At 52.1% G+C, this 60,948-nt stretch overlaps 7 protein-coding genes and 1 non-coding gene across 15 annotated transcripts; 4 read left to right on the top strand and 4 right to left on the bottom strand.

Moving 5' to 3' along the window:
- The first annotated feature begins 12,500 nt into the window (after nt 1-12,500).
- On the top strand, nt 12,501-15,055 carry Nrarp (Notch-regulated ankyrin repeat protein). The gene has a single exon (NM_001143750.1). It carries the CDS (start codon nt 12,854-12,856, stop codon nt 13,196-13,198), a length of 345 nt encoding a protein of 114 aa, NP_001137222.1. The 5' UTR covers nt 12,501-12,853; the 3' UTR covers nt 13,199-15,055.
- A 1,226-nt stretch (nt 15,056-16,281) lies between these two features.
- On the top strand, nt 16,282-27,063 carry LOC108350588 (60S ribosomal protein L23-like). The gene has a single exon (XM_063284810.1). The coding sequence runs from the start codon at nt 21,620-21,622 to the stop codon at nt 22,046-22,048; it is 429 nt and encodes a 142-aa protein (XP_063140880.1). The 5' UTR covers nt 16,282-21,619; the 3' UTR covers nt 22,049-27,063.
- On the bottom strand, nt 24,210-27,897 carry Tor4a (torsin family 4, member A). Its single transcript, NM_001107816.1, has 2 exons — nt 27,694-27,897; nt 24,210-27,015 (listed from the first exon to the last, which is right to left on the bottom strand). Exon 2 carries the CDS (start codon nt 26,977-26,979, stop codon nt 25,675-25,677), a length of 1,305 nt encoding a protein of 434 aa, NP_001101286.1. The 5' UTR covers nt 26,980-27,015; nt 27,694-27,897; the 3' UTR covers nt 24,210-25,674.
- Nucleotides 27,898-30,800: 2,903 nt separating this feature from the next.
- Nucleotides 30,801-47,320, bottom strand: Nelfb (negative elongation factor complex member B). The gene is made up of 13 exons (NM_001107817.3): nt 47,000-47,320; nt 46,603-46,766; nt 46,344-46,443; nt 45,750-45,980; nt 42,407-42,592; nt 41,344-41,456; nt 40,417-40,519; nt 40,107-40,202; nt 39,557-39,699; nt 39,346-39,452; nt 32,107-32,248; nt 31,728-31,836; nt 30,801-31,533 (listed from the first exon to the last, which is right to left on the bottom strand). Exons 1-13 carry the CDS (start codon nt 47,252-47,254, stop codon nt 31,387-31,389), a joined length of 1,896 nt encoding a protein of 631 aa, NP_001101287.3. The 5' UTR covers nt 47,255-47,320; the 3' UTR covers nt 30,801-31,386.
- On the top strand, nt 44,469-44,573 carry Rnu6-136 (RNA, U6 small nuclear 136). The gene has a single exon (XR_005503009.1). It is a non-coding gene; the product is annotated as a U6 spliceosomal RNA (small nuclear RNA).
- Nucleotides 47,321-48,038: 718 nt separating the features above from the next.
- On the bottom strand, nt 48,039-54,613 carry Stpg3 (sperm-tail PG-rich repeat containing 3). Of its 6 annotated transcripts, none has more exons than XM_063284338.1 (7): nt 54,494-54,613; nt 50,323-50,521; nt 50,066-50,223; nt 49,831-49,965; nt 49,653-49,741; nt 49,103-49,397; nt 48,039-48,995 (listed from the first exon to the last, which is right to left on the bottom strand). In XM_063284338.1, the coding sequence occupies exons 2-7, from the start codon at nt 50,427-50,429 to the stop codon at nt 48,862-48,864; spliced, it is 918 nt and encodes a 305-aa protein (XP_063140408.1). In that variant the 5' UTR covers nt 50,430-50,521; nt 54,494-54,613; the 3' UTR covers nt 48,039-48,861. The 6 variants fall into 6 exon arrangements, 5 of the variants coding, with proteins under 5 accessions (XP_063140408.1, XP_038962042.1, XP_063140407.1 ...); XM_039106114.2 differs by lacking the exon at nt 54,494-54,613 and having other exon boundaries at nt 48,039-48,498; nt 48,866-48,995; nt 50,323-50,450; XR_005502049.2 differs by lacking the exon at nt 54,494-54,613 and having other exon boundaries at nt 48,039-48,498; nt 48,866-49,397; nt 50,323-50,450.
- Nucleotides 51,169-58,966, top strand: Cimip2a (ciliary microtubule inner protein 2A). 3 transcript variants are annotated; one of them, NM_001025694.2, is made up of 11 exons: nt 51,169-51,391; nt 52,736-52,795; nt 53,166-53,250; nt 54,275-54,357; nt 54,611-54,736; nt 55,707-55,921; nt 56,020-56,285; nt 56,365-56,491; nt 56,915-57,009; nt 57,274-57,391; nt 57,680-57,878. In NM_001025694.2, the coding sequence occupies exons 5-11, from the start codon at nt 54,681-54,683 to the stop codon at nt 57,766-57,768; spliced, it is 966 nt and encodes a 321-aa protein (NP_001020865.1). In that variant the 5' UTR covers nt 51,169-51,391; nt 52,736-52,795; nt 53,166-53,250; nt 54,275-54,357; nt 54,611-54,680; the 3' UTR covers nt 57,769-57,878. The 3 variants fall into 3 exon arrangements, with proteins under 3 accessions (NP_001020865.1, XP_038961122.1, XP_038961120.1); XM_039105192.2 differs by lacking the exons at nt 51,169-51,391; nt 52,736-52,795; nt 53,166-53,250; nt 54,275-54,357; nt 54,611-54,736 and adding an exon at nt 55,068-55,194 and having other exon boundaries at nt 57,680-58,966; XM_039105194.2 differs by lacking the exons at nt 51,169-51,391; nt 52,736-52,795; nt 53,166-53,250; ... (1 more) ...; nt 57,274-57,391; nt 57,680-57,878 and adding an exon at nt 56,791-56,807 and having other exon boundaries at nt 56,915-56,997.
- On the bottom strand, nt 57,755-60,211 carry Tubb4b (tubulin, beta 4B class IVb). Its single transcript, NM_199094.3, has 4 exons — nt 60,088-60,211; nt 59,673-59,781; nt 59,486-59,596; nt 57,755-58,965 (listed from the first exon to the last, which is right to left on the bottom strand). The coding sequence occupies exons 1-4, from the start codon at nt 60,142-60,144 to the stop codon at nt 57,905-57,907; spliced, it is 1,338 nt and encodes a 445-aa protein (NP_954525.2). The 5' UTR covers nt 60,145-60,211; the 3' UTR covers nt 57,755-57,904.
- Between the last annotated feature and the right edge of the window lie 737 nt (nt 60,212-60,948).

A 60,948-nucleotide genomic window follows, 5' to 3' on the forward strand; every position in this document is an offset into this window, starting at 1 on the left:
CCACGCCTGCCCGTCCGGCGCGTTCTCACGGCCGCTGCCCATCCCCCGTCTGGGAACCTCCTGCTCTGTGCAAGGACTAGCGGGTGGGGGGCAGGGGTGGCGCCCGGGAACACCGGGGAGAAGTGAGTCGGGACTTGTGGGGAGAAGGGCACCCCGGCGCTTGGGGAAAGCAGCCTCCAGCACCAGCGAGAACGGCACCTTAGAATCTTGGGAGATGGAAGAGAAGGAGGACCTGCGGGGAGCCAGAGCCCAGAGAGAATGGCGCTCCAGGGACTGGGGCGGGGCCTCAAGAAGTGGGGGTGGGTACTTCGTTTGTGAGCTGGGTGGAGAGGGGGAGCCCCTGCCAGGCCTTGGAGGAGGCGTCCTGTGTGGCCCAGACCCTGTTTTATTTCTTTGACAAGAGTGGCCCAGGGCAGCAGAGCCTCAGTCCGCAGAGGCCCCAGTCCCCACCTACATTCACTGTCTTGTGCCTGAACTGACCACTGACTGGGATGGGGCTCCTGAGGCCTGGCCCGGCTTAGCAAATGCAGATTTCTTCCAGATAAGAATTCCTGAAAACAACCTTTCCTCCAGGGCTGGAGATGTAGCTTGGTTGGTGGACTGCTTTCCTAACAAGCAGAAAGCCCAGCCTCAGTACGATCCTCGCCCCTACCAGCCCCCACCTGAAGCACAGAATAAACCTCATCTCTGTAATCCCTGCACAGGAGGATCAAAAGTTCAAGGGTACCCTCGACTAAATTGCCAGGGGCAACCAGGGCTACCTAAGACCCTGGGTTTTGTTTTTTTCTTTAAGGTAGTTCACACTTTACTAGGATTCATATCTAAGAGACAGTGTTTTGCTCTAGAAAGGAGCAGAGAACCTGTGGGCTATGGCCCAGTGTCCAGACAGTGGCTCTCACTTAGCCACCTACAACTTGATCCGCAGAGGGATTGAAGCGCCCACGAAGTGCACTGAACTTTAGATTCACGTGCTGATGAACAGACAAGGTGGGCTGCCAGCTTTGGAACCTGCCAGTCAAATGGCTCAACCTGTAAGACCCTGGTCCCCACAGCTTAGACCTAAGAACCCAGAGAGGAAAGGGTCCCACCAACAGGCCATGACACAGGGTCTGCTTTCCAGTGAGGTAAGCAGGACTGGGTCTAGTGAGCCCCCTACTGGGAATCAACTCTTAATTCTGTAGACAGGTGTAGGGTCAAGAGAGGAGGTCAGGCTCTGATGCTGGCCTCTCCTAGTGTAGGATGTGGTACAATAGACACCTGCAGTCACATGGCCTTCCATATGTAGCCCTGACATGCACTCCCGTGCACACACTCGGGCTGAGTGTGTTGTTCTGCAGTCAAGTGCTTGCCCTAGCACATGCTTGAGATCCCCCCAGTTTCCACCTCAACATTAAGAGAAAGGGAAGAGTGACCCTGGGTCACTGGTTCTTTTGAGATTCTGAAGCACCCTTCCCCTTTCCCCCCATTCACCCTGCCTTCCTGGGAGACACCGGTGTTCCCTTCTTGACAGCCTAAAGCACTACAGTCTGAGCACCAAAGTATCAGCTGAGCCCAGCTGTCCCTGACCCCTGAGGGGACCCTCACCAGGAAGACAGTCCCAGGCCCATCCCCACAGCCCAACCCCCACTTGTCTGTGGAGACATTGTCCCAGTAGCACAAAAGGACTGGGCAGCGGGTAGGTGGGGGAGGGGTCAGACCCGTGGGAACTGCCCTTCCTTAGCCAGGGGGCGGGACAGGGGCCAGAGGGCAAAGCCCTTGCCAAGGGCTGCCATCTTCACTGAGTCCAAACACACCCATCATGCCCTAGGAGTGTGAGCCCCTTTGTAGAGGGCATGGCTTACCACATAAGAACAGTATGACATTATGACTGGACTTTAAACAAACCCTTCACACACATAAGCAGATCTCCCCATATCTCCAGGGTCCTGGGACCTAGACCCTTCTGCCTCTCCTTAGCCTGATGCCAGCAGAAAATCAGAATCATGCTGTTAAGTTCCCAGTGTGTCTGTCAAACGTGGCTCAGCCATCAAGTTATTTCCCTTGAGAGAGGGTATGAGCAGGTGGCCCTCAGACCACATTAGGACCCTGAGTCAGCTCAGGGCCCAAAAAAATGTTCCCAGGATATCCTGGGAAAGAGAGGTGTGAAGCGGAACCAGACCATGGCAGGCTAGCACCTCGCTGCTTTTTCCTGGGCCTTGTCCCGCCCTGTCTAGCAAGGTGTCAGGCCATTTGTCCAAAAAGTCCCTAAGAACATGTCAGAGGGGCAAGTAAGGCTACAATCCAAACCCTTGGGACTCGGAAGGAAGTTGCCGGGCAGAAGCGCAGGTGCCCCTCGCCCAGGAGCCTGGGTGGGTGTGTCCAGGTATTGCGTCTGCTATTGACTTCCTGCCAGACCGTGGGGTGTGATGTGTTCACTTCCTCTCCGTTCCTTTATGCTCTGCTATTCCCGGATTGTGGGAAATGGACAGAAATGGCCTGTTACTCTTGAGTGGGTGCTGTGTCTGAGTTCCAAGTGTCTCCTGGGTGGGGGCTAGGAGTGAGAGTTTCTGAGCCAAGGCTATGTCTGGGCCTGCTGGTGGAGTGGGGAGAGTGGGGGTGCCCAGGTCCGGCCCTGTGTGAGGCCTAGCTCCAGCTGGACGTAGGGCCCAGAAGTCTTACCAGCCGTCAGGGGAAGCGCTGGCATCAGGTCTGGACGAGTTGGCATGCACCTGCCCCTTTTTTCAGAGGCTAAGAAGGTCCCCCAGTTTCTGGGTCCCTCGCCCTACCCCCTGGACTTGGGGAGGAAACCCCTTACAGGTCATCAGGCCACTCATCTTGTCCCCAGCAGGGAGGTGGGACACACACCTCGTAGCTGTGCCAGGTACCTGCTAGGCAGGGAGAACAGGCTGCGGGAATCACCGGGGCGGCCTGCCTCTGTGGGAAGCAAGCTTCGGCCACTTCTGCCTACCTCACAGATGCCTGGATCAGTTCCCATTAGCAAAGGCGCCCAACCTGACAGGCCACCACTTGCTGCCCTGCACCTCAGGGTACATGGCTCCTACAGGATCCGATTCTGAAAGGACCAGGGCTTATGTCCCACTTTCTCCTCGGCCCTCCACTTGATGATGCATAGGACCTCAGGAATGCCTGAGGCTGGAGGGCGTTTGAGAGGCTAACGCCTCTTCAGGTTTGGATTCTGTTGCCTTTGGCCTAGGAGAAGCCTGGTGGACTATGGGGAAGAGAGCAGGGGAACTGTTCCAGCTCTGCTCTGCACCATTGCCCTGGCTTAAGGCCTTTTCCTGAGCTTGCTCCCTACACTTGCCATATCTGTGTGCCATTTGTCCACTTTCGGGGGACACAGGACAAGCATACCTGTAGGCACACAACCCTCACTTGTGGCCCAGGCACCAAGTAAGCATAAGGACAAGTGGTCACCCAGGCATACATGTCCTTGGAGCAGTGCACAACTGTTGTGACCGAGACAGCCGATCAGCTCTGGATCCTTCAGCCATGATCACCCCTTATATGACATCAGCGAGCTGTAGGCTCACTTGTGGTACGACCCTAGCACTCTGGGAAGAGATCCCCACCCAACAGATCTCTGCTTCAGTTGGACGAGCAGGCAGATAGATGGTGCCCCAGATGGAGCTCCAGGGTAGCCTGTGTTTCCGCTCTCTTTGCCTACCCTGGAGGTCAGAGGAGAGGGTGTGACTGCTTGAAGGATCAGTGTGCACCTCCCAGGGCTGCCATCTTAGAACACACTTGAACGAACTCTTTTCCTTATGTTTGCCCAGATTTGCAGAGAGCAGAGTCAAATTAACATCTGGCCGTGGCTCCATAAGCCCACCAGTACTCAGCTGGTGGCCAGCTCAACAAGGCAGCCTTGCCCATGGGGCTCAAGGCTTACCTGCAACCCTCGCCACCAGAAGGACCGTGAGTTAGAGCACTGTTGATACCTCACAGCTGCCAAGAGAATCAGGCACACAGGGACCCCGGGAACCAGCAGCCAGGAGTCTTCCCAACTTCTCCTGCCCCCGCTTACCTGGGTCCTCCCACACCCTCTAGGTGTTCTTCCCTACCTATCAGGTTGGCCTACTAGTCATGCACACAGCTGTGCTGATGTAGGCTCAGGCCTTTGCTCAGCCTGAACACCTCATCCCCTCGCCCCAACCCCCACCCCCTCCCAGGAGGATCCAGAGACATCCCAAAATTGAGGCTCCTCGTTTCACACTAGTGGCAAGACAATATAATGATACTGGTGTGGGGCCTTGGACAGTTTGAGAGAGTCAGCTGCTACAAGCCTCCTCTCTGCAAAAAGGAGGCTGTTGGGCCCCCAGGTGCTAGGAGCACTCGACATTAGGCTAAATTCTTCAGGAATGGTCACGATCTTAATGGCCTAGTGCGTACTTGGCCATGATGGCCCTGGTGGCTGGTCCTCTTTTGGGCTCCAAGCCTGAAGGTGGAGGGCGGGTGCTGTGAACAGTGCAGAACTGGCTTTTCCAGACCAGGCAGGGGCAGGGTTCCCTGGGCCCCACAAGGGTGACAGCAAGGCCCAAGAGCGGGCAACAGGCCGTGGGAAAACCAGCACTCACGGTTCCCGAAGGTGGGGCCAGGTCCTTGTGGACAGTACCAGGCGTTTGCATGGTGGTGACTCAGCATGAGCCAATTGCCTCACCCAGACTGCACACATGGCCAGATCCTAGGAGGGCTAGAAACACAGAGGACATGCAGTCTTTACCTCTACTGAGCTGTGTACTGTTCCCCACCTACAGAGTGACATGATAAAGCAGAACAGGGACCTGTGTGGTGGTAGCCTTGGGCACTTGGTAGAGATTCAAGTGCCCACCGGTCTCCCAGTGTTTCCCAGGTAGCTCAGGGGTGGCTTCAGGCAGATGTATGGCTCTCTGCTTGCATAACTGCCCCAAGGAAGTCCCTACCTCAGAGCTGTATCCAGAGACCAGGCTGGGTGTAGTGACAAAGGAGGTACTCTCCATGAGTAGGGGGCTTCACAGTGGGAAGGATGGGGGCTGGAGCAAAGGCAGGGCAGGTCCTAGCTCCCTCCAAGCCTCGGCCCAGGCCCCTGGCCAGCGGGGGCTGTAGAGCTGAGCCACAGGTAATGCAACCTCGTGGTGTCGAAAGGCCTGTGGGAAACGGGTGTGTGGGTGGGGCAGGTGCCGCCCAGCATGGCATGCCCTGAGGCTCCAAATGTGTTCCTCCAGGACACCTGCTCGGCTCACCCAAAGCCCCCAAGAGAAACGGGGGCACAGCATGATCACTAGAGAACAAGTTGTCAGTCACCTCCCTGTAGCCCTTCTCTGTGACTCAGGGACCCTACCTCCTTTCGGTTGCTTTGACACCCAGAAATACATACTCCCACAGACATACACACGCCCGCCTAAGACTCCCACCTTCAGCTTATCCTGAAACTCAGACTCATTCATTTGTGGTTGGAGGTCATGAGCAGGGTCGCTGGGAGTAAGACCTACCTTCCTTGCTCTGGTCCATGGTGGTGGTCAGGTGAACAGGCACAGGTTAACAGGTTTGGAGTTGGGGTATAGCAAGGAAGTCCTAACAACCCTTAACTGGACCCTCAGATGCCCTAGAAGACCACTGCATATCCAAGGTCCCAAAAAGATCCAAAGTGGGGTTTGTTCCTGACCATGAACTTCAGGTCCATGGCTTTAACAGCTGTTCCAGATGTTATAAAATATAGGCAGGAAACGCTACAGCTGGTCCCAGTGACCCTTCCTCTCACACATGAGCCTGGCTGCTCAGGAGGGTGCAGGCCTGGATCCTCCCTAAAGATTCTGGGTCTAGAGGTGAGCGAGGCATTTCCAAGGCCTTGGGAAATGAAGAGGCAATTAACTCATGGCACAGAGAGGCCAAAAGTGAAGGAGGGCTCCTGCGGCCAGACAGTACATAGGCTTGAGACAAGGTCTGTGGCCTCGACTTAAATGGAAAGTAGTGACAGGCCCATGAGCAAATCAACCCACAAAAATAGAGGGGATGCCACAGAGGAGTGCTGAGTGTCCCAGCTCCCTGGTCTCCAGGGTCAACTGCATGGGGAGAGGCCACTGGGCTGCAACCCTTACCTTATGCACCGTTCTTCACATGCTTATGGGTGAGGAAACTCACGACCACATGGATTTAGAGTTGGGGTATAGCAAGGAAATTCTAAGCATGACTTGACACCCTTTTGACTGCCCAGGTCTGCAACAGTGACTAGTCCCTTAAGATCTCCAGAGTTGATGGAGCAACAGATACACCTCAGGGGCAAGCAGGGGGATTGGAGCAGAACAGGTAAGGGGATCCCTGAAGTAGATGGAGGACTGGGGTCCTTCAGAGGTGGATCTCAAGGGTGGCTGGAGAGGGGCCTAGGGCCCCCTCTAACCCTGAACTTCCTGGGTACTGGCATGTAGAAAGATGGTAAGGGTTGCGGTCCAGTGGCCTGTTCCTCATGCAGTTGACCCTGCACTAGGAAGCTGGGATGCTCAGAACCCCTTTGAGGTCACATCAACCAAACCCTCAGTTTCTGTGGGTCTGCAGACTGCTGGGTGCTTTGCACATTACCACTTGCCTGGCACCGTAACATGGGCCAGTCACTCACCTTAAGTTCAGGGCACAGAGCCTGTCCCTCATTGCAGTGGACAGATACAAGGACACTTCATTCTGTCTACATTGGCCCTCAGTTCTCCATAAGTTACCTGGAAGTAGGCAGAGTGAAACTTTCCCCTCTTGGGGTCCAACAGCTGAGGTCTTCACAAGTTGCAGCTTGGCAGGTAGCCTCACGTGGAGACCTCCATCTTGCATTTCCTTGCAAGAGGGCAACTACACAGATGTTACAGAGGTCTGCAGAGTCAAAGTGGAGCTCCACAGGGATGGGGAAAGGTAAACCAGACGGAGGTCATGGCCTCCTAAGACTTCAAGGAAGAGGCCTCCTCCACCTTGTGGGGAAACTCGGCACCCATTCATGTTCTGCCTACAGTTAATCTGGGACCTTCTGTAAATAAATATTTCACAAATTAAGGGGGGTCACCGGAGTGGGAGGCTGCCCCTCTCATCTGCTATCCAGACTCCCTCCAGTTGCTCTTGGTCCTGCAGAAATCCCTCAGCTGAACACTGGCCTCTCTGCCCTCTGCTTATAGTCTGGCCAGGACCTGCAAAGGCCAGCAAAAACCATCCCCAACGTTTTTTGAGGCCCTGGGGGCCCCACCCTGGTACTGGCTGATTTCGAAATGGGCTCTGGCAGTGGGCTTATCTCTTTATCACTACAAAAGGTCTGCCCCACCCCCACCCACTGGTTCTCAGGCCCCTGGCTCCCTAATCAGCAGATCTCATCCCCAGGACTTGTTTCTCAGGGACCTTTGAGTCCTAAGAATGGCCCAAAGTTTAAGTTCCCTGGGGAGGAACCCAGAAGTACCAAGGCTTCTCGGCCTCTGCTCTTTGGACTCTCCATTTGGGAGGTGGGGGGAGGGCGGTGAGCCAGGCCCTGAAATAACCGAGATTCAGCTCACAGTGGCCTTCTGGGCACAGGAGACTCTGTGCTCCTTAGGACAGTTCCATCGGGCCCTATCATATTCTAATAGGCGATGAAACCACCAGGAGCAAGGATGAGATCCTCAGAAGCTGCCAGAAGGAAAGAGACCTTAGGCACAGCTAATGGATGCCTTGAGCCAGCTGAGAAACCAGGCACCGTCTCCTGGCCTAGACCTAGCCCCAGAGGAGGAGGCGGGGGGGGGGGGGGGGCGCAGTGCTGTGCCTCTGATCCCCCTTGAGACTGGGCAAAGCCAGAAGGCATATAGGCTACCACTTCAGCTCCACTGACCAATGGCACACCACTGCGGCTGGAAGGGGTCCTATCCGGCATGCTAAAGAAGCCTCGGCTGCAACATTTCTACTGCTTTCAGCATTGTGGCAAGGTATTCTGGGATAGCTCCCACCTGGGCCTCATCATCACACACTACCACAAGGTCCTGGAGACGGCCCCCAGCGGCTATGGGCCAAGCCAAGCCCTTAGCCCTTTTTGAAGGCAAGACAGCCAGAGACAGCCTAACAATAAACCTGAAAAACATGTGACCTGTGTGATTCAGGCTGTAGCCTTGTCTGTTTGCTTAATCTAACCCTATGCCTATTCCAAACCCTTCCTTCTAGTTGCTAGAGACTCCAAAGACAAACGGATTTCTAGATGTCCAGGGTTCTTAGGCCCTGGATCCAGGTGAGACCCATAAGGCACAGGTTCAGGCACTGGTCTCCGTCACCCTGGATCAGGCAAAGGTGACTCTCCGGGGAGAGAGGAGAGCAGCCACTATAACCGACTGGGAGGCTAGAAGCACCTATCACCCATATAATGAGCCCCTGTCTAGCCACGACTGCCCAAGTAGATGCTGCTGCCTTTGCTCTCTGAGGAAGCCGAGGCTACCATACCCTACCCTAGCTACCCTAGAGGATCTGGGGATGCTGATGTCAGGGATCGTAAAGGTAGGAAAGCCAATCAGGAAGGAAGAGAAAGGGGGGAAGGGAGGGAAGAGGAGACCCAGGGTAGAGGCTCCTGCCTGCAGCCAGCCTGTAGTCAGCACACTTGGTGTTCTGGAGCCTGCCTCCTCCTCGCTCACTCCCCAGGAATGTGCCACCTCCACCCCTTGCTCACATCCCTTTCCTTTGCTTCCTGCCTTAAGCGGAAACCAGCCCAGATTTGGCTGCAGAACCTAACAGATGCCTTCGGCAACAAGGTCCTGAGTGTTATTTCTTGCCTGGTGCAGGGAATACCTACAGATCCAGGTGTGTGGTACTAGGACCATGTCTGCCCACTACCCTTGGGACCTGGGCCCTCCCTAGTGTCCCTGTGACATGCCACTTGCCCAGCTGTGCAAGTGGGACCTGCACCTCAGCCCAGTCTACCTACAGAAACCTAGCTGTCACTTCATAAATGAGGAGAGCTGGGCAGAGACTGCAGCAACTCCACTCCCAGTGTCCCTCTGAACCACCTCTAATCCGGACCTTCCATTCAACCTGCTGTGCAGCCTTGGAGCCTGGGCCGAGTGTCCCAGTGTTGAGGGGATCAGGGTTGGAGACCCTAGCTCTATGTCCTATCCTGGAAGAGCTCCTGACCACATTCTTCGCTGGTCCTGGATTACGAGGAAGCGTCAAGGAGCATTTAATAGCTGCCCAGCACGGTTGCGTCCTAGGAGCTGCAGGACCAAAGGTCAAGTTGCAAGAGACCTGACCATGCCGTCCACCTTGATCCTGCCCCTAGGCCCATCCTCAGGCCAGCCATGCCCACTGTCCCATGTGTTTCCCTTGCTCCTGCCTCCTCTTTGCCCAGCACAGGGATCACTTGCAGTGAAGCACTGCCACCCTCGCCATTTCAGGGGACTGGAGGCTGTTTGCCCCGTGCAGGTTCAGGCACCGGAAGCCCCAAACCTAGGAGACTGGTTGCACTATGGGCTTTCTCAGCTGCACAGACAGGTTGCCTCAAGGATTGGGTATAGTCACAGTGGTAACAGAGCAGCTATGGTGTCTATCCAGCGTTGGCCTGCCATGCTGAGTGGCATGAGCAGGAGCCTAGTCACAGTGATTGTCTGCTGCAGTTCCTGCCGGCCTCCTTCCTCTGCTCTGCCGGCTGGCTGGAGCTCAGTGTTTGTTATTTGATTCCTATCCTCTCTCTTCTACCAGGTGTCTGGGCTGCTGGGAAGAAACACTCTCCTCTTTCCCACGCTCCCCAACACATTTTAATGAATTAGCTGGAAGCCCCGCCCCCCACTGCCCACTGGCCTCCCTCCCCTGCTCAGCGCCTTTAAGGTGGCTGCAGGCCTGGCCCAGCTTTGGCCAGCTGCCCTGTCTGGGCTGTCCTCCTATGGCCTCTCAGATTGCCTAGACTACTCCACCCAGATTTCCCCAACAGGGATTCCAGAACACTGTACATGCTACCCCTTCACAGCATTGCTCTCACAGCTGCTGGCTGCTGAGCACCCACCTAAGCAGGAAGGGAGCCAATCATCGAGAGGGAGAAGGATGCCCTTCCCGCTGTTTCCTTCTAGGAATGAGCAGATGGTGGTCAGGATGCTGCTGGGCCAGCATTCTTAGTCATTAGCAGGGAATAAAGGTCAGGGTCCAGTATCACAGCCAGAAGGGGGCCTCCTAGATCCCAAGCGAACATCACAAACACTGGAATTAATACTAGGTCCCCTGAGACTCCTGGGAGCACCCTCCCCCCCCCCCTCTCTTCAATAGCATGGAACAAATGTCCACCTTTTGGAAGTATCCTCCAGCAAACGTTTGGGTGGTGCTTACTAGAAACCAAATGCCCCACAGCCTTCCCCAAGCCCCTCCTTATCTGAGACAGCTACAGGAAGGCATGGGTGTGGGCCAGAGCACAGCCCTGGTAAAGGAGGGTGAGCCAGAAGGGGATCCTGTAGCCACCACCTAAGAAGTCCTTCAGGAAGCTGACCACGGCTCCATCTCAGCTGCACAGAGGTGGTGGCACACCAAGCACATCTGTCTGTGCTATGAGCCTAACACAGGGCAAAATGTCCTCAGGATAAGCTTTTACTACGATAGGACTGCCACACCAGCCATGCTATTCTGCAAGAACTAGCCGAGCCTTCCAGCTCTCACAGCCCCTGTGGTGGCGGCCTAGTGTTCCCACACTGAGCTCACACAGGGCCCCTTTGTCTGCCGCCTGCTGCGGATGTCAACAGGACTTTTCTCCCAGGCTCTGCTCTGGGCAAGCATCTCAGATGCCCTTCCTCAGGCCAGGCTGGAGCCCACCTAGGTAGGGGCCCATCCAGTGACCCATTCACCTTCAAGGGACAGCCCTGGGCTTGGTGAAAGTAAGGGCTCTGCTCACTCCAAGGTGTGGTCTCTGACTCCTGCCTGTCTAATACCTCGAAGCCCTATGCGAATGCATTTTTTTTTTTTTGGTTCTTTTTTTCGGAGCTGGGGACCGAACCCAGGGCCTTGCGCTTCCTAGGTAAGCGCTCTACCACTGAGCTAAATCCCCAGCCCCTATGCGAATGCATTAAACCACGGGCCAACCAGGAAGCAGATCCTGTCCTCCTATGCTCCCCTCCTGGGAGCTCCCGGAACTCCCTTTTCTCCCTGTGCTCCCTGTTCTGGGTTAGTGTTCTGTGACACAGCCTGCATCAGTCAGAATCCCCAACTGCACCTCAGTCTACCTGCACAGTGGAGAGAACCATACGGGTTCCTCTCAAGATCTTGGAACAGTGAGGCATAAGGTGTGGGATAGGGGACCAAATGGGCAGAACCCAATAGACCATGGATCGCAAGAAAACCAGAGAGGTCTCAAAGCTGGATACACGAGGTTCAGGTTCTTAGGCTACCAAAAGGTGAGCGTGACCCTTAAACAAGTTGACCTACTGGCAACTGCCCAAAGATGGTCACAGAGAGCCTACTTTCTCCATTCTATTTACCTATGGTTCCTCCCAGAGCTCAGAGTAAGGTTGGGGTCATGTGAGTATGATATAGTTCTGAGTCTGGAGCGTGAGCATCCAGCAAAATGAGCTTCCCCAGATGGAGCCTGGCAGGGTGGTCTGCCCAGCCGAGGCTTACAGTTGCCTGCTTGGAATTCCCAGTTAGCTTCAGAGGAAATCAAGTCCTGACGTGCCCTGCCTCCTGCTCTGTCAAGTCTTAAGATCATTCCTCCTTAATTTTCAGCAACCACAGTGAAGCTGTAAGCTGTAAAACAGGATGAGGAAATGTGGAGCCTTGCCTTCCCAGCCAGCACCAGCACCTCCTGCCTCCTGGTCAGTTGTTAAGAGTGGTCAATAAAACGTGGGGCTTATGGTTGGGAAATGAGTCATTTCAAAGCTCCCTCAGAGGGCAATGCTGTGGGTCTCACCAGCCAGCCCTATGTGTCGCGAATGCTGACAAGGGCTAAGCAGTGGAAACAACACATAAGGAGGAGTGGTGAGACTGCACACCATAACAGAGAGAGAGAGAGAGAGAGAGAGAGAGAGAGAGAGAGAGAGAGAGAGAGAATATATACCAGCCTGCCAAAGAAACCCCTACAGTGGGGGTGGCTTAAGGGCATGGAGCGCCTTTCATCAGTGTAAAGGGGCCAAACACAATTGCTGCTCAAGCTCCCTGGGAAGTTACACTTGAGTAGAAAGGACGAGAGTGATGGAGGACTACGCAACTTCGTGGAATTGCCACAGTGAACACTAGGTCCCAGCCTGGGAGTGTCTGCTCGAGGAACTCACAATTCCCGACATCTATGAAGGAAGAAGAAAACTGCGGAAGGCGGCTATACACCGGAGCAACCAGACCCAGGATCCGGCAGTGGTGCTGGAAAACCCCTGAGGCCGCCTGACCACCCCGTCTGGTGCTGGCTGAGATCAGCGCCCTCTATCCAGGAGGGAGCAGCCGCACGACCCCGCCTCCGCCCCGCCCCCACGTGGGCACCACCCAATCGAAAGTGCCCTGGTGTGTGCGTCAAGAGCATCCATTGTTATGCAAATATAAGAACCAACCGTAAAAACTCCGGGAAGCTGCGGGCGAATTAGAACTGTTTTGCAAAGGGACGCGGGTGGAGTTCCGCTGGAGCGAAGCCTAACCTCGAAGGGACCACGACTGCGAGTGTCGCGGCCTCCCGGCTACTCCAGGTCCTGCGAACCAGCACTCAGCCCTGTCGCCCGCCCGCTTGGGCGCGGCTGGATGCAGCAGGGGTCCCGCGCCTGCGGCCCTCGGCCCCCAGCGCCCGGAGTGCGCAGAGGCGGCGTGCGGGGCCCGAGGGCGCAGCGCCCTCCATGCGCCGAGGCGTACCTCGAGACACGCCCCGAGACAGCCCGGGGCCCGCATTGCAGCCGCCGCCCGCGCTGAGCCGGGGCGCGGCCCGGGGCCCTAGCTCTGCGGCAGCATGAGCCAAGCCGAGCTGTCCACCTGCTCGGCGCCACAGACGCAGCGCATCTTCCAGGAAGCGGTGCGCAAGGGCAACACACAGGAGCTTCAGTCGCTGCTGCAGAACATGACTAACTGCGAATTCAACGTGAACTCGTTCGGGCCGGAGGGCCAGACAGCACTACACCAGTCAGTCATCGACGGCAACCTGGAGCTGGTGAAGCTGCTAGTCAAATTCGGCGCAGACATCCGCCTAGCCAACCGCGACGGCTGGAGCGCACTGCACATCGCCGCTTTCGGGGGCCACCAGGACATCGTGCTCTATCTCATCACCAAGGCCAAGTACGCGGCCAGCGGCCGGTGATAGCCACCCCGACCCCGGACCCTGGCCTCACCTGCGTCGTCTCTGCTGTACCTTCCCGCCAACTACCTCGGTGTGCGCCAGGTTTGCTGGTCCGCGTGGAAATCGGGCTAGGTCTCTATGTCCACGGCCACGACCAAAGTAGCGCGTCCGTGGCCCCCTTAGTTCGAGCCTCCGCAATAGAGCGCCTCCCCTGGGCAGTCTTCTGAGCCCCGCAGGGCCCCAGAGCCTTCCCACGGCCCCCGACCGCCTAGAGGGTGGGGGCGGGGCGCAGGCTCCAGTCCATTTTGAAATTTGAGTCTCACACCGGGAGACTTCGGAATCCCGAGATACCGGATCCTCCGCTTGAAATGTTTTCTCCGGAAGGTGAAAGACGCGGGCGGACTCGCGCTCCCGCCGCCGCCCGTGAGACCCGCCCGCCCGCACTGTGGCTCCCACAACTGGCGGCCGCCAAGCAGCCACTACCGGGCTCCACCATCTGCGCGCCCTCTCACGAGGGAAGGGGACGCTCCGGGTTCCTGATGTCCTCAACTATTTATCACGTGTGTGTATATTTGTGGGTGAAGTTTGTGCGCCTGAGTTTTTTGTTTGGAAATATTGTGCGTGGTTATGGGAGAAAGATGCATTTTTTTTTCCTTAAAACTAAAAACTTGAGTCTACCATTTCTTGGTTGCACTGAAAATACCGCCTAGTCCTATGGTTTTCCCATTGCTAGCCCCTCCCCCACCAAGTCCCTAATCTTCCACACCTCATTCCTCTGTTATTCTCCCTGGATTCTGAGTTCAGGGAGCCCAGAATCTATCTCCCTTTCCCTTCCCGTGAGAGGCCACCATTCTCCACACCAGCTGGTTTAGCAAAGTTCCAAAGGGACCTTGAAGCCCGCGTGGCTGGGACGTGGGGATTCTGAGAGCATGTTACCCTTCCTAGTGACTTCTATTATAGTTAATAGTCGGTTGCACACTTTTTTAAAAAAGTAAATGAATTTGCCACAAGTAAATGTCATAACATTTATGACAGAATATAAAATATTAACATATTTTAAGCCAAGTTTTAGGTGTATTTTTTGAATCTTGGTTATGAACCCAATTTTAAAGGGCGTTGTATCCAGCGTTGTGAAGGCTGTTGTGTACCCATATTTATATTTTTATAAAATTCCTATAAAGACTGTGAATCTCTCATGGTATTGCTGAATGAGTGGAAGGGCTGCCGTGACCTTTCTGCCTTCCCCAGCCCCCTCCCCACCCTCAAGCCTATTATGATCAGAGGATCCTGCCATGAGGGAGGGGCTGTGCCAAGGACCAGGGCTGGAGGAGGTGTGGAGTGTCACTTGCTGTCTCTGGAAGGAGACTTCCTGGTTTCTGTGATTCCAATTTCCTATGCAACCCCACACCCCTTTTTGTTTTGATTCTGGGGAATAAAAGGGAGGCTGAATTATTCAAATTTAAATGAGGTTTCCCCTTCGTAGAAGTGCTGCTGACCCTGCGTACAAAAATGGGGAGCACTTGAGGACACAGGTGGGTGGGGCCCTTTGTGCTGCCTGGTCCTTCTCTTTGGTCTTCTACACTTTTATGAACCAGTGTGGGAGGAACAGTGATAATGTGAAAGTGGCAAACATTGAGACAAGCACAGATTACTTCAGAAGGAGTTCTCTATGGTTTTTCTTCATGCAAATGCCTTTTTAATTATGTTAATTAATGTTAAGACTTCCTAGACCTATGTTGAAGCTTCAGATGGGTCTTGGTCTGGTCTCTTCTATCTGTATGAAGTCTGGCACACTCCTGAGCGTATGATATAGACTTGTAGCCCATCGTGAAAAATTTATAAATAAATTTTTCATTGCTCTTTTTATATTAAAAAAAATACTGGTTCTTAATTTTGGAACAAGTCATGGATCCTCTGTAAGCAGATGAGGATTGGGCCATGGCATGCTGTCTTTAGCTAATAGAGGATGGCTGCTTGGCTTGTGAACCTAGAGAACAAGCTGGGTAAAACATGAGCTCAGCCTAGCTCAACCGTCAAGTCTAACTCAACCACAGGGGCTTCGGAAACCCAGATGCACCTCAGGAGCTCCTGTCTTAGCCACTTCCTAGTACTGACAGAGAGGCTGAGACCTCCCCAGAGAAATATCTGCTTGTAGCTCTTCCTGCTTCCTACCCAGCCTGAGAGTTGAAACCCTGGAGGAAGTTCTGCACAGATGAGGGTCTCTTTAGATTTGGGGGAACATTCCAGTTGCTCCAGGGCAAGTAACAACTCTAGACATTTGGACTTCCAGAGTCCAGGGCCAAATTCACCAAAAAGCAGATCTGAGTTAGGTCCAGGTTTCCCATACCTGTGATTTGAGGAAATGCATTGGAGGAATATGGACAGCCCTGTCCTGGGGTCCGAATTGGAATCAGGGAAGGAGGTGCCTGACTGGACCAGAGCAGCAGCAGCCATGAGAGGAACTCTGAAGGAGCCGTGATATAAGTAGCTATTGTGATACAAACTCCAGGCAGCCACCAGTCCCCCACACACCCCTCAGGTTCCTACTTTGAGGTCTTATCATTTTCTCCCTAGCAACAATAAGGTTATTAAACTTCCAAGAGTGAGCAGACTATGATGTATATACTCTGCAGAGACATGGGATCTTCCTCAGAAGTCCTGCTCCAGGAATTGTTACCACTGGGAGTACCCATGCCTTCCCCTGCGCTATACTATTTTCATGGGAATGAGACAAGTCCGAAGTTATACTGTTGCTGATGTCCCTTTCCCTGGAGTGCAATGGCCAACCGTTCTTCCAGCTCAACAGACTGCCCACAGCTAGAATGATGTGGCCGGTTAAGTCTTTATTCCCCACCCTCTCCCTAGACTGTTCGAGTACTAACTTGGAGTTGTGAGGAGGGAAGGCTAGACAAGAATCACTGCCTTCACAGCACCTTTAGAATTACCCCACCTAGGAGAGGCTCGAGGGCTTCCAGATACGCCTTTGCCAGCTGCAGTCCTGCATCTCCTTCTCTTTGGAGGGATACAGCAGACTGTGTTGTGCCATCAATGAAGTGAAGCTAAGAAGAGATGGGAAACCAGGGTTTGGTGGCATAGACCTTTAGTCCAAGCACAGGGGAGGCAGAGGCAGGCAGAGCTCTTGAGTTTGAGGCCGGTCTGATCTTCACAGTGACACAGTCAGGGCTACACAGACAGAGAAACCCTATCTCAAAAAAAAAAAAAAAAAAAAAAGAAAAAAGAAAAAAAAAGATGGCTGAGGAGGGAACCCATGCTGTCTGAGCTGAGGTGAAAGCACAGCCTCTTCACAATGCAGCACACTAGGAGACTAGGAGGCAGGTAGGTAGACACACTCAACCCTCAAATCACCAGCCCTTCCCCTTGGTGGGCTCAGCTATGGCAGGAGTGCCAGCTAGTCAGGCCCACAGAGTGCGACTGGGCAGCGTGCTCCAGAGTGAGCAGGGGAGGACTTAGCTGAAGTCTTTAGGCTGGCAGAGCAGGGAGGGTTCAGCAGGAACAGTACTCCACTGAATGTCTCCCATGACAGCCAGTTGCTTGTGCAGTGGGAGCAGGCCTAAGTCTCTAGATGTGACCAAGTCAAGGTTGCCGTATCTCCAGCGCCCTAGAATGTAGTGGCCAGTGGTCCTTTCAGCTCAACAAAGTACCCACTGCAGTGGAGTGGGCAGTGGTATTGGCTAGACGAGTCTGGGATAAATTTCCTATCCTCTCCCCAAACTGGTCCAGGTTAGGGCAGGTGAAAAGAAGTTATAGATGACCCAGGTTCCCCCTCTGTCCTGGCCTTCCAGAGCTGCAGATGTGCCTGTTGCTAGGTGAGGGTACAAGCCAAGAGGCACTGAGAGGACCTGGAGAAGGAATGGGCACCAGAATTGGGAAACCCTAAAGGGAGAAAGGACACAGAGAATGTGAGGGCCCCGTTTTCAGAAGAGTGCTTGGCTCCTACCCATCTCTGATCTGACCCATTACAGAGAAAACATTTACTTCCAGAAATGCAGAAATATCGTCTACTTGTAAGAGTGGACTGGGAAGAGCCAACAGGGGAGAGTCAGGACACAAAGCAGGCCAGAAAGGGAAAAGAGAAGTGGCTATGGGGCACTCTTGTCCCTAAAGCTCGCCACAAAAATGGACAGAGGGGGTTGGGGATTTAGCTCAGTGGTAGAGCGCTTGCCTAGCAAGCGCAAGGCCCTGGGTTCGGTCCCCAGCTCCGAAAAAAAAAGAAAAGAAAAAAAAAAAAAAAAAAAAAAGGACAGAGGGGGCGTGTACCACAGATGAAGGAACAGCTACCCTTTGACCTGGGAAAGCCAGCTGTGTCTTGGTGCTCCCATGAGGCCTCAGGGAAGAGGCGACATCCACAGGCCTTGAAGGACGGGAAAGGAGGCCTCTTGCCTGGGACTGCTAAGCAACAAAGCCCAAGCCCTCCGTATAAGGGCTCAGGCCGTAGGAGGGGCCGTCGAAGGTCTGGGAACCTCAGCAACTGCTCCTTCTGAGGCCTTGGCAAGACCCTCCTGGGGCTCTAGGGTCCCTGGAGGCCGCCCTCCCCCACCGCCTCAGCCCCGCCCCCGTGCGGCGCATTCTTCTGGTTGGATGTCCTTCCGACAGTCCCCTGCGTGTCCGTCTGTCGGTCTTTCTTCTCTCGCCCGCACCGAAGCCGCGGCCCCATTCATTCCGGAGGCCTCTGCCCTCTCCTGAGCCGGTCCTCGCTCGGCGAGCAGCTGCTATGCTAATGAGGACGGCGGCCGGTGGGGCGGGCAAGCACTCACAAAGGCAGAGTCTTTACATTCAAAGCCAGCAGGGCGGTTCCTGCGAGCCCGCCAGGCGAGGCGACCGAGAGCGGCGCCCTCCGGCGCACCGGCTGCCCAAGCACCCACTGCCGGGCTCGGTGTGAGAGCAGAGACCAGCTGTCGTCTGCTCTAGGTCACGGCCTGGGACCCGCAGCTCCTTAGGAAGACCTGCCTTTGCCCTCCAGACACTTCTTAGTGCCTCGGGGACTCTTGGTGCACGTGTGCAGGGCCGCGAGCCACACTGCTGTCCACCCCAAGACAAGGAGGTTGTAGGAGACCCAAGCAGAGTCTGAGAACACCCCGGTCCTGACCAAACAGGAGCAGAGATCTCTGGTCACCTCCCGTGAGCGGGCGGGGTTCCCCTTCGGCACGGTGGAACAAGGACCGGGCGGGAGAACAGGGGCGAGACTGGATCTCGGACGCTCCTTGCCCAACTTGGACCTCCCCAGCTTCTGATGACCTCGGCTCATCCTGTGGCGCTTAAAGCGAGTTAGGGAAAAGGGGGTGGAAGCTGGGGAGGGGGCGGCTGCGTCTGGCCTGCGAGGCTATGCTGCCTCCCTGTGGTCACGGCCCGCACTTGGTCCCCGCCAAGAACACTAGGTGTGTGACCGGGTGGGCAGCTGTGTTTGTGCACATGGTTACCCAGGACTCTAACCTCCATCCGTCGAGGCATGAAGCGAAGGTTGGGTGAAGTGCTTAGGTCACTTTGGAGCAAGAACTGACATGCACAGATCAGAAAGGCATGACCAGCTGGAGCTTCGCACAGCGTGGGAGCTCGACAAGGTGGGTTATGGGACAGAGAGCGAGTTCTCAAAACCAAGTGAGCGGGATGGATAGAGAGAAAGAAATAGGGAAAGACTAGGGAGGAAATGCACAGCCGGCCTTGGCCGTGTAGCGGAAGTTAAAGCCTGATCATTTGTGGAAAGAACAGGAAAGGCCGAGACAACAAATCAGAAGGTGGAGCATTAGGTGACAGAGGCCAACTGCCCAGCTGGAACCCCTGGATCACTCCTGCTGTCCCTATGATGTCTTGACCAAATGGAAAAAGGAAGATAATCCAAGGTCCAAGGCTTCAAAGATGGTTAGCAGAACAGCCACAGTTGTAGCCCTTCCCCCAAGGGCCACATTTCTAATGGCTGCAAGATACAGGACACATTCCAAATGATCATCACAATATATTAGAGGGTGCCCTGGGTATAGAGCCTGGAGCCTCTGTGGGAGCCTTGAGGGCCAGCCCCCTGTGGGTCCAGTGGTGGCTGGCACTAGTAGGCTGCCTCTCCTCCTGCAACCTAAAATGATAAGCTGAAACCATAAGCCAATTAAATGTTCTCCCTCCCTCCCTCCCTCCCTCCCTCCCTCCCTCCCTCTGTCCCTTCCCCCCCCCCTTTCCCCTACCTTCCTCCTTCCCTCTCATCCTCTTGTCCTCCCTGCTGTGTATCCCTGGCTGTCCTGGAGCTTGATTCTAGGCCTCAAATGTAAAGACCTTCCTTCTTCTTCCACCCAGTCTTCTGCTGGGATTAAAAGGATGCACTACCACTGCCTGGCAATTAAACGGTTTCTTTTCTAAATTGCTTTGGTCATGATGTTTTATCACAGTAATATAAAGGTAGTTAAGATATGCATCTATCGGGGTTGGGGATTTAGCTCAGTGGTAGAGCGCTTGCCTAGCAAGCGCAAGGCCCTGGGTTCGGTCCCCAGCTCCGAAAAAAAAAAAAAAAAAAGAGAGAAAAAAAAAGATATGCATCTATCAAAAACCACCTCCGAAGGCTGCTGAGTGTCACAGATGATGGCACTTGCTACACAAGCCTGCTGACCAATGGTGAAGGGAGGGGAGAGCAGCAACTCCACAGGTGTCCTGTGGTCTCCACACACTAGCCGTGACACATACACTCATGCATACGCATCATGCACATGGCTAGGCTTGGAGCTGCCCCGCGCCTACAATGTCGGCACTCAGAGTCTGTGAGTCGGAGGCCAGCCAGAGCTACATAGTGAGACCCAGCCTCAAGAAAATAAATTCAAGCTTGAAATTAAAAATAACTTTCTGAGCCAGGTGTAGTGAATGTCTTTAATCCCAGAATTTGGGAAGCAGAGGCAAGAGGTTCTGATTCAAGGCTAGCCTGATCTACAACGTGAGTTCTAGAACAGTCAAGGCTCTACAGAGAATCCCTGTCTCAAACCTGCATACCCCCCAAACATAATTTAAAATAATATAAGCTTGGTGGTGGTAACACACGCCTTTAATCCCAGTACTAGGGAGGCAGATGCAGATTGATCTTTGAGTTCAAGGCCAGCCTGGCTACACAGAGAAACCCTGTCTTGAAAAACCAATAATTAATACTACTACTAATAATAATAATAATAACAACAACAACAACTAAAAGCTTTGGGGACTAGGCATGTGTCGTCATGGTGGAACATTTGTTTTTTCGAGACAGGATTTCTCTGTGTAGCCCTGGTTGTCCTGAAACTCAGTCTGTAGACCAGGCTGCCCTCAAACTCAGAGATCCTCCTGCCTCTGCCTCCTGAGTGCTGGGATCAAAGGCTGTGCCACCACCACCACACTTACATTATTTCTTTTAGAACAGGTCCCCGTCTAGGTGACTGATGGGCCCATTTTGGGGGAGGACAATAATATGTCTTTTGCTTGTTGTATGATTTTTGTGAGTCTTACTATACATCTCTGTCTGCCCTAGAACTTACTATATAGACTGCAAGCTGCCTCTGCCTCCTGAGTGCCGGAATTAAAGCTGAGCACCACTATACTCAGCTTGAAACAGCATTTTTAAAAGTTCAGGAAAGAGAATGAAAGACGATTTTACAGAGCTGAAGAGGTGACTCGGTGGCTCTTGCAAAGGACCCTGGTTCAATCGCTACCCACCCATGTCTGCCTACCCACAGCTGTCTGTAACTCTAGCTCCGGGAGATCCAACATCCCCTTCAGGCCCCTGGGGACACTAACATAGCATAATTTTGAAAAAATTTAACAGGGGCTGGAGATGGGATGGCTCAGTGGTTAAGAGCACTGACTGCTCTTCCAGAGGTCCTGAGTTCAAATCCCAGCAGCCACATGGTGACTCACAACCGTCTGTAATGGGACCTGATGTCCTCTTCTGGTGTGTCTGAAGACAGCTACAGTGTACTCATACATAAAATAAATATATATAATTCTTTAAACATAAAATAAAAGGGATTGGAGGGATGGTTCAGTGGTTAGGAACACTGACTTCTCTCATCAAGGACCCGAGTTCAATTCCTACCACTTACATGGAAGCTCACCACCGTATGTAACTCCAGTCCCTAAGAATCTGATTTTCTCTTCCGGTATCCCCATGCACCAAGCATGCCTGTAGTGCACAGGCATGTATCCAGGCAAGACACCCATCCACATCAAATAAATAAAACTTTATAATACTAATACTACTAATAATAAGGATGATGATTTTACAAAGACAGTAATGTTTTGCCAGAAAGAAATAATCTTCCCTTGATGCTGTACATCAAAATCTCGCTGCCTTCACCTTTGTGTCTTTTGTCTAGTCCGTACCCATCCTTGCTCATGAGCACAGTATGTCAGAAGCACGGGGACACACATGTGCTCATCTCACTGTACAGTCTATAGGATGCCCTTTCTTTCTCTTCCCGGATGCTCAAGATGAAGCAAAGACGTGGTGGGTCCTCCGGAGCAAAATTTCGGATTTCCCTCGGTCTCCAGGTAGGAGCTGTGATCAACCGTGCTGACAGCACAGGCACCAAGAACGTGTATATCATCTCTGTGAAGGAAATCAAGGGACGGCTGGACAGACTTCCTGCTGCTGGTGTGGGCCACATGGTGATGGCCACAGTTCAGAAAAGCAGACCACAACTAAGAAAAAAGGTCCATCCAGCAATGGTAATTCGACAACAAAAGTCATGCGGAAGAAAAGATGGGGTGTCTCTTTATTTTGAAGAGGATGCAGAAGTCATAGTAAACAATAAAGGCAAGATGAAAGGTTCTGCTATCACAGGTCCCATTGCAAAAGAGCATGCAGACTCGTGGCCCAGGATCGCATCCAATGCAGGAAGCACTGCCTGATTCTCCAGTGTGTCTGTAAAACATACTCATTAGAAGGCTTTGCTCTGTGGGGAGGGGAGGGAGAACTTATAGGATAAACTCATAAACTAGGTCAATTACGGTGGTTGCAATTGTCCAAGTCGTCCTGATTTCCCTTGACACCTGACCACTGACAAACACAAGTTTTCTGTTCCAATCCTAATACTATATTTTACTGGCCGGTTTTGTGTGTCAACTTGACACAAGCTGGAGTTATCACAGAGAAAGGGGCCTCAGTTGTGGAAATGCCTTCATGAGACCCAGCTGTAAGGCATTTTCTCAGTGATCAAAAGTGGGAAGACCCAGCTCATTGTGGGTGATGTGGTCCCTGGGCTGGTGGTCTTGGGTTCTATAAGAAAGCAAGCTGAGCAAGCCAGTAAGTAACATCCCTCCATGGCCTCCGCATCGGCTCCTGCTTCCTGCCCTGTGTGAGTTCAGGTCCTGACTTCCTTTGGTGATGAACAGCGATGTGGCAGTATAAGCTGAATAAACCCCCAACTTGCATCTTGGTCCTGATGTTTTGTACAGGAATAGAAACCCTGACTACGACACATTAATCCCAAAACAGACATTATACGTCATATGGTGATTCTATCTACGTACAAATATAGGTTATAGAAAGGCTACGAAAGGAGTAAAAGAGGCTACAACGAGAATCTCCAAGTCGGAGGGCGGGTGTTGGGTAAAGTTCTTAGAGAGCTGCTAGGGACACCACAGCAAATCAAGCTCAGCGTGGTTGGAGCACACGTGCAGAGGCAAGGTGCAGAACCAGGCTGAATGGGCGGCAGGCAGAGCTCCTTGCCTGCTGGCTCCTTGAGCCGTGGGTGTTCAGCTGATGGGTCAAGTGGCGCTCTTATCACGGTGGTCCAAATGTCCTCCTCTTTATGTGATTCAGGGGAGGGGACTGTGGAGCACTTTCCTTAATCTGGCTGTATTCATTAATTCACCATTTCTCTGAAGACATTGATGTGTTCATAGGTACTTTCCTATCTACAGGCATCTGGGCCTTGTGGCCCCACAGGGCACGTGGTGCTACAGCACAGAGAAGTGCACAGTCATCCTGCCTCTGTATTTCTTTTTTTTTTTTTTTTCCGGAGCTGGGGACCGAACCCAGGGCCTTGTGCTTGCTAGGCAAGTGCTCTACCACTGAGCTAAATCCCCAACCCCGTGAACATGCTTTGAAGACAAAGACTTTTGCCCAGTGCTGGAGTCTTTCCCCCTCACCCACCAACACCTTGATATATTTCCATTTTGGAAAATTTTCTCCTCGGTGATGTAACTCTCACTCCACTTCCCCAAACCTTGACTTGAATAAAGCGATTTCCTCCTCCAGCTTCTGTCTCCACATGTGTTTGGCAGAAGCTCTGGATGGGTGGTTTAAGTGGGAGCAGCCTTCTCAGAGTCATATGTTTGGATACTTGGTCCCTGGTTGGTAGAACATTTGGGAAGGATTAGGAGGTGTGACACCTCTAGGTTTGTCACCAGAGCTTCACTTGGAACTAATGCTCTCTGCTTCCTGCTTGTGGATCACAGCAGGGTTGATGCAAATTCAGAGTCTGAAACCAGTCTAGGCTACAAGCCTGGACTATATAGCAAGATCCTGTCTCAAAAGCAAAACAAAAAGAGAAAACAGAGTTCTGGGTCACCCAGGATCTTACTGCAAGTCTGTGTCAAAAGAATACAGACATAATAGTTATTTACGGACTTCCTGCTCAGTTCTGCTGGCTGAGCTATGAACTTCAGCTTCCTGTTACACTTCCCTCCAGAATTTCTCAAATATCAAAACCCACAAAATCCATTTGCCCAGCATGATGCTACACAAGTATAATTCTAGCATTTGAGAGGCTCAAAAGTTCAAGGTGAGCCTGGGTTACAAATGTAAAACCCTGTCTGAAAACATGAACTATCATTTTGGAGGGAGGGTTCAGGGGTTTTGAGACAGGGTTTCTTTGTGTAGCCCTGGCTGTCCTGGAATTCGCTCTGTAGACCATGAACTGGTCTGGCCATGAACTCAGAGGTCTGCCTGCCTCTGCCTAAGTGTTGGGATGAAGGGTGTGTGCCACCACACCCATCTCCAAACCCAGGAATTAGTAAGTAGATGCTCAGAAGGAGACGCTGGTGAATTTATCGTTGAGGGTTATGGTACCCCCTTCTCAATTCACAGACAAACAGAAAAGGAAAAGAAGACAATAGAAGGGTAGCTTAGAACTATGGTTTATTCATGGGCATGATGTAACCTGCTCAGTGCTGAGTGTACAGGCCTCTTTAGACCAGAAATTAGCCTCCAAGAAATTATTTTAGAAGTGCACAGTTTTATAAATAAATAAAGAGAAAACAACGTGGCATGGGTTTGGATCCTCACTAAATCAATGCCCTGTACAGAAGCCTGAACCTGTGTGCTTTTGCAGCAGGTCTCCCCTAGTGTAGGGGAGGACACAGCACCCCCATTGAGGGGCTCCTCCTCTCTAATCTCGTCTAGTCACCACCTGCTGTGTGCCCTCAAGCCTCACTTTCTAACCCAGAATGATGAGCATTCAAGGCAAAGTCTGGGTGCAGCCACCAGGTGGCAGCACGGACATGGCCGGAGTACTAAGAAACCTCATGCCTAGCCAATTCCACACAAATGGGAGACAGGGGTTGAACCTAGGACGCCAAAGGCTACAGGGACCCTCACCCCACGTAACTGTGGTAACCAGACAGTTACACTGCTAGGGAAGAGGACTTCACGTCCGGCACAGCACATGCAGGTAGAGGCTTTGGGACCTGCCCATCTGACCCCACCCCACTGGGTCTCATGCTTGCTTCCTGCTTCCTATAAACAGCCAGCAAGGCTCGAGGTATGGTTCACTTCCACTGCTGTCCCTCCAGAGCCAGGGGCTGGAAGGGGCCAGTACAAGTTCTTCAGCAGTAAGACAGACTGGAGTCCAGTGAGCCTTTCTTGGGAAACCTGACTTTGAGTGGTTTCCCAGGAAGTCTCCCCAGGGGGGGTGGAGACACATCACCTCCCTGGAGGTAGAGGTTCCTCCTAACCTCTTGTGGTAAGCAGAACTCTGAACCTTGTAACTGATTCCAAAACCATTCTACATGTCTCTCTGGGGAAAACGGACAGCCAGCCTCAAGAGGATGGGTCTCCTCTTAGCTTCCACTGCATTTGAAGAATTCCACTGGATCTACTCACTGGCTTGGAGTCTTCTACCAGCTCCACGGCCCTCTGAGGCAGGCCTAAAGAAGCATTCTCCACCTCTGGGCTCTAAGCTAAAGAGGCATTCAAGGGGTGGCTGGGAGTCTGTGAGAGGCATGGAGGCTGCCGCAAGTTCCAGTGGACCACGATCCTACCCCAACCACACACTGAGACAACTGTACCATAAGCACACACTGGCTACCTCCTAGGGTTATGGAGGTCCTATCGCACGCTCCTGGGACATGAGAGACATAGTGGGAGCTGGGGGGTGGGGGAGACTCCATACAGGAAGGTAGCTGCTTTTCTGGTGACCTCAGGGGTGAAGAAGAAGAGGAGCTGAGGCACTGCATCAGCCTCCATAGCTCCTGGGGTGAACCAGCTTAGGGGCCACAAATCACCTGACATCCTTCCTGTTTTCTTCAACAGTTCAAACGCCTGGGCCCACTGACTCGTGTCCGGCATGTGCAGGCTTGTGTTGCAAGAGGTTCACCTTAGCTACTACCTGCTTGCAGCCAGTGATGGCGAATTCATGTCCAGCAACATGGTAGTAGCTGAGCTGCTCCGCCAGATGTTCTGCCTGCGCCTGCTCAGGAAAAAAGCCCTCCCCGGCCATCTCCTCTCTGAAGCAGTTGACTACATCCGGCTTGTCCAGTAGCAGGAAAGGCACGATGGCCGCAGTGTGCCACAGAGGGTGTTCACGGGCCAGGAGCTCTCGAAGACTGGTTTGTAACTCTTCCAAGGCTGGAGATTCCTCAGTCTGAGTACGGCCTACACTGTGGCGGAGTGAGGGCAACATCCGTGACGCATTCTGCAGCACAAAGTGTGTGATCTCTATACCGCCAGCGCCACTTAGGAGTACATAGATAGCATTGTGGAAATGGTGAGAGCGCTGTGGCTGCAGGAGGTCGTGCAGCTCATCCAGCAGCGCAGGTGGTAAGAGTTCAGCCTCATCCAGAACCAAGAGTGGGGTCTTCTCCTCGGCCTCAGCCTGTGCTACCACATCTGCCACACGCTGTGCCAGCTCCTTCCGGCAGTCCTGAACCGGGCGTAGCTCTGGACAGTGATGTCGTGCATGGTACTGCAGAACCAAAGCACCATCCTCAAGCACTGCACGGAAGTGGCGAGCCAGCAGGCGCCCCACGTGACTCTTGCCTACACCACTGGGCCCGTGCAGTGCCAGGAGCAAGGGGTGACTGTGCACATGGGTAGCCAGGTAGTCTCGCAGCAGGGCCATGATGCGGCTCACAGCAGCCGGCTGGCCAAACACAGAACGCTGCAGCGCCTTCTCCAGCCCGTCGAGGTCGTAACGTTGTGCATTATCGTCCAGATTCTCAATGGCGTTGAGAACCTGGAACCCTACAATGGCTACAAGAAGCAGCAGGCAACGCTGCGCACGACTCTGCCGCTCTGTACGGGGTCGACACTTCCGTGAGGTTTCCGGGTAGAGCACTACCCGACTACGCCTGCGCCTCTTGCGGGGTGTCCTAGAAGACAGCTCCGTCAGGCTGTCGAAGGTGAAGAATTTAGGTTGGTCTAGGTCAGCACGCAGAGTCCCCAAGCTGGCGCTGGACCCGAGTGTCCCCGTCCCAACGCTCGGCTCAGTGCCGGTCTGCAAGAGGCGCCTCTTGCGCAAGACGCAGACTCGGCGGCGCAGACGGAGCACGGCGCGCACTGGCGCGATCACACATGGCCCCTTGGCCTGGGGCTCTAGGCTAGGATGGCCGCGGTCCATGGTTCAGGACCTGTGCTGTGCATGCAGTTCCCCTCCCTGCAATAGGAAAATGGGAAGACTTCCTGAGTCCCGGATCTTACCCTCTGGGAGTTCCTTAAGGAGTTTTACGGCCAAAGACTAGCCCCGCCTCCCCAAGCTCCACCAACCAGGAAGTCCAGCTCTCTGCAGGAGGGCCCCAACGCATGCAAATCTCTTGGGTCCTCTCAGAAAAGGACTAGGCCTTGAGGAAGTGCGGGGGTGGGGTGAGGTGTATAATTTATCAAATTGTTGACTTCCCCCTTGGAGGAATAAACAGAAGGTTCGTTGTAATAATGTCACTGATTAGGGATACAGAATAGTCAAATTGAACCCTGCACACAACACACCCAGCACCTATCAGACTGTCAAAAGGCTTTACAGGTCCCAAGTAGGCCCCTTGTCCCAGAGGACTAGGTACCCCTAAGAGTTGAGACTCTCCCCATACTTAGGACAGTTGGCGGAAAGGAATGTGCAGACCAACTGTCATGTTTTTGAGGATGGGCTCTATCACTGTCCCTAGTCACAGCCTAGACCTTTCAATCCACTGCCAGCCTTAGCCACCATCCAGGCCCAAATCTGGGGCCCCTCAGCATCCTCCCAGAGAACACAAGAGCAGAAGATGAACAAAAGGAGCCAGGAAGGACTAGAGCCTTGACTGTAAGGAGGCTGGCCTGGATTTCTCCATATCATCCCTACCTGCGGCTGCTCGGGCTCCCCAGCTCGGCCACTCCCTTCCAAGGCCAGTAGCCAGCAACTCAGGAAACAGGAAATGCTAGTCTTCCACCCAAAGGGTTAGGTGGGTGGGCCAGGGTCTGGCTGGTCCAACGCAGGCTTGAAGGGGCAGCGACTCCTGCAGGTCCCCAGGGACAGGAGCAGAGGAAGCTCTGGGGAGGTTTCCGCTTAGATGCAAAGGAAGTGAGTCAGGGGTGCTGGCAGGCGGAGCTTGGGCCGAACGGATCCGCCAGTGGGGGGAGGTCTGGCTGACTGGCCCAGAACCCCTATCCAGGGCACAGAGAGGGAGGGCCCGGTCCAGCAGCTCTTCCCATAGGTTCCCTGGACTCCTAAAAGCTCAGTCTGCCCTCTATTGACATCCCCTCTGCCAGGACACTCCTTTCCCTCAGAAAACTGAGGAAGGGACCCTAAAGACCCTCCTGAGGCTCTAGCTGAATGTAAACTAATAGAGCAGGTCGTTTGCTTAACTGGGCACCTCTAATTCCTTTCTTTCCCTCTCTGCTCCCCTTCCTTCCCCTACTCTACCCCCACCCACCCCTTTGCCCATTCAACTGGACCTCTCATAGGACAGAACCCAAGAAACACAAGTTCTAGAGCTAGGGATAGAACCCCTTATGCTCAGGGTCCTTGTGGAGTGGGAGGGGCGGGTTTAGAAAGGTTCTTGGGCTAAGAACTTGGAGACGGAAAAGCTTTAGACTTTTCATGGCAACCTGTCTGCCTGTAGCCCGGCTCACCAACATGCCCTTCTGTGCAGGAAGGGCCCATGCATGGATGGCCACCGACTCCTCCCATTCTGGAAGGGAGCTGGTTGCTTCCTTGGCCAGCCTGGGATTCCTGAACTTTCCAGCTCTCTCACGTTTAGAGTGGCTAAAATGGACAAGTGTTTCCAGATCCCTCTAAACAACTCAGGCTCACCTATAACCCACCTCGCATCTACACTTACAGACCGTGTAAAATGTGTGCAGAAAGCTGACTGACCAGGCCCTAGAGGGGAGAGGCTCTTAAAAATCTTGGTTTTCTAGTCTAGAATTTTCTGACCCAGGAAGGATACTGGGTCCTGGGGTAGCTGGTCAGGCCCTGTAAAAAAGGGACAGGGTAATCTGTAGGTAAGCCCAATGCTGGCCAGTTACTTTTGCAAGAGGCTGATCTGTCAAATTCTCAGGCACAGTCCCATTTTGGGATACAAAAAAGGCCTGATAAAGTGACCCATTTAGGGAACTTATGCCGCAGAGTTAATCTTTGCAAGGAGAAGGCTTTTATAGACAGGTTTGTAAGCTTCAGTGCCCGATCCCTTGTCCAACCCTACTGTAAAATCTAACTTTACTGGCCCCAGACCTGACCCTTCACCCTTTCCTTCCACAACTCCTTGAAGGCATACTTGGCCCACACAAGCAGAATCCAACTACACAGACCTTTGTCTCTCACAGCCCTCAGCCTCTAGCAGCCCTTCCCTCTGCCCAATGGCCTTGCCCAGCATCCAGTCCTCTCCCAGCTTCTGTCCAGGGCCCAGTCCTTTCCTGTCTACCCAATGTGGCCCCGTCGCCATCCTTAGCACATGAAAACAGTCCCAAGAGCCTCAGTGTTTGGACCTCACAGCCCCGCCCTTCCTGAAATGTCTGTGCTGTGTAAGTAGCAGGTGCCGGGATATGACACCCACAGTCCTGGTGTCACAAGCTTTTTGCTAGTGGGTCATTGCCATCCCCCAGAGACATGTCTCTTCCACTTTTAAAATAAGCAAGCCGAGCCTGATGGGAGGCAGACAAGTCCGTGACTCTGTGTCTGTGACTCCCAGGACAGCCTGGTTTACACACTGAGTTTCAGGACAGCCAAGGCTACAGAGAACTTGCCACAGGAAAAAAAAAATGATGATGATGATGATGATGATGATGATGATGATGATGATGATGATGATGATGATAAACAGGAGAATCCAGCAGCATTTCCCCCAACTGAAGGCCTGTGTTTATGACCTTATGACCTGTGACCTCTACACTGCTAGAGACTTAGCAGCGCTCCTGTGGTCCTATGATGTTCCGGTTGTGGTATCATATGTTGAAGCCTCCCCCAGCCACCTAGAAGGTGGCAGAGGCTGAAAATTCAATCCACTGTGCCGTGCCTTCAAGACTGGAGGTTATGATCAAAGGAGGTTGTGGGAATGTCACCCTCAGTCAGTCCCATGGCTTTAATAGAGAAAACAGAACTCACACATTTTCATTCCTCCCCCTATGCCCCAATCACTGAGGTTCCCTATGCCACAGGCCTCTGTTAGAAAGATGGCTATTGTCAAATTCATCCTGACCTTTGGACCAGGTCCCTGAGCCAAAATCAACATACTTTCTTTATGACTCATATAGCTGATAGTGTTACTTACATCAGAAAACTGAACAGCCCCTTCTCCTTCATTGAGCTTCAGGGACAGATTCAACAGCCTGCTCCTCCCACCCGGTGACAAGCAGCCTCATTCAGTCAGAGGACATACCATTCATTCACACCTGGGAAAAGCTAGGCCAGCCTGGGCCCTGCAAACACCCACACCTGCCTGATCCCATCACAGTAACAGAGCTTTCGTTAGGCCTGACAGCGTCCCTGTTCAGTGCTCTGGTGTTCCTGTCTTGAAGGGTATAGGACACCCAGTGCCACCCAGGATGTCTAAGCTGCCACTGGGCTGTGAAGTCTGATGTTCAGAATCACTCTGACCTAGGGCATGTCCTTCGTCCTCCTAGGGATTTGTATCCCTCATTTTGGAAGGGGTGAGACTGCACACAGAGACCAAGGCACTCTGAGAGGCCCTAAACCAGGTTCCTCAGGACAGGGTTGCCAGGCCCAGAGGCCAAAGCACGGACTCTTCAGAAGAACCTTACTCCCTCTTGCCATGGTAGCTCATACCATGTGGAAAGCAAAAACAGGATCTCTCCAAGTTCAAGGCCAGCCTCGTCTACACAGTGAGTTCAGGCCAGTCAGAGACATGTAGTGAGACCTAACATTAAAAAAAAAAGGGGGGGGGGGAATAAAGAAAGTCCCTGCATCCACCGCTGAAGCCAGTCCCAGGAGAACAGAATCCTCACCACAGATTTATCAAAACGTGCTTTATTCACGTAAGTGGAACCATCAATGTGTACACCCAAAGTCCCTACTCGAAGGCTAAAACACGTAGCTGGAGGATCTGCTTCTATTGCAAAGGTAAACTGAAGCAGGGAGCTGCAGGGCAGAGCTTTGCCTACAGATCAGTCAGCATGGACTGTGCACTGCTATAACCAGGCTCAGGCCTGCTGCAGACTCTCCACCTGGCTTCCATGGAGGACACCACTCCTGTGCTTGAGACATCAGGCCCGGCACCTGCTTTGGTGAACCCAGCATTCCTTTCTCCTTGGACTTTGTCCAGACTGAATGTCAGTCAGGCCTTTGCCCACTGCTTTCCCTATATCCCAACCACCATCCACCTCTGCCAGGGTCAAGCAGGGGCCAAGTCCCACCATGCCATCATGGGCCCCCTTTGATGTGCAAGGAGACTATCGAGACCTTTTGGGACCAGCTCCTGGCAGCAACTCAGAGGAGGAGGTACCTTGCCAAGGAACAGCCCTCTCGGCTCAGCCTACACCCTGGCCAACTAGGGTGCCCTTCCATCAGGGCACGCCCGTCAGACAGTTCCCCAGAGCGTCACAGTGCGGCTGGAGCAGGCACACTGGGAAGAGGCAGCTCCAGTGCGGGGGTCTCTGCAGCTTGGGGAGGACTGGGCTTCCGATGGTCCAACTGCTCCAACTTCTCACCAAGCTGGGAGTAGAGCTCCTTCACAGCCTCCCCGCTCTGTGGGAAAAGCAGACATGGGCATGCCATAGGGCAGATGGCCTGCCTGAGCCTACATGGAGGAGTGAACCCACAGGCAAGACCAATCATGAGGAACACCATCACAGTACGCACCAAGAGCACCATGCCACAGCTGGACTGGCCAAGCACATCCACAGAACAATGGCCTCTGAGGAGGAACTGGTGATACGCACCTGGCCCGTGGGCTCCAGCGCCTTCTGCAACGCCTCCAGCTTGGAAGGGGCCACTCTCGCATGCAAGTGAAGGAGAAGCCTCAGCACATGGCGGTGTACATTGTCCTTCCTGGGAGAGATCAGTGGAGCTGGAGATGGTGTGACACCTACTTCACTCCCAGGCACAACCCAGCACCCACCTGCTGCCTTCAGCTTTACCACTCTACCTAGAGGTACATCAGAACGGACCCTGCCTCATCCGCAAGCTCCTTCAGGAACTCCTCAGTCTAGCACAGGTCTCAGTGTTCAAAGACCCACCTGTGGTCCTTAAGCAGGATGGGGCCACAACTCCCTTCCCAAGCTGCCAAACACGAGAACTGGCAGGAAATGTGTGTCCTACCTGGGAGAGGCAGTGAGGAAGAAGCCATCAAAGAGGCTGCTGCAAAAGTCCTCCAGGGCAAATTCATCAGCCAACAGCGCCAGACTCCCAGTGAGTAGGTGGAGGAAGATGTCACTGAAGGCCAGGTCACCAAAGGTTTCCACTGTAAACAAACAGGGTGGCTCGGCCTCTGGCCTCTGCCCTCAGGGACTCTCTTTGTCCCAAGTTCTGAACAGGACCCAGGTGAGCAGGGAGCTGACCAGCTCAAGTGCATAGGTGGTCTGTGGCTCTCATCAGGGAAGCAAGACCACAGCTAGAGTGTGAGGAGAGGGGGGCTCTGCCCCACCCAGGGACTCTGGTCTGAATTAGCCTCCATGGAGAGAAGGCCCCCAGACGAACAACTGAGATATGCAGAGGCATAAGAGTATGGCCCAGAGAGAATTCTGCCAAACCGTCCAGAGGACGTCTCAGGTAAACACAGAGGAGCACTGCAAACTCCCTGTTTGAGGACATCAAAGCACAGCAGATGAGGTGGCCAAGCAACTAATGTGTGCTGTGTGCTGCTCGCACCCAGGGCATGGAGAGACCTGCTGCCACGGGCGGGCGGTGCTGCCACGGGGGGACCTCACAGGGCACCTAGACAGCAGGCACTCAACAAGAGCACAGGATCCCAGCCAGACCTTCTCTCAGGAAGGATGAACACAGTATAGACAGCCTTGGGACCCTCACTCCTCCTGACAACAGAGCAGATTTTGATGGCAGACCCAATTGATGCCACTTGACCTCACTGAGAAGCTGGAACACCTCAGGGATATTCAAGTGTTCTGGGAGTACTACTGAGAAGAGACTGGATGAATCTCAGTCACTTAATGACCTGCCTGGTCATTCGTGGAATCATCACCCAGAGGCTGAGGTGCTGTGACACCTGAAAGGCAAGTGGGCAGGCAGTGGGACAGAACCTTAAATCCTGACTGGAGCCCATAACACCCTGCCGAGACACAGGACTCACCCACTACCCATTTTTGGTTCTTTTTTTCTGAGCTGGGGACCGAACCCAGGGCCTTGCGCTTCCTAGGCAAGCGCTCTACCACTGAGCTAAATCCCCAACCCCTGTTTTGTTTTTTAAATTTATTTATTCTGTGTATGGGAGTACACAGTCGCTGTCTTCAGACACCAGAAGAGGGCATCGGATCCCATTACAGACGGTTGTGAGCCACCATGTGGTTGCTGGAATTGAACTCAGGGCCTCTGGAAGAGCAGGCAGTGCTCTTAACCACTGAGCCATCTCTCCAGCCCCTCCTGCTTGGTTTTTAAAATCATCTTTTTTTTGGGGGGGGGGGGTAGAGATGCCTACTAAGCTGTTCAGATGAGGGTTATGGTCTGAATGGAGACCGCCTGCAGGCTCACTTTCTGAACACTTGGTGCCCAGGTGCTGGTGGTATTCTGAAGGGGGTGAGACCTGGCTGCTGGAACCAGGTCACTCAGAGCAGGGATGGGAAGAATGTACGTGTCCTGACCCCAGTTACACTCTGCTCCTGGCCTGCCTGAGAAGCTTCTGCCACATGCTTGCTCTTCTGTGCTCTACAATGTCCTCCCCACCAAGAGAAACTGAGTCAAAATGATTCTCTCAATACTGGAGATGGCTCAATGGTTAGAAGCACTGCATGCTCAGGCAGAGGACCCAGGTTCAATCACTAACACCTACATGGTGACTCACAGCCGTCTGTAACTCCAGATCCAGGGATCTCAAGCCTCTTCTGGACTCAGTGGACACTCAACACACCTGGAACACTTACATACCTCTAGGCAAAACACTCATAAAATAAAAAATAAACTCTTACTGGGACTTGGTGGTTCACTCAGGAGGTAGAGGCAGGCAGATCTCTGTGAGTTTGAGCCCAGCCTGGTCTATAGTGAGTTCCAGGACAGCCAGGGCTACATATTGAGACTGGGTCTCAAAAACAAACAAAATACACACAAAACAAAACGAACAAAAAACCAGAAAATTAAACATACAATAAAAAAGTAGAAGACTTGGGCTGGAGAGATGACTGAGTGGTTAAGCACTGACTGCTCTTCCAGAGGGCCTGAGTTCAATTCCCAGCAACCACATGGTGGCTCACAACCATCTGTGGGATCCCATGCCCTCTTCTGGTGTGCATGAAGACAGCGACAGTGTACTCATGTATAATAAATAAATAAATCTGAAAAAAGGTGAGTTTTTCTGCTGTCTCTGTTCTGGCCGCAGAATCCAGCGCTGTACTGAACATAGCTGGGCAATGGTAGTATCACCTGCAGTGGCAGCAGCTGGAAGGTGAAGGAGGCAAGATCAGTCCGCACTCAGTGCCAGGCACATGCACGCCGTTAATCTCAGCACTCAGGAGGAAGGGCAGGTGGATCTCTAGGAGTCCAAGGCCAGCCTGGGCTATATAATGACACTCTGTATCTTGAAAAACCAAAAAAGAAGAAAGAATGAAAAGAAGAGAAGAAGAAGAGGAGGAGGAGGAGGAGGAAGAAGAGAAGGAGGAAGAAGAGGAGGAACAGGAAGGAGGAAGAAAAGGAGGAGGAAGTAGAGGAAGAGGAGGAAGCAGAGGAAGAGGAGGAAGCAGAGGAAGAGGAGGAAGAGGAAGAGGAAGAAGCAGAGGAAGAGGAGGAAGAGGAAGAAGCAGAGGAAGAGGAGGAAGCAGAGGAAGAGGAGGAAGCAGAGGAAGAGGAAGAGGAGGAAGAGGAAGAGGAGGAAGCAGAGGAAGAGGAGGAAGCAGAGGAAGAAGAGGAAGCAGAGGAAGAGGAGGAAGCAGAGGAAGAGGAAGAGGAGGAAGAGGAAGAGGAGGAAGCAGAGGAAGAGGAAGAGAAGAAAGAGGAGGAAGCAGAGGAAGAGGAGGAAGCAGAGGAAGAGGAGGAAGCAGAGGAAGAGGAAGAGGAGGAAGAGGAAGAGGAGGAAGCGGAGGAAGCGGAGGAAGCAGAGGAAGAGGAGGAAGCAGAGGAAGAGGAGGAAGCAGAGGAAGAGGAAGAGGAGGAAGAGGAAGAGGAGGAAGCAGAGGAAGAGGAGGAAGCAGAGGAAGAGGAGGAAGCAGAGGAAGAGGAGGAAGCAGAGGAAGAGGAGGAAGCAGAGGAAGAGGAGGAAGCGGAGGAAGAGGAGGAAGAGGAGGAAGAGGAAGAGGAGGAAGCGGAGGAAGCAGAGGAAGAGGAGGAAGCAGAGGAAGAGGAGGAAGCAGAGGAAGAGGAAGAGGAGGAAGAGGAAGAGGAGGAAGAGGAGGAAGCAGAGGAAGAGGAGGAAGCAGAGGAAGAGGAGGAAGAGGAAGAGAAGAAAGAGGAGGAAGCAGAGGAAGAGGAGGAAGCAGAGGAAGAGGAGGAAGAGGAAGAGAAGAAAGAGGAGGAAGCAGAGGAAGAGGAGGAAGCAGAGGAAGAGGAGGAAGAGGAAGAGAAGAAAGAGGAGGAAGCAGAGGAAGAGGAGGAAGCAGAGGAAGAGGAGAACCTCCATCTTTATGCACCATCCTCTAAACAAAGGAGAGTCAGCCCGTCATCAGAGCAACAGGGTGCCCCTGAGGCAGTTCTTCCCAATAAAGCCTGCAGCCTTAGGTGGTAAAAATACAGGTAAACATACAGGGCTTTTCTAGGTTCACCCTTGCTCTCCAACCACGACACAGAGATGTGGTGAATTAAAAGGTTCAGGCACTAAGCGGAGCAGATGCTAATCTATTCTAACCCAACTATGCTGACCTGGCCTATTTCCCAACCTATTTTCCAACCTCTTGTGCCATCATCTGCCACCTTACCTCACCCTCACTGCTCCTGCTCCACAGCCCTCCCATCCTGACCCCCTCCGATGGGACTCCCTCACTGGGACTGGAATTCCTGAATTGTTCGCTCCTGATAGCTATAGACTGATCAGCTCTTTACTGAGGAATCAAGATGACTGAGAAAAATGTTTTACAGAACATTGAGTCAGGAAATGCTTCATAATTAATGACAATATCAAAATCCAAACTGAAACCAGGTCTCAGAACTGAGAAATCAGCATCTGAATACACAGTACACAAAGCCATTCCCTAACAATCTAGTACCATCATAGAACCTCACTATGGCCCTGTTTTTACTTTAAAGAGCCCACTCAAAACTTCCTGGTTTTAAGCTTGTGCCATCCCAGGCACCTGGGGGAAGGTCTCCTTGGATAAGAAGACCCAAGGAGTTTTACTTTTTTTTTTTCAATTAAAACAAAATAAAGGTGTGATGGTTTGTATAGGTTTGGTCCTGGTGTCTGTTCGCAGCACTAAATTCCTAACTAGGACAGAAGTTGGTACCAGGAGTGGGGTATTGTTGTGATAAGCCTGACCATGTTTCTGTTTGGAAGAATGTGGATTGAAGGGACTTTGGATTTGAAAAACCATGGGATGTTTAAGTGGGGCCTAATGAGCCATCCTAGTAGAAATATGGAAAGATTTTGTTGCTGTGAGGGATTTGAACTATGCAGACCAAGCCCAAGAGGTTTCAGTGGAAAAGAACTTCACTATGTGGTCTAGAGACTGTTTTTGTAGTATTTGGTGAAGAACAGTATGTGGCTGGTTTTTTGCCCTTGTCTGAAGAGTGTACCTGGGGCTAAGGTGAAGAGAATCAGATTAATTGCATTGACAAAGGAAGTCTCAGAAATGTCCATCATAGACTTTGATCTATGGTTAAGTCTCATGAAGAGCGTTTTGAATAAGCATAGCAAGCTTAGAAAGGAAGAATACAAAATATATGGTTTGAGTATTAAAGGAGCACCAGGAAGTGAAATGGAGCTGAATCCTGTGTTCAAGGATATTAAATTGAATTAAGGGAGTGGTAAGATCTCACTCAGCTAAATTCAGGTGCAGGTACCACACACCTTTAATCCCAGGAGGCAAAGCCTTGTAGATCTCTGAGTTCAAGGTAAGTCTACAGAGCAAGTTCCAGGACAGCCACACTGTCAGTGAAGGAGTTAGAAAACAGAAAGCTGGTGATGATGTAATATAACAAGGGGGTCATGGTCTAGCCCCAGCAAGCAGCAGATTTTGGAAGCTTCAGCCATGTGTCTCTGACTTTATAGTCAAAAGGAAAAGGAAACTACTGGGACAATTGATGCTGGTTAGCTGGAGTTAAAAAATTAGCAATAGGGGGAGGGGTTAGGGGGATGTTGGCCCGGAAACCGGGAAGGGGAATAACAATTGAAATGTAAATAAGAAATACTCAAGTTAATAAAGATGGAAAAAATAGAGGCTGGAGAGATGGCTCAGCGGTTAAGAGCACTGACTGCTCTTCCAGAGGTCCTGAGTTCAATTCCCAGCAACCACATGGTGGCTCACAACCGTCTGTAATGGGATCCGATGCCCTCCTCTGGTGTGTCTGAAGACAGCTGCAGTATACTCATATAAATAAAATAAATAAATAAATAAATATTTTAAAAAAAAGATGGGAAAAAAATTAGCAGTAATTAAGAAGAGACCAGTATCACTGAGATAAAATCTGGGAAGATTTTCTGAGAGCACACAGATCCTGTGTTCCAGAGATAGCAAAGGTTGCACCTCATGCGGCAGCTGTATTTGGTAATGTGTAAGAGTCACCCAGGTGGTACTGGTTTGAAGCATGAAGGGGTCATGAAGAGCAGCTGAGGCTTGGCACTGTGAGAGGCCACGGAAGGTCATTGGTACAGCCTCAGTTGCAGTTGATGACCCAGGACTGAAGGTGTCATGCAAAGGAGTGAGGCTTGGCACCATGAAGAGAGCCTAGGAGAGGGTACTGGTGAAGCCTAGGTGCAGTGGAAGACCTCCGTGTATGGAGATGCCAGTGCCATGGGATGATCACCAAGAACAGCAGCAGCAGTGGAGTGGATCAGCCTGAGCTTAGAGTCCGACAGAGGGCAGAGCTGGAGAAGTGATGCCAGCCCTTTGGAGGAGCCCAGAAGATCATGTGTGAATCCCAGACATTGAAACAAGAAGCTCTAACACTGAAGCTGCCTTGGAGACCCCAAGATGTTTGAGATGCCAGAGCCGTGAGCTATCTGCTGAGGAAAGCTGCTAACAGGGAGTGGAATGAGCCCAGAAAAGAAGTTTGTTGCAGTCAACAGAGATGCAAAAGGAGGTGGAGATCTGAAGGTTGCTTTGACATCAGACATGGAGATGCAGAGTTTGGAGTTTGCCCAGCTGGCTTCCTGTCTTGCTTGGGGGACTACAGTTAAGGGCTTGGATGGATCTCAGAAGAGACTTGAACACTGTTGAGACTGCTCTAGACTGGGGCTCTGGAAGTTGGACTATTTGTGTTTTGCATTATGCTATGTTTAGGTGTGGCCCCAGAGACTCATATGTTTGAACACACCTATGGGGGCCAGGGAGTGGAATGTGATGGTTTGTATAGGTTTGGCTCAGGGAGTGGCTGGCACTTTTAGGAGGTGTAGCCTTGTTGAAATAAGTGTGTCACTGTGGGTGTGGGCTTTAATACACTAGTCCTAGCTGCCAGGAAGTCAGTGTTCCGCTAGCAGCCTTCAGATGAAGATGTAGAACTTTCAGCTCCTCCTGTACCTGGATGCTGCCATGTTCCTGCCTTGATGATAATGGACTGAACCTCTGAACCTGACAACAATTAAATGTTGTCCTTTATAAGACTTCCTTGGTCATGGTGTCTGTTCACAGCAGTAAAACCCTAACTAAGACAAAAGGTGTTTTATGTTTTGTTTTAAAACAGGGTCTGGGGGCTCTGGGGGTTGGGGATTTAGCTCAGTGGTAGAGCGCTTGCCTAGGAAGCACAAGGCCCTGGGTTCAGTCCCCAGCTCCGAAAAAAAGAACCAAAAAAAAAAAAAAAAAAACAGGGTCTGTCTACGTAGCCTGGGTCTTTCTGGACAACCTAAACAAGAGGGCTGGTGAGATGGCTCAGTGAGAAAGGCTATCCAAGTCTGGGGACTCGAGTTGATTTCCTGGAACCCACATAAAGGTGGGAGAACTGACTATATAGACCAAGCTTATCTTGAACTCTCAGAGCTCTGCCTCCCTCTGCCTCCTGAGTGCTGGAGTGAAGGACATGCACACCACACCTGGCTGTAGAAGTCTGAATCCCTGCTGTAGGAAATCACAAGACCCACTGGCATCTCTGAAACAGAGCCCAGCCTGCTTTACAAGCATGCACACCGAGTGTCTACTGAGGTAAATTACAAACACAGAAATCAAGCTATGGGAGTTGGAGATAAAGGCAGAAGATAGTTGGCAGAGCTCAGCAGACAGGTGGCAGGGGAGCACAGCCATCAGAACTCACCAAGACCAGGCAGCAGGCGCAGGAGAGCATTCTTGTTTCTCTGCTTGGTGATGTGTAGAACATAGTACAGTCCCACCTCACAAGCCATGCGCTGCTCCTGCAGAAACCTGCATGAGAGAAGCCATGGTCTTCCAAGAGTCAGCCTGCCAGCAGCAACTTCCCTGTCAGCTCCACTCGAGTGCCTCCCCCAAACCCTGCCCTGGAGTCCTACTTGGTGAAGCTTTCAGGAAGCGTGTTGGGATATGTGACTGGGGCTTTCTCCTCAGCTGGAAGCTTCTGATCTACGTTGAAAGTGTAGTCATCCACCACGAAGGACATGAGCATCGGCAGGAACTTGGTGATGAGCTCTGCCTCCTGGCAGAAGGAATGTCTGAGTCCATTAAGGTCCCAGTGCGCCTGGCTGCTCTCAGCAGACACCCTAACCCACTCAGCCATGTACATCTAGCCCTTATCCACCCAATACACTTGCCTCAAACTCACATTTCTTGGACATTGGGCCCCCAAATCCCTCCTTCCTGTTTCCTGAGATTCATGTCTACTGCTATATTCTTGAATGCCCCCATCATGGCTGCACCTGCAAAGCCCCATCTGGATCCCAGCCCCTAGAATAGCTTCTACCCTGCAGCTAGTCCACCAAGACACCCAAACACCCTTGATGGGAGCTCCCCTAAAAATGACTCTAGGAGTAGAGTTGTGCTACCAGAAGGCCCCCACCCTTGCACTCCCATAATTTAGCAGAAAGGAGGACCCGGGCCTCATACCATCTTGGGCTCCTTGAAGACCTGGCTGTCTATTAAGTCCCATGCACCTTGGCCCAGTGCCAGCAGCCTAAGGAGGAGGAGGAGGTCGGGACTGTCCTGAAAGAACACAGAGGCATCGGCAAGGGCTCCCAGGGACCATGCCATCCTCTGGTCTCACTGGGCAAAGCAGGCTCTCTGCTTTCCAGAGCCAAGACCCTAGGAGTGTGTGATCATAAGGCACCCATGTGCCGATACCCACCTATGGAGAAAAACCCAACTTTACAAGTGACAGTCTGTGCTTTGCGCAGTCAGCAGCCATGACTATGCTCACCCTGGGCAGGGTCTCCTGGCTAACCAGCTCCTGCAAGTGCCTGATGGTGCTCAGGGACAGAGTGTTGATGGCAAAAGGGTCACACAGGATCATAGACAAGTCCCTGGAAGGAATCAGACCTTGATATAAATTGAGGAACCTGGTTACTCTGTTTCTAATAGCCACAGTGCCAGACGCACTAAAGGGACAGCCACAGACTGGGATGCAAGGGCTTGGGGACTGACCCCAGATAGCCAGCCTCTCTGTGTACTGAATTCATAACTTACCCCCTAACTTACTCAAAGATCTTCTAATCTACAAAGTTAAAGAAAAAAAATTAACCCTCAACACACTAAATCCAGACCCTGATTGAAAGACCCTGAGTCGGGGCAAGCAACGATGATACATGACTTTAATCCTAGCATTCAGGAGAGAGAAACTCATGATGAGTTTGAGGCCAGCCTGGTCTACACAGTGATTCTCAGGTCAGCTTGGCCACAAATCAAGAAGATCCTGTCTCAAAACAGAACAAACCCCTGGCTTCAACTGTAGGCTTAGCCAGTGAGTGGAGAATATAATAAAGAAATGTGGCAAGGCCGTGGCAGCCACAACATCTTCACGCCAGGCAAAGGATGCTGGGAATCAGGCTGGAGTACCTAACCCAGCCTAAGCTCACACCTAACTTGCCACAGACAGCAGCCCCTCCCTGACTCAGCTCCCTGTGCTGCCTCGGGAATAGCAGGCCTCAAACTCCAGGCACAGGCATGGATTCTCTTGCTACTGAGGCTCATTCCAAGTGATGTGTTAGCACCCTGTTAACAATGGGCCTAGTACCAAGGATGAGCATCCCAAATATACCAGAACAGGCTCCAACTGCCAAAGGTGAACAGCAAGCCCCACTGATGTCTGTTTAGGGATCAAAGGGTAGGGTCCTTAAAAAGCTCTCACCCCAAAACTTGTTCCTGGCCCTTCTTCACACCATCAAGGAATCCCTGCAGCTCTCGGGCTCGTTTGCTGTCCACAAACCGCTCACGGATGCAGGCATCCAGGCACCAGGTGAACTAGGGGATGGAAATAGACAGTCTAGATACACACAGACTCATTCCTCCTCACTCCACTGCCACTACCCAAATGGCTGTGGGAACCACAAGGCCAAATACAGGAGAGAAGCAAAGATAAACACAAGCCCAGGGCCAAGACCCCAGCCTAGGCCAAACGCAGGGCAGAGAACGAAAGGGGTCCCTGGAGAGAACAGAGAAAATGGCCATCAGGAAAAGGGGTAGCCGAAGGGGGGCAGCAGCAGTCTCCAGGCCTAGACAGCCAACACGACCATTTGCCGTGCACTCGATCGGCAGGTATTAACAAAGGAAACCAAACAGTTCTCATTCCCAGACATTCCCAGAGACAACATGGCACAGGACTGAGACACCAGTGAGCTTTCATGAGGACTAGCAGGAGGTCTCCCTAGGTCTCAAAAGTACTAAGGATCAGGACAGCACATGAGAGAGGCATATTTATTCTTCCTAGAAGGGAGCTAAGGAGGGCTGGCAGACAGATGGACAGGTTATGGCAGATATGTAGTGCTGCTCAGTGCCTGGCTTTGATAAGCAACACACCATGTACCCATGAGGTGGTCTTAGGTGTCCTGTGTTCTTGGTGGGGGATAGAGGGAGTGCAGAAAACCTCATTCCTTTATTACTTTGCTACTGGACAGCGAGAAGCCCTGAGGGTTCTACGGCAGTAGACACCAGGAGCCCAACAGGAAGATGGTCTCAGGGCCTGCTGCCACTTGCAGCTATAGAGCAAAGGCTAGAGGGACTGCAAGGGAGGCACCAGGAGGACAACCATGTGTCTGCAGGACCTGTTCATCCACTCCCAGTCGAGCTGAGGAGCACAAAGCTGGCAAGCTGAGAAGCAAGCTTAGGCGCACGTGGTCAGCAGCCACTCCTAGGTTGGTGAGTGCAGAGGAGAAGGGCGCAGGAGAAGTGCAGAGGGAGGCAGGCACCACTACCTTATGGCAGGGATCCACGGTGCAGATATCACTGACATCCAGGTCATGCAAAGACATCAGCAGCTCGGCTCGTAGCGTGCAGTAGTGCACATTCCTGGTCCGAAGGAACAGTGTGCGCAAGAACTGCAGCACCATGTCATACAGCTTCACGTTCTTCCCTACCATCTGTGTCAGCTTCTGCACCACCTAGGAGCAGACAGACAGACGGAGTCCAAAATCCCACCCCGGGACAAGGAAAGGTGGACATATCTAGCACTTGGGAAACAGAGGTAGGTGGATCTGAGTTCTAAGTCAGACCGGAACTCGTTCCAGATCAAGTTCCAGATCAGCCAAGGTTACATAAAAAGACTGTGTCTCAAAAGACTAAAACAAAACATAAAAGCCCAGCACCACCCAAGCACAACACGACACGGACAAGTTCCCCAGGCCTGGATACAGAGCTGGCCGCTCTGTTTCGGCCATGAGATATTTCTTTCTCTGTCATGAAATGCTGGCACTATATTCTAGGGGGCCAGCTTTGACTACTCCAAGTGAAAGATCCACATTCATCCCAGGGACATCCTAAAAGGCCCTGGGTCTGCAATCTACTGTGCTTCAAGCACTCACCTGTCAGGTTAAGGGGTAGGTGACTCATCCTAGAAGCAGTGGTGAGAACCAATCTGAAGAACGGGCCCAACACAGAATGCTTGGCTACACAGCTGCTGCCTTTGGGCCTAGGTGAACGCCTATCAGGCCACACTGGGCTCTCTGCTTTCCTGTCTTCTAGTACTAAACCATAAACACTGACACCCAGCTCTTCCTTACCTTGTACTCTAGGCAAGGGCCATGAAGGGCACCTGCCTGTTCCTTTGGCAGGTGTCACCCACCTTACATGTACCCAACTACAGCAAACCAAACAGTCCAGCTCCAATAGCTGGGGGTTTAGGGAATAGGTGTGCCTTTAATCCCAATACTCAGGAGGCAGAGACAGGCAGGATCTCTGAGGTCAAGACCAGCCTGGTCTAGAGGGAGTTCCAGGACAGCTCAGACTACACAGACAAACCCTGTCTTGGGAAGAAAAAAAGTCTTCACCAACATAAAGAACTTTCACTCAGCTACTAACTGACCACAGTCAACTGAGTCTCAGGCCTATGGTACAAAGAGACATTTAGGGTAAGTCCAGAGTTAAGATAGCACAGGAAGCCCAAGGCATCAGGTTAGCCTCAACAAGAAGTGAGGTCAGCGGGAGGAGGTAGAAGAGTGCAGGAGCCAGTGGCTGGTCTGTTGTTTCACTCTCCAAGACCCCTGCCAAGAACTCTCGGACTGACCTGGATCTTCATCTCAGGAACAAAATCTTCACTGTTCCTGTCACTGAGCCATGTGGATGGTCCAAAGTTCTCCTATTCACTGGGCACAGACCACAGATACACTCTAACCCTGACACAGAGGGACCACCTGCTCATAGGCAAGACAGCTAACCTACAGCCAAGACTGTAGGGTGATCCACCAGCTCTGTCCCCAGGGTTGGAGAATCACAGAGCACTGAGAGTGTCTGCAAAGTCTCCAAGAGGAGAAACAGGCCAGCATCAAAGTGCCACAAATCAGACTCATCTGCAGAAACTGACAACGGAGAATATCAAGAAAGGTCTTTGGCACTTAGAACTGTAATTCTAAATCTAGCCACTTGGCCCAGGAGTCCAAACAGTGTCCATTGTGTCAGCTGTGGAAGCTCACATGAGGAGTGATAAACTCCAACCAGACAGGAATGAAAGGAAAGGAAAGGAAAGGAAACCTGGAGGCTGTAAGAAACGGCCCTGTCAACACGGGGCAGACACTGGGCTGACCGAGACCTATGCGGCCTAACACGTCAAAGTCAGAAGCAGAAAGTCAAGAAGGCCTGGGGACCTAAGAGCTTGGTGAAGCAAGGAAGAAGCCAGAGTACCACTGGGAGCTAGACAACTCGAAACTGTGTACCCAAGCCCAGTGCACTTCTGCCCTCCCACTCTCTACTTTATTGACGTGACAAAGGGTCTCTCACTAAATCTGCAGGCCCTCAAGTCCCAGTGACTTCCCCTGCCTCTGCCTCCTCCCTCCCAGCACAGAGACTAAAACTGGAACAACACAGAGAAGGTTAGCATGGCCCCTGTGCAAGGATGACACACAAATACAAGAAGCATTCTGCATTTAAAAAAAAAAAAAAAAAGCTCATCTATTTTTGTCAAAGTAGACACTAGAAATTTTTTTTTCTTTTTCCTTCTTTTCGGAGCTGGGGACCGAACCCAGAGCTAGGCAAGTGCTCTACCATTGAGTTAAATCCCCAACCCCCCGACAGTAGAAATTTTTGAATGATTTATATAAATTTATCTTTCTACTAAACAGTGTTAATGTAAAGTAAGCTAGTTACAAAATCTTGACTTAAGAACTGGCAAGATGGCCAGAGGTGGTGTGTAGGCTTTTAATCCCAGTACTCAAGAAGTAGAGACAGGCAGAGTTCAAGGCCAGCCTGGTCTACACAGTGAGTTACAGGACGCCCAGGGCTACACAGAGAAACCCTGCCTCTAAACAAAGACTCCTGCAAGTTGTCTTTTGGTCTCTACACAACATGGTCATTCACAGAGATACATGATAAGTAACTTAATAAATAAATTCTCAACATAAAAGATGATGCTTATGGGCTAGAGAGATGGCCCAGTGGTGAGTGAGCACACTGCTCTTCCAGAAGAGCTGGGTCCAATCCCTAGCACCCCACCAGGCAGTTCACAGAGTCCAGCCCCATGGGCATCTGACCTCTGACCTCTGTGGGCACATACTCACACATGTTGTATACAAACAGGGAAACATCAAGAAATAATTAAAATTAATTTAAAACATTTTAAAGATGTCACTTATGACCCAGACATGGTGCCCACGCCTTTAATTCCAGCACTTGGGAGCAGAGGCAGGTGGATCTCTGTGAGTTCAAAGCCAGCCTAATCTATATAGGGAATTTCAGACCAGTCAGGGTTACATTGAAAGATCCTGTCTCAAAAATAAATAAGGAAACCACTATGGTAAATTTGAATTTAGAATTATGCCAACATCAGTAAGAGGTAAGAATAATAGATAAAAAGTTAAATTCAGTGTTTTTCTTTTCTTTTTTTTTCTTTTTTTTTTTTTTTTTTGTGATGAGATCAGGCTGGCCTCAAACTCACAGCAATCCTCCTGCCTCAACCTCTGCCAACCAACTTTTTCCAGGCTACATACATAAGTTCACGCTTACAGAAACAGACTAAGTAACACACACAGGGAAGAGGCAAGGAATGAAGGGCTGGCCACACTCCTGCCAGGCATTTGCCTCACTGAGCACACCCTGCCTTCCTCTCACCTCTCCCTGACGCCTGGTCTTGGGGGAAGGGCTGAAGAAGTTGTGCAGGACAGAGAGCTCCGTGCTGAACAGTGCACTCTCCTTCTCTAGGATATACTGCTTCAACAGTGGTGAGACTTCATCACCAAAGAGAGCCTGGTTATCTTGCCAGATCTGCCTCTTCACTTCCACAGCACATGCCCGGTACAACTCCTTGTCAGCCATCACCAGCTTCAGCTTCTTCTCAGGAACCTACAAAGTAAACACCACAGCTCCCTGCAAGTGCTGCCTGTGTCGCCAAGACTCCTCCACCAAGGCCTCAGTTGCCCACAGACCCTCTAGAGCCCAGCCACATCGAGGAGAACCTGTGAAGGACTTCCAATGCTTAGCAGGTGAGTTCAGACATCCAGAATCTCCACCACCCTCTTCCCAGGAAAGACCCACAGAGCACTTTAAGGGATACATGTGCTTCCACTGGGCTCAACCAGGGGAAGTGTATGATACAGAGAAAGTGCCCAGAGTTTGCCAGGGAGCAAGTTCATAAAACTTTCCCAGAGCTAACCAACCGCCTGTACTAATCTCATGATCTACAAGGGCTGGCTCCACAGCTCTCACCTTGGGCAAGTGTTTCATAACACACATCACCACTGGCTGTAGGGATGGCATCTTGACCAGAGAAAAGCTCTTTTCCAGAAGGTCTTCCAGCTTCTTGTACCTGCGAAGACTTGCTCAGTTGTGTTCTCCACATGCAGAATATACAGAGAAGGGGAGTCTCTCAAACACATTCAAGGTTCTAGCTACAAGTAGGGCTGTGCAGCCACGGAGACCGTAAATGCTACTCACAAACATAAGCAGCTCCCTGGTAGAGACCCACCTCTCCTCTGCCTTTCCCTCAGAGGCAATAGCTGACACTCGTTCCAGCAGTTTGTCGCGTAGCTCATCAAACACTGACTGATGGAACTCCAGCCGCGGTGTCCCGTGTAGATCCAAGAAGGGCAGGGCCGACTGCAGGGAAGGCAGCAACACGCCATTCTCTGTCTGGAGAAGCAAAGGGTAAACGCGTACGCATTTTGCTTGGCCGCAGCCAAATCAGCACGGGCACCTCGGATGCCCTGAGTAAACGGGTCCGCCATGGTAACCGCGGGAAAGGAAAAACGCCGAGAGTTACTCAGCGGGTCCCTAGCTCAGAACCTCTAGTTCTTCCATCTAAGCATCGGGAGCGCACCGAATTGTGTCCCGCTTCCCTAGCTGCCCCGGTCCCTTCTGCCTACCTGAAATTGCTCAATGGCCTTGAGAGGCTCGGTGCAGTTGGTTAGGGTCTCTTTCAGGTCCTCGCCATTGGCCACGCCCAGGTCCTGGAGCCCCGCAAACATGGCCGAGGCTCCGACGGCCGCTCGGCTGTGTACCCCATCCCCGCCGCGCTCTGCTGGAGCCGTAGCGGACGCTGACGGAGCCCCAGACGTCCTTTCCACGGTGCCACGAGGACCACCCAAGCCCCGTTCGCCCGCCGCCTCCAGTGTGGCCAGATCGCGTCAGCAGAGCTGCTTGCACCGACCCACACCTCCCACTTCCGCCCTTGACTGTCTAGGTCCAGCAGCCAATAGGCCCCGGGAAAACGCCGCCGCCGCGCGCAGGTTCCGGGCAGCGACTTGGGTACAATGGTGGGGTCGGGATTATCAAGCAACTCTAGCCCCGGCCGCCGCCAGTGCTAGGAAATTTTCAGCCTTTCACTTCATCTGCTCTCTGGGAACCAGAACCTACGCCAGTTCCAAGAGATCTGATGCCCTCTTCTCACCTCCACAAACGCCAGGCATACATGTGTTATACAGACATACATGCATTTATATGCATAAATGAAGTCACTTTTTAAGTGAGTTCTGGTTTGGGCTTAGTGGTACGCTTTTTTCCCCCTTGAGACAGACACTTTAGACCAGGTTGCCTCAAACTCAGATCTCCTTCCTGCCTCTGACCGCTGGGATTAAAGCCTTTAGGCTTGGGCTGTCACACTTGGCAATAATGCTTTAATCCTAGCACAGGCGAATCTCTGTGAGTTCAGGACTAGCCTGGTTTACATAGTACCTTCCAAGACAGCCAGGGCCTCCTGGGGAGGACGGAAAGAAAGAAATCAGCTCTGAGAGCTAGGAAAATGGCTCAGCAGTTAAGAACGTTTTCTGCTATTACAGGGGACCTGGGTTCAGTTCCAGCACCTACATAGCAGCTCTGTAACATCAGTTCCAAGGAATCTAATGTCTTCTGGGCACTAAGCACACATGATACATGGACCATACTAGCAAGCAAAACACCATAAAATACATTTTTAAAATGTTCTTTAGTGAGATCTATGTCTGGGTGAGGAAGAAAATATGGAGAGGGCCCTGGAGAAACTACTATGACTAGCTGCAAGGTGAGGCTCCTGAAGGGTACTCCTTCTAAGTAGGAAGGCAGGTCAACAGTGCTGAGGGAGCCATCACTGGGCAGGGGCTAGGGCTGAAGGCTTTGGGCTTGGGTTCTCAGAACACAAGTTAGCAAAAACAGTTGAATCTTCAGGTCGAGGCTCCAGTAGACCCATGTCTGGTGAGCTGACTCCCTGGGTCCTACCTCATGGGCTGGGCAAGGCTGTGTGAAGACAGCTCCATAGGTTCTGGCTTCCCATCCCATCCCAATAGTTCCACAGCCAAGCAAGCAGCCCTGATCCTCAGGTAGATGCTGGACCTCGGGTGACTGGATCAGGTTGTCCCACATTGCCACAGGGTTCTTTTCCTATTCTATCCTAGGTCAGAAAGCTTAGGGTTAGTTCCCAGGCTACTATTTCAATCCTGAAGAAAAGAACACCATGCAGGAACAAAGAAAGCCAGAAATACCAGGGAAGCAGGAAGTCACATATTCAAGACAGCCCATTAGGCAAAGGATGGGCAACCAGGCACACCAGAGACCACAGTTCAGAAGAATCATTTGTATCTCGGTATAGCGGGGGTTAGGGAGACTCTAGGAAGACTCTTCTTATTGCACAGCCTAAGCTAGAAGAGTGGGTGAGGGGTGTCTAGAGGGTCAGAAGGCCAGGCTACAAAGAGTTCCAAAGGAAGCCTAGGAAAGCCTCAAGAGAGGTCAGTTTTGCAATCTATATCCGATGGGCCTACAGTGTGCAGAAGGGGCCTGTGTCATGGCGCTTGGGTCTCCGCACTCCTTGGATAACTACTCCAGGTGGAGAAGGGAAGCGTGAATTGTAGCAGTCTTCCACGTAGTAGGCAGCTGGACCTGGGGTTCGGGCTGCAGAGAGAGTGAGCTGACCCTAGTCCTCACCCCAGCATCCTTCCCTTCCCCTGCGGCCCAAGACCCAAACCACCCCCAAGCCTCTTTTTCTAGGTCTTCCTTACTGGAGCTGACCCAGGATGCAAACGCAGGAGAGCGGCTCATGGAGAAGGCGGGTGAGCGTGTGCTCTGCAGACGGCACCCAGGAAAGATGTTATAGGTGTTGGGGCCGGGTCGCTTCTCGCCAGAGGGCTTTGAGGTAGCCAAGAGTGGGGTATAGTTACAAGGACCTCGGGCTCGGAGCATCCCCGGGCGGAAATGCCTCTCAGGTATTTTGGCCGAAGAGCGACGGCGGCTTCCAAAGCTGAAGGCCGGGAAGGCAGGCTGACTCAACGGCGTGTACTCGGCAGGCGATGGCCACTATGAAGAGTCAGGACGCTACAACCTCCTTGCCCAGCTTCATCCTATCCTCCTAGACCTGACCCATGCTTTTGTACCTTCCGAGATGCTGGTTCTCAGATCTCCCTCTACGCCAAACCCAGGCACATAGCCCCTCCCACAGGCTGTCTGACCCCTCCTTTCCTCACCTCCTCCTCCTCACCTGCAACACCCCTACCTCCTCAAGGTGTCCCCTTCTCCCACTCTTCCTCTACCTGGCCCACACAGTGTCCCTACCTTTGTCTCTCGGTTGAAGTCAGTCTTCTGTGTGAAGGGGCTTTCACTCTGGAGCCACATGGTCTGCCATGCCCTGCGGCCACCACCCTCTGCAGTGGGGCGGATGGTCGGTGGGGAGGTTTTCAGGGCATGAGGTTCCCATTCCCCCGGTATAGGCAGGATTTGTAGGGACATGCACCTCGACCCGGGTACTTGCGCCCGATGGTGTATTGGGGGTGTGGAGAAGATTCTCGCAGAGACACATTGGGCGCCTCATACTGGGTTGGGCCAGGGACATCCAGGTCTGTCAGGATTGGAGGACGTCTCTCTAGCCCTGATACAAAAAAGCAAACTCTAGACCCATTTCTCCTTAGAAGGCTATTTTCCCAGCCTCCCCTGGCCGGCCTGGGGAGGGAGTGAAGACTCTCACTCACACAGCTCCCTCAGAGTCCCTGTGCCAATAGGTGTGGACTCATTAGGAGTGCCTGATTTTAATTTGAAGCCGCTTGAAGCTCTCTTCATCTTTGGGAGCCACATCTCATCCCAGGCAGCCTCCAGCTCCTGGTCCCACCATAGCACAGTAGCATTGGACCTGCAAGGAAGCCAACAGCCACTGTTCATCTATCCCAATGGTCTTCCCACTGGGTTGTCCCCCCACCCCAACCCCCCATCCACTACCCTCGGAAATTACTGGGTGAGGTGAAGAGATTTCTGACTCAGGGGTCCCCGAGTCCAGTGTTTGCCTCCATTGATGTAAAAGTTTGCCAGGAATTTCACAGCCTTCTGGTCAAAGTTCATTCTGGGGCCTGGGTTCCTTTGCCTGAGCGCACTGCTGGGCTCTGTGACCTCACTGGCGGATCATGCCCCTCCCCGCTGTTGCTGGGAGCTCCCTGGGAGAGGAACATTGTCCAGATCAGGAGGGGCTCTCCCACAGGGCCTCCATCCTTAATACCTGCTGAGACTGTCATCCAGGTCAGCCTTGGTCAAGACAGGTTCTAAACTGTCCCAACCCTTCTTCCCTTTACTGGGGGCTTGAGTCCACTCTTCAGGGAAGTCTGGGACCCCACCCTAGGTAAAGAAGGGGCAGGGCCAAGCGCTGCAGGATGGCTCCATGTGAGGGCCAATTGAAAGGGTATAGAGAGAAAGACAGTTGGGGGGGAGGGGCAGCGGCTGCCTCTACAGCAAACCCCATCATGGGGAAGCAAAGCCACTGAGACCTGGCTACTGGTCTGGCCAGTGCAGGCGGGGCTAGTTATAAGAACTTGTCTTCTGCCTCTACCTGCAGGCACAGAAGCTAGAAGGCCAGAATGTATTAGATGAAGTAGGTTGTGCCTAGATGATTACAAAGGTATACTGAGTCTGAGCAGGACTCAGGCCCTTCCAGAGTGGCCTCTGATGCTGGCTGTCCTGGCTGTCCTACCGCTGACCTTGTCTCCAACCATACCCAAGCAGGCCCCAGACAAAGATACCTTACCCACAAAGCCTCCTCCAGCCTTCTACCATGACTGTGTCTCTTCCTTTCTGGATCTCTCCCTCTAGCACTGGCCCTGACTGATACTTTTCTGGATAGACGGATGGAGACATGAGGAAACAAGTTTGATTTGAACAAAGGGACCACAGGCTGCCTGGAGCCTCCTCCTACACTGTGCAGTGTCCTTTGAGAACGAATTGATGGTATTAAGGTACCTGGTGTGGAGGGTTCTTATGTGACTCCGGTTCCTCCCTGTAAAAACTACTGCTGTGGGGATAGGAATGGCTTGGTAAGTGTAAGTGCCTGCCACCTAGCAGGAGAGCCTGAGTTGGATGTCCAGGAGCGGTAAAATCCAGGTTTGCTCCTCTGCAGCCCCAGCTCTGGGGAGATAAACAGGACCGTTCCAGAGTTCACTCTTCTTCTGAACCAAAGTACGCCAGTCTGTGAGGCAAACCATATCTCAAAAATGCTAAGGAATGGAACAATTGTGGAAGACACCCAACATTAACCTCTGCCTCTAGCATACATAATCATACTGCTGTGGAGCTGGGCATGCTGGCCCAGCCTGGAATTGCAGCACTTGGGAGGCTGAGGCAGGAGGATCACTACAAGTTCAAGGTCAGCTTGGGCTACATAACAAGAAGAAAAAAAAAAACAGATACAGTTATGATGTCTCTGTTTTTGTTTCAAGAATTTGTATGTGTGTTTTGCCTACATGTATATGTGTAGCACATGTATGCCTGGTGAAGTGGAGGTCAGAAGAGGGCATCAGATCCCCTGGAAGTGGAGTTACACATGGTTGTGACTACCATGTGACTGCTGGGAATTGAACCTGGATCTTCTAGCCCTACAACCACCATGCACCTTTGTTTAGTTTTAGAGCACTTCTTTAGGGTGGTGGAAGTGATGTCTTGTTTAGACCTGATCTATATTAGCAAATTGTGTTCTGGGATGTACCTCAGTGACCCACATTAGAAACTTCCATTGCTAGCACTGAAGCCACACTTACTTGATTCAGGTAGAACTGTACCTCTATGTGTTTAAAGGTTGTAGGGTGGCTTTGTTTTCAGACACTTATGCTTATATTTACATTTTAATATTGGATGATCAATTTTTAATATTTTAACACTTTATAAAGATTTATTTACTTATTATATATGAGTACACTGAAGCTGCCTTCAGACACACCAGAAGAGGGCATCAGATCCCACTACAAATGGTTGTGAGCCACCATGTGGTTGCTGGGATTTGAACTCAGGACCTCTGGAAGAGCAGTCGGTGCTCTTAATCGCTGAGCCATCTCTCCAGCGCCCAAAAGACTTATTTTTAATGTGACTTAAAACAAAAATCACCGGGGTTGGGGATTTAGCTCAGTGGTAGAGCGCTTGCCTAGGAAGCGCAAGGCCCTGGGTTCGATCCCCAACTCCGAAAAAAAGAACCAAAAAAAAAAAAAAATCACCTGATTTGATTTATTGTTGGTTTTTCCACGCAGGGTTTCTCTGTGTAGCCCTGGCTGTCCTGGAACTCTCTCAGTAGACCAGGCTGCCTAATTTCAAAGATCGAATTGCCTCTGCCTCCCAACTGCCTAGCTCATCTTGTTCCTTCATAAGCGTACCTCTGTGTCTGTGTGTAGGTTTATGTACTTGAGTGCAGATGCTCAGAGGCCAGGCCTGTTGGCAGTTGGGAAATACTGGTAAGTGTGCTGGAAGCGAAGTGAGGGTACTTTGGAAGAGCAGCAAGTGGTCCTAACTGCTGAGACATTGTGTCTCTAGCCCTTTACAAGTCCTATATGTAGAATTATGTTCAAAACAGTTGTTGCAAAGTTTAGTCTGCCCACCATTGTGTTGATTTGAAAAGTAGAATCATGAAAATTAGGATCTGCTACTTTCCCTCCCTTTATGTTACATTCATTTTATGGTTATAAAGTTCTATCTAAAAGCTAGGGCGATAGGTCAGCTGTGCTTGTTTGTGCAGGTATGGGGACGCTAGTTTGCATCACTAGCATATACATTAAAGCTTAGGTACTTGCCATCAAATCCTGACAACCTAACTTCACTCCCCAGAACCCACAAGGTGAAAGAGATAACCAGCTCCCCAAAAGTTGTCATCTGACCCCCACAGGAGTGCTACAGCACGTGTATACACCCAGTAAGTTTTTGTTTCATAAATATGTGTTGGGGACATAGAGACAGTTGGATCCCTGGACTCGGTTAGCCAGTCAAGCTTAATCAGGAAGTCTCAGTACCTATGAGAAAAGCTGCCTTAGGGCTGGAGAGATGGCTCAGCAGTTAAGAGCACCGACTGCTCTTCCTGAGGTCCTGAGTTCAAATCCCAGCAACCACATGGTGGCTCACAAATATCTGTAACGGGATCTGATGCCCTCTTCTGGTGTGTCTGAAGACAGCTACAGTGTACTCATATACAATAAATAAAATCTTAAAAAAAAAAAAAAGGGGGTTGGGGATTTAGCTCAGTGGTAGAGCACTTGCCTAGCAAGTGCAAGGCCCTGGGTTCGGTCCCCAGCTCCGAAAAAAAAAAAAAAAGAAAAAAAAAAAAAAGGAAAAGCTGCCTTAGAAGACATTGGCAGTGCTCCAGAGAAACACTAGGTCACCATCGGGCTTTGCACACATCTGCACATACATGCCAAAGGGTGCTTTGTTATTGAGTAGGGTTTTATTTGCTAGAATGTGTTAGTAGAAATCTGAGGACAGCTTTTGGAAGTGGGCTCTCTTTCACATGAGTTTGTAGGACCAAACTCAGGCCGTCAGGCTTCATGACAAGCATTTTTACCTCCAAGCCATCTCACCAGCGTTAAAGAAGTCCTTTATTTTATTTTTACATTCATTGGTGTGTTTTGTCTGTTTGTATGTCTGTGTGAGGGTGTCAGATCCCCTGGAACTGGAGCTACAGACAGGTAGGTGTAAGCTATCATGGGGTGCTGGGATTTGAACCAGGGTCCTCTGAAAGAGCAGTCAGTTCTCTTAACCACTGAGCCATTTCTTTTTTTTTTTCCGGAGCTGGGGACCGAACCCAGGGCCTTGAGCTTGCTAGGCAAGTGCTCTACCACTGAGCTAAATCCCCAACCCCCGAGCCATTTCTTTAGCCCCAAAAGTTTTTCTATATTAAAAAACAGAATGTGGATTTGTTAAGTATTGAAAATGTCTTACTACAGGAGAACAAGCCTATTGGAGAGTCCACACAGCTGTCCATCTGGGAATCCTGACTCAGAACTGACTTCCTCAGTGAAGGACTAGGGTAAAGACTCCATCATAAAGTAGGGATGGCTGCTTTTCACCTGGATCTTGGCCTCTGAGGTAGTCAGAATCTACCCACTTTCCATCCCTGGCTCCTGAACTCTGGGCGAGTAGGGCTTCCTTCCAGGACCCCCTACCTTGCTCAGGACCTTCCTAGCTGGTCTTTGAACCAGAGATGCTGTGAGATGGGAGTGCTCACAGGGTTAACAGATGGCCAGGTCCATAATGCTGGCCCCCTTCACAATGGTTACCAGGCAACAGGTCTCTTCAGGGAAGGAAGGCGGACACAGAAAGGGCTGAACCAGCAAGGACAGAGTCAAGCAAATGACAGCTACTCAGAAACACAACCTCTTCACTCCAGAACCCCACTACATCCCTGGGTAAGAGCTGGGAGCTCTACAGAAAGGATGGGGTATATGCAGTAAGGCTGGGGCTTCCTGGACTCTAAGAGGATAAGGACCAGTGCGAAGAGGCCCAAGGCCAGGGTTACCAAATGGAATAGAGACCACTGGGGATGAAGAGCTCTGGGACAGGAAAACTCTGAGGCAGAACTCCTTTCCCCTCCCTGTGGCCTCAACCTGAATGCAGTACTAGATGGCCTGCATGTCTGTCAAGGGCAAAAACTATGGCAGCCACATAGCTGGCAGAGACTGGATGAGCAAAGCTAGACGATCTCTCCGTAGGAAGTAGTGGTTTAGAGATGGGGTAAGTGTAAACCAATTAAATGCAAAAAACAGACATGTGCAAAATCTCCAGCACTGCACAATAAAAGAAAAACCCTACACAGACTGTGTGTGCACACCTACAGAGACTTACGTGCAACACTGGAGCACATAAGGTAGGGCATAACTGAAGGATCTATATACCTTTCAAAATGGGTCTCTATTTGAGCTGTCCCTGGGGTGAGGGATGGAGAGTGTCGAAAATGGTTGAGTGCTGGGCTGGAGAGATGGTCCAGCTGTTAAAGGCATTTGCAAGTCTTCTAGATAATGTAGGTTCAATTCCCAGCATCCACACGGTAGCTTTCTTAACCATCTATAACTCCAGTTCCAGGGGCTCCGTGCCCCTCTTCTGACTTCCACAGGCCCTAAATGCATATGTGGATCACAGACACACATGCAGGCAAAACCCCTCTGCACAGAAACCAAGAGGATTGCTGGGTATGGGTCTGCTGTGGAGGGCAGTCTGAGGGCAGTGCTGTCATAGAGATGTGGCATATGCTAACCCTGCGTCCCAGGAGGCACAGAAATCAGGTGTTTCCATGACTTTCATCTGAAGTGAGCAGGGGCAGGGTGACCTGCAATGGCTGATGACTGGCAGGAGTGCTTTCTCCCCTGCTTCTCTCCACAGCTATGCTGGTTTCTATCCTCAACTGCGCTACCAGGTGGGAAACACCTATGGCCGCACTACTGCACAGTTGCTCACAGATCCCAGTGTACAGAAGAGCCCCTGCTCTGTTCTGTCACCTATGTCCAAGCCCAAGTTCATTGAGGACTTCAGCAAATCCAAGCCACCATGGATGCCCTGCAGGGACCTGACAGAGCCTTACATCCCCCACTATACCAGTGAGCTTCATGTCAAGGGTGGGGTCCCACCTCGCTCTGCCTCCATTGGGGCTCCACCCTCCTTCCTACATGGCTCAAGGGCTACCCTGTCTGTACAGATCTGAAACCCTACAAGAATTTCGAGATTCTGGGCAAGCTCCCACGCCAGGAGGTGGACACCCAGGGGATGCCACAGGGAGAGAACATATCCAGACATGTTCCACTACCTGCGGGCTTCATGCCTTATCCCCCCTACCCACCATGCCCTCCAGGCAGAAAGGGGGAAGCTAGAGACCTGGGCCATCCAGGTCTACTGCTGGCATATGGGGAAGAGGCTTGGAAGAATGCAGCACCTCTTCAGGAGACCCCAGGGAGGTACCACCAGGTAACTGGAGACACTCTGGCCTGAGGTTCCCTCCCCAGGTGGTAGCTATGTAGTAGTAATTTGCACTTCCCTGTCCCAGCTATACCACTGCAGGAGGGACGAGTACCTGCCTCCACATCCCCCACAGGAGACACTAGATGTGGGCAGATACCAGCGACTGCCCCAGCTAGACCACCCCAACCTAATCCAACGCAAGGCCATCTCAGGTAAGCATTGGGTACCTAAGCTGTTCTCCATAATGTTCCAAGGGTCCAGACAAGATAACTGGGGGTTTACTACCTGGGACCCCTCCTACACAGAGAACAGGTGAGTCTCTCATGTTTAACACTTTATCTTAAACCAGCCCAGCTACTCCCAAAGAGGTGGTGGTGGTTTTTCTGAGACAGGGTTAGTGTGTACCCCTGGCTGGCTTGTAACTCCTCTGTAGACCAGGATATCCTCAAACTCAGATATCCACCTGCCTCTGCCTCCTGAGTGCTGGGATTAAAGGTGTGCACCACCACAGCCTGGCTCAACCTTTAGGTATGTAATGGACTTCACAGATGAAATTTCAGGGATAAAGGGCATTTCTGACACACCTGGGAGTGTGTAGAAGATGTGCCCTAACCGTAGCATCCACTTAACCCCAGGTTATGCTGGCTTTGTTCCCCGGTTTGCCTGGGTAATGGGGATGAATTATCGTGATGGAGTCATACAAGCGATGGATGACTTTGACAAGAACCAGGTAGGAAAAATATGGTCCTAGCCTGCCTTCCACACACCTCAACTAGGTCAGGCCTCCCTGCATTCTTGTTCTCACTTCCACCTTAATGATCCTTTCCCAGGGGTCATCCTTAAGGCCAAGTTTGCTGGGGCTTGGGGCTGTTCACATAGTAATCAGGCTTGATTCCCTAGTGAGGGGCATGGGGTGGCCAGTCAGATGGGGAAGACTCCCTAGAGGCTCGATCTTGGTCCACTGTGGGCCAACAGCACATGTCCTTTTCTCTAGTTTGTGTTCAAGCACCCAGTCTGTACGCTGGGTGAAAGGCTGCCCAAGACCCACTGGCCAACCACCACCATCTACAGAAGCCAAGGCCTCATTCCTTTCTACATGGGCTTCATCCCATGTGAGTACTGCTCCCTATCAGAAGCCCATGCTTACTTCCAAAGGACAAGTTTATACTACACACCAAACCTGGGACAGGGTCAAATGAGCCTGCTTTATCCTCCACAACTGACAATAACCAGTCATTGGCCCACTGGCTAGAGTCCCAGTTTGGACTTGGATTAACTACCCACTCATTAATGTGGCTACTCCACGCCTAGATTCTAGAGTTGCTCTGGGTCACAGCCTGCACTGACCTCTCCAATGTGCTAATCCCAGGACCTTTTCTTAAAGCCTTTCTTCCTTGCAGCCATGCAGGACAACTATGCAATGACCTTCGGTAACAGCACCCGGAGAGCCTATCAGAAGGAACTGGAGAGGCGCAGCCAGACACTATGAATTGCTTTAATGGTGGTATCTGTACAAGTGATGTCAGGACACAGGACAGCAAATGCACAGTGGACATGGCTAGCAGACAAGCTGTGAATGAATAAAGAGTTCACACTGCTCCCATGCTGTAGTGACTAAGACAGCTCTAAGCCACCTCCTCCTCAGCCTCCTCCTCAAACTCTCCTTCCTCCTCAGCTGTAGCATCCTGGTACTGCTGGTACTCGGACACCAGGTCATTCATGTTGCTCTCAGCCTCAGTGAACTCCATCTCATCCATGCCCTCGCCCGTGTACCAGTGTAGGAAGGCCTTGCGTCGGAACATGGCTGTGAACTGCTCTGAGATGCGTTTGAACAGCTCCTGAATAGCCGTGCTGTTGCCAATGAAGGTGGCGGACATTTTTAGGCCCCGAGGTGGAATGTCACAGACAGCTGTTTTCACGTTGTTGGGGATCCACTCAACAAAGTAGCTGCTGTTCTTGTTTTGGACATTAAGCATCTGTTCGTCCACCTCCTTCATAGACATGCGGCCCCTGAACACGGCAGCCACTGTCAAGTAGCGCCCATGGCGGGGATCACAGGCAGCCATCATGTTCTTAGCATCAAACATCTGCTGGGTGAGCTCAGGAACTGTCAGGGCTCGGTACTGCTGGCTTCCCCGGCTGGTCAAGGGGGCAAAGCCAGGCATGAAGAAGTGCAGGCGAGGGAAGGGCACCATATTTACAGCCAGTTTCCGCAGGTCAGCATTTAGCTGGCCAGGGAATCGTAGGCAAGTGGTTACCCCACTCATGGTGGCGGACACTAGATGGTTCAGGTCACCATAAGTGGGTGTGGTCAGCTTTAGGGTTCTGAAGCAGATGTCATAGAGTGCTTCATTATCAATACAATAGGTCTCATCTGTGTTTTCAACAAGCTGGTGGACTGAAAGGGTGGCATTGTAGGGCTCAACCACTGTGTCCGACACCTTGGGGGAAGGGACCACACTGAAGGTGTTCATGATTCTGTCTGGGTACTCCTCCCGGATCTTGCTGATAAGGAGGGTACCCATCCCAGACCCAGTCCCCCCACCCAGGGAGTGGGTCAGCTGGAAGCCTTGCAGGCAGTCACAGCTCTCAGCTTCCTTCCTCACAACGTCCAACACCGAGTCAACCAGCTCTGCACCTTCTGTGTAGTGCCCCTTGGCCCAGTTGTTCCCAGCCCCACTCTGACCTGTAAGAGAAAACAGCAGGTCACTAACTAGGTTATGTGCCGGAGGGACAGATGGCATGACACTACATAAAGTGTACAGACCCACAACAATCTGCCATATATTAAAAAAGGGGGGAGGGCTTCTGTGCAGAATGGCTCATGCTTTTAATCCCACAAGTTGGAGGCAGAGGCTCTGAGTTTAAGGCCAGCCTGGTCTACAGTTACAGGACAGCCAGGGACACATAGATCCTTGGTGGGGGCAGGACAGATGCAGATGTACAGAACACACTGCAGCTAACACAGTAAATACTTCCCAAGGCAGCCAATATTCATAGAGGCCTCTGCCACTAGTTCAGGTGTGCTCCACTAACAACTAGCCTACCGGCAGACAGCTAGACCTTCCATCTACAGCTGCTTTCGGCCAAGGGATTGAATGACTCAGAGGGCAAGAAAGCAGCAAGTAAGCAGGAACTTTAGGTCAGCCTCTTGACCTTTGAGCCTAAAGGGTAGCAAGCCCCGTCCACACTGCCACCACACTCACCAAAAACGAAGTTATCAGGTCTGAAGATCTGCCCGAAGGGCCCTGAGCGCACCGAGTCCATGGTGCCGGGCTCCAAGTCCACGAGCACAGCGCGGGGCACATACTTGCCACCTGGTGAGACATGGGGACGTCAAGTGTGCTCAAACTGGAAGGGTGGTCAGGAGGATGGACGGGGTAGGAGCCTTACCGGTGGCCTCGTTGTAGTACACGTTGATGCGCTCCAGCTGGAGGTCGCTATCTCCGTGGTACGTGCCAGTGGGATCAATGCCATGCTCGTCGCTGATTACCTCCCAGAACTGCAAGGGAGTCGGGCGTTAGCTGAGTCACGGCGGCCGGTGCGCTCCAAGGCAGCTCCGCCCCGGATGGGTGCGGCAGGCCCTTCCCCCCCCCACCCCACTCCGGTCTCAAGAGTGCCTGGGCGACGGATTCCCTAAGGGCCGCGCACCGTCTGCCCCGCCGCCACCAGCCACCGGCTCTACAACTCGGCCCAGCGTACGCCGGTAACCAGGACGCAATGAAGGGCGACGCTGTCGGCCGCTTCCGCCATCTTCCCTGGCTAGCTGTCCCAGGGGCGTCCGTCCCGCAGAAACTTAACCTCCTACCTTGGCGCCAATCTGGTTGCCGCACTGCCCAGCCTGCAGGTGCACGATCTCCCTCATGGCGGCGGCGACTGCGGAGCGGCTGTAGAAGAGGAACACTTAGGGAGGAGCAGGCGCACAGAGTGCTACAACCGACGCTCTGCCAGCATTTATATACCTCTTATGACCCGCCCTCGCCAGCCCAGGATTGGACCTTCAGAACGAGGCCAGGAAGTGCCTTTGTTTCATTGGCTATTTTTCTGTCAATCAAGAGGTTTAGGACCTGCCCTCCCAACGATCTACGCTCATTATTGGTCAGTCCTGCCTGGGGTTCTCCCTATCACAATCCCCGCCCTGGCGCCGCAGTGCTCAATCCATTGGGTCTTTCAAATGATTGATTTGCAGTCCCATTGGCTGCCTCCTGGGAGCACTCCGAGAGCCTAACACTATTGGCTGCGTTGTTTTGGCGTCCTGGTAACCGCCGCAGTGCAGCGCGCGGGCGGGACGTGGAAAGCCAGCTTCCGGCCAAGAGGGCGGGGGCGTCTTTTAGAGATTTCTGGGCTCGGGCGGCTTTGGAAGGTCTAGCAGCTGCTGCTGGGGAAAGAAAGGAGCCTCAGGCACTGCGGTCCACCCAAGACACACCTTGCAAGCTTCGAAGCTGAGGCGAATTGAAACTCTAGCAATAATAGGCTCTGGCGGAGTCGCTGGGCCCTCCCGGGACTCTCTGGGCAGGCGCAGGGCCCTCTCACTCTGGGAGGGCCATCGCTCCGCCCCTTCGGCCGCACTAGCTGTTGTGGAAACCCGCTGGCTTGGAGCCCGTCGCCTTGGAGCCTGAGCTCTAAGTTCGCGAGAGCTGCATGGAGACTACAGGGCTGGGCATGCCTG

Source organism: Rattus norvegicus, chromosome 3, assembly GCF_036323735.1.
Source record: "Rattus norvegicus strain BN/NHsdMcwi chromosome 3, GRCr8, whole genome shotgun sequence".
Classification (NCBI taxonomy): Eukaryota; Metazoa; Chordata; class Mammalia; order Rodentia; family Muridae; genus Rattus; species Rattus norvegicus.

Bases quoted from the DNA above. Each gene is read 5' to 3' on its own strand.
- Nrarp (NM_001143750.1), top strand. From the start codon at position 12,854: ATGAGCCAAGCCGAGCTGTCCACCTGCTCGGCGCCACAGACGCAGCGC.
- LOC108350588 (XM_063284810.1), top strand. From the start codon at position 21,620: ATGCTCAAGATGAAGCAAAGACGTGGTGGGTCCTCCGGAGCAAAATTT.
- Tor4a (NM_001107816.1), bottom strand. From the start codon at position 26,979: ATGGACCGCGGCCATCCTAGCCTAGAGCCCCAGGCCAAGGGGCCATGT.
- Stpg3 (XM_063284337.1), bottom strand. From the start codon at position 50,429: ATGAACTTTGACCAGAAGGCTGTGAAATTCCTGGCAAACTTTTACATC. The intron at 49,966-50,065 runs GTGAGTGAGAGT...TTTTTGTATCAG, and splicing joins AGGGACTCTGAGGGAGCTGT to GGCTAGAGAGACGTCCTCCA. The intron at 49,398-49,652 runs GTAGGGACACTG...GACTCTTCATAG, and splicing joins ACTTCAACCGAGAGACAAAG to TGGCCATCGCCTGCCGAGTA.
- Cimip2a (NM_001025694.2), top strand. From the start codon at position 54,681: ATGACAGCTACTCAGAAACACAACCTCTTCACTCCAGAACCCCACTAC. The intron at 54,737-55,706 runs GTAAGAGCTGGG...TTCTCTCCACAG, and splicing joins GAACCCCACTACATCCCTGG to CTATGCTGGTTTCTATCCTC. The intron at 56,286-56,364 runs GTAACTGGAGAC...TCCCTGTCCCAG, and splicing joins CCCCAGGGAGGTACCACCAG to CTATACCACTGCAGGAGGGA.
- Tubb4b (NM_199094.3), bottom strand. From the start codon at position 60,144: ATGAGGGAGATCGTGCACCTGCAGGCTGGGCAGTGCGGCAACCAGATT. The intron at 59,597-59,672 runs GTAAGGCTCCTA...ATGTCTCACCAG, and splicing joins GTACTACAACGAGGCCACCG to GTGGCAAGTATGTGCCCCGC. The intron at 58,966-59,485 runs GTGAGTGTGGTG...TTTCTCTTACAG, and splicing joins ACCTGATAACTTCGTTTTTG to GTCAGAGTGGGGCTGGGAAC.